The following is a 72,089-nucleotide window of genomic DNA, read 5'->3' as shown; positions in this document are numbered from 1 at the left end:
CTCCTCCTTATTTTACTTCTTCTTCTCTATCTCTTCTTCCACGTAGCTTAGACTTATCCAAGAAAGGCTAAATTGGCTAATTATCCTATGAAATGACATAATTAGCTTAGTTAGGTCCAAAATGGCTTATTTAATAAGAAATGACCTATACTTAGCTAATTATCCTCGAAATGCCATAATTAGCTCCAAAAAGGCATTCTTAGCCAATTTAGCCCGAAGAAGGGGACAAGAAGAGAAAAAGAGGAAAATGAAAGGAAGGAAGAGGAAAAATGAGGAGAATAAGAAGGAGGAGAGGGAGGAGGAGAAGAAGGAGGAGAAGAAGGAGAAGGAGGAGAAGGAGAAGGAGCTCCTCCTTCTCCTTCTTCTTCCTCCTTCTTCCTCCTTCTCCTTCTCCTTCTTCTTCTTCTTCTTCTTTTCTTCTTCTTCTCCTCTTCCTTCTTCATCTCCCCCTCCTCCTCCTCCTTATTTTACTTCTTCTTCTCTATCTCTTCTTCTACGTAGCTTAGACTCATCCAAGAAAGGCTAAAATGGCTAATTATCCTACGAAATGACATAATTAGCTTAGTTAGATCCAAAATGGCCTATTTAATAAGAAATGACCTATACTTAGCTAATTATCCTCGAAATGACATAATTAGCTCCAAAAAGGCATTCTTAGCCAATTTAGCCCGAAGAAGGGGACAAGAAGAGAAAAAGAGGAAAATGAAAGGAACGAAGAGGAAAAATGAGGAGAAGAAGAAGGAGGAGAGGGAGGAGGAGAAGAAGAAGGAGAAGAAGGAGAAGAAGGAGGAGAAGGAGAAGGAGCTCCTCCTTCTCCTTCTTCTTCCTCCTTCTTCCTCCTTCTCCTTCTCCTTCTTCTTCTCCTTCTTCTTCTTCTTTTCTTCTTCTTCTCCTCTTCGTTCTTCATCTCCTCCTCCTCCTCCTCCTTATTTTACTTCTTCTTCTCTATCTCTTCTTCTACCTAGCTTAGACTCATCCAAGAAAGGCTAAATTGGCTAATTATCCTACGAAATGACATAATTAGCTTAGTTAGCTCCAAAATGGCCTATTTAATAAGAAATGACCTATACTTAGCTAATTATCCTCGAAATGACATAATTAGGTCCAAAAAGGCATTCTTAGCCAATTTAGCCTGAAGAAGGGGACAAGAAGAGAAAAAGAGGAAAATGAAAGGAAGGAAGAGGAAAAATGAGGAGAAGAAGAAGGAGGAGAGGGAGGAGGAGAAGAAGGAGGAGAAGAAGGAGAAGAAGGAGGAGAAGGAGCTCCTCCTTCTCCTTCTTCTTCCTCCTTCTTCCTCCTTCTTCTTCTCCTTCTTCTTCTCCTTCTTCTTTTCTTCTTCTTCTCCTCTTCCTTCTTCATCTCCTCCTCCTCCTCCTCCTTATTTTACTTGTTCTTCTCTATCTCTTCTTCTACGTAGCTTAGACTCATCCAAGAAAGGCTAAATTGGCTAATTATCCTACGAAATGACATAATTAGCTTAGTTAGCTCCAAAATGGCCTATTTAATAAGAAATGACCTATACTTAGCTAATTATCCTCGAAATGACATAATTAGCTCCAAAAAGGCATTCTCAGCCAATTTAGCCCGAAGAAGGGACAAGAAGAGAAAAAGAGGAAAATGAAAGGAAGGAAGAGGAAAAATGAGGAGAAGAAGAAGGACGAGAGGGAGGAGGAGAAGAAGAAGGAGAAGGAGAAGGAGGAAGAAGGAGGAAGAAGAAGGAGAAGGAGCTCCTTCTGCTTCCTCCTTCTTCCTCCTTCTCCTTCTCCTTCTTCTTCTCCTTCTTCTTCTTCTTTTCTTCTTCTTCTCCTCTTCCTTCTTCATCTCCTCCTCCTCCTCCTCCTTATTTTACTTCTTCTTCTCTATCTCTTCTTCTACGTAGCTTAGACTCATCCAAGAAAGGCTAAATTGGCTAATTATCCTACGAAATGACATAATTAGCTTAGTTAGCTCCAAAATAGCCTATTTAATAAGAAATGACCTATACTTCGCTAATTATCCTCGAAATGACATATTTAGCTCCAAAAAGGCATTCTTAGCCAATTTAGCCCGAAGAAGGGGACAAGAAGAGAAAAAGAGGAAAATGAAAGGTAGGAAGAGGAAAAATGAGGAGAAGAAGAAGGAGGAGAGGGAGGAGGAGAAGAAGGAGAAGAAGGAGAAGAAGGAGGAGAAGGAGAAGGAGCTCCTCCTTCTCCTTCTTCTTCCTCCTTCTTCCTCCTTCTCCTTCTCCTTCTTCTCCTTCTTCTTTTCTTCTTGTTCTCCTCTTCCTTCTTCATCTCCTCCTCCTCCTCCTCCTTATTTTACTTCTTCTTCTCTATCTCTTCTTCTACATAGCTTAGACTCATCCAAGAAAGGCTAAATTGGCTAATTATCCTACGAAATGACATAATTAGCTTAGTTAGCTCCAAAATGGCCTATTTAATAAGAAATGACCTATACTTAGCTAATTATCCTCGAAATGACATAATTAGCTCCAAAAAGGCATTCTTAGCCAATTTAGCCCGAAGAAGGGGACAAGAAGAGAAAAAGAGGAAAATGCAAGGAAGGAAGAGGAAAAATGAGGAGAAGAAGAAGGAGGAGAGGGAGGAGGAGAAGAAGGAGGAGAAGAAGGAGAAGAAGGAGGAGAAGGAGCTCCTCCTTCTCCTTCTTCTTCCTCCTTCTTCCTCCTTCTTCTTCTCCTTCTTCTTCTCCTTCTTCTTTTATTCTTCTTCCCCTCTTCCTTCTTCATCTCCTCCTCCTCGTCCTCCTTATTTTACTTCTTCTTCTCTATCTCTTCTTCTACGTAGCTTAGACTCATCCAAGAAAGGCTAAATTGGCTAATTATCCTACGAAATGACATAATTAGCTTAGTTAGCTCCAAAATAGCCTATTTAATAAGAAATGACCTATACTTCGCTAATTATCCTCGAAATGACATATTTAGCTCCAAAAAGGCATTCTTAGCCAATTTAGCCCGAAGAAGGGGACAAGAAGAGAAAAAGAGGAAAATGAAAGGTAGGAAGAGGAAAAATGAGGAGAAGAAGAAGGAGGAGAGGGAGGAGGAGAAGAAGGAGAAGAAGGAGAAGAAGGAGGAGAAGGAGAAGGAGCTCCTCCTTCTCCTTCTTCTTCCTCCTTCTTCCTCCTTCTCCTTCTCCTTCTTCTCCTTCTTCTTTTCTTCTTGTTCTCCTCTTCCTTCTTCATCTCCTCCTCCTCCTCCTCCTTATTTTACTTCTTCTTCTCTATCTCTTCTTCTACATAGCTTAGACTCATCCAAGAAAGGCTAAATTGGCTAATTATCCTACGAAATGACATAATTAGCTTAGTTAGCTCCAAAATGGCCTATTTAATAAGAAATGACCTATACTTAGCTAATTATCCTCGAAATGACATAATTAGCTCCAAAAAGGCATTCTTAGCCAATTTAGCCCGAAGAAGGGGACAAGAAGAGAAAAAGAGGAAAATGCAAGGAAGGAAGAGGAAAAATGAGGAGAAGAAGAAGGAGGAGAGGGAGGAGGAGAAGAAGGAGGAGAAGAAGGAGAAGAAGGAGGAGAAGGAGCTCCTCCTTCTCCTTCTTCTTCCTCCTTCTTCCTCCTTCTTCTTCTCCTTCTTCTTCTCCTTCTTCTTTTATTCTTCTTCCCCTCTTCCTTCTTCATCTCCTCCTCCTCGTCCTCCTTATTTTACTTCTTCTTCTCTATCTCTTCTTCTACGTAGCTTAGACTCATCCAAGAAAGGCTAAATTGGCTAATTATCCTACGAAATGATATAATTAGCTTAGTTAGCTCCAAAATGGCCTATTTAATAAGAAATGACCTATACTTAGCTAATTATCCTTGAAATGACATAATTAGCTCCAAGAAGGCATTCTTAGCCAATTTAGCCCGAAGAAGGGGACAAGAAGAGAAAAAGAGGAAAATGAAAGGAAGGAAGAGGAAAAACGAGGAGAAGAAGAAGGAGGAGAGGGAGGAGGTGAAGAAGAAGGAGAAGAAGGAGAAGAAGGAGAAGGAGAAGGAGCTCCTCCTTCTCCTTCTTCTTCCTCCTTCCTCCTTCTCCTTCTCCTTCTTCTTCTCCTTCTTTTTCTTCTTTTTTTCTTCTTCTCCTCTTCCTTCTTCATCTCCTCCTCCTCCTCCTCCTTATTTTACTTCTTCTTCTCTATCTCTTCTTCTACGTAGCTTAGACTCATCCAAGAAAGGCTAAATTGGCTAATTAGCCTACGAAATGACATAATTAGCTTAGTTAGCTCCAAAATGGCCTATTTAATAAGAAATGACCTATACTTAGCTAATTATCCTCGAAATGACATATTTAGCTCCAAAAAGGCATTCTTAGCCAATTTAGCCCGAAGAAGGGGACAAGAAGAGAAAAAGAGGAAAATGAAAGGAAGGAAGAGGAAAAATGAGGAGAAGAAGAAGGAGGAGAGGGAGGAGGAGAAGAAGGAGAAGAAGGAGAAGAAGGAGGAGAAGGAGAAGGAGCTCCTCCTTCTCCTTCTTCTTCCTCCTTCTTCCTCCTTCTCCTTCTCCTTCTTCTCCTTCTTCTTTTCTTCTTCTTCTCCTGTTCCTTCTTCATCTCCTCCTCCTCCTCCTCCTTATTTTACTTCTTCTTCTCTATCTCTTCTTCTACGTAGCTTAGACTCATCCAAGAAAGGCTAAATTGGCTAATTATCCTACGAAATGACATAATTAGCTTACTTAGCTCCAAAATGGCCTATTTAATAAGAAATGACCTATACTTAGCTAATTATCCTCGAAATGACATAATTAGCTCCAAAAAGGCATTCTTAGCCAATTTAGCCCGAAGAAGGGGACAAGAAGAGAAAAAGAGGAAAATGCAAGGAAGGAAGAGGAAAAATGAGGAGAAGAAGAAGGAGGAGAGGGAGGAGGAGAAGAAGGAGGAGAAGAAGGAGAAGAAGGAGGAGAAGGAGCTCCTCCTTCTCCTTCTTCTTCCTCCTTCTTCCTCCTTCTTCTTCTCCTTCTTCTTCTCCTTCTTCTTTTATTCTTCTTCCCCTCTTCCTTCTTCATCTCCTCCTCCTCGTCCTCCTTATTTTACTTCTTCTTCTCTATCTCTTCTTCTACGTAGCTTAGACTCATCCAAGAAAGGCTAAATTGGCTAATTATCCTACGAAATGATATAATTAGCTTAGTTAGCTCCAAAATGGCCTATTTAATAAGAAATGACCTACACTTAGCTAATTTTCCTTGAAATGACATAATTAGCTCCAAAAAGGCATTCTTAGCCAATTTAGCCCGAAGAAGGGGACAAGAAGAGAAAAAGAGGAAAATGAAAGGAAGGAAGAGGAAAAATGAGGAGAAGAAGAAGGAGGAGAGGGAGGAGGAGAAGAAGGAGGAGAAGAAGGAGAAGAAGGAGGAGAAGGAGCTCCTCCTTCTCCTTCTTCTTCCTCCTTCTTCTTCTCCTTCTTCTTCTCCTTCTTCTTTTATTCTTCTTCCCCTCTTCCTTCTTCATCTCCTCCTCCTCGTCCTCCTTATTTTACTTCTTCTTCTCTATCTCTTCTTCTACGTAGCTTAGACTCATCCAAGAAAGGCTAAATTGGCTAATTATCCTACGAAATGATATAATTAGCTTAGTTAGCTCCAAAATGGCCTATTTAATAAGAAATGACCTATACTTAGCTAATTATCCTTGAAATGACATAATTAGCTCCAAAAAGGCATTCTTAGCCAATTTAGCCCGAAGAAGGGGACAAGAAGAGAAAAAGAGGAAAATGAAAGGAAGGAAGAGGAAAAATGAGGAGAAGAAGAAGGAGGAGAGGGAGGAGGTGAAGAAGAAGGAGAAGAAGGAGAAGAAGGAGAAGGAGAAGGAGCTCCTCCTTCTCCTTCTTCTTCCTACTTCTTCCTCCTTCTCCTTCTCCTTCTTCTTCTCCTTCTTTTTCTTCTTTTTTTCTTCTTCTCCTCTTCCTTCTTCATCTCCTCCTCCTCCTCCTCCTTATTTTACTTCTTCTTCTCTATCTCTTCTTCTACGTAGCTTAGACTCATCCAAGAAAGGCTAAATTGGCTAATTATCCTACGAAATGACATAATTAGCTTAGTTAGCTCCAAAATGGCCTATTTAATAAGAAATGACCTATACTTAGCTAATTATCCTCGAAATGACATATTTAGCTCCAAAAAGGCATTCTTAGCCAATTTAGCCCGAAGAAGGGGACAAGAAGAGAAAAAGAGGAAAATGAAAGGAAGGAAGAGGAAAAATGAGGAGAAGAAGAAGGAGGAGAGGGAGGAGGAGAAGAAGGAGAAGAAGGAGAAGAAGGAGGAGAAGGAGAAGGAGCTCCTCCTTCTCCTTCTTCTTCCTCCTTCTTCCTCCTTCTCCTTCTCCTTCTTCTCCTTCTTCTTTTCTTCTTCTTCTCCTCTTCCTTCTTCATCTCCTCCTCCTCCTCCTCCTTATTTTACTTCTTCTTCTCTATCTCTTCTTCTACGTAGCTTAGACTCATCCAAGAAAGGCTAAATTGGCTAATTATCCTACGAAATGACATAATTAGCTTAGTTAGCTCCAAAATGGCCTATTTAATAAGAAATGACCTATACTTAGCTAATTATCCTCGAAATGACATAATTAGCTCCAAAAAGGCATTCTTAGCCAATTTAGCCCGAAGAAGGGGACAAGAAGAGAAAAAGAGGAAAATGCAAGGAAGGAAGAGGAAAAATGAGGAGAAGAAGAAGGAGGAGAGGGAGGAGGAGAAGAAGGAGGAGAAGAAGGAGAAGAAGGAGGAGAAGGAGCTCCTCCTTCTCCTTCTTCTTCCTCCTTCTTCCTCCTTCTTCTTCTCCTTCTTCTTCTCCTTCTTCTTTTATTCTTCTTCCCCTCTTCCTTCTTCATCTCCTCCTCCTCCTCCTCCTTATTTTACTTCTTCTTCTCTATCTCTTCTTCTACGTAGCTTAGACTCATCCAAGAAAGGCTAAATTGGCTAATTATCCTACGAAATGATATAATTAGCTTAGTTAGCTCCAAAATGGCCTATTTAATAAGAAATGACCTATACTTAGCTAATTATCCTTGAAATGACATAATTAGCTCCAACAAAGCATTCTTAGCCAATTTAGCCCGAAGAAGGGGACAAGAAGAGAAAAAGAGGAAAATGAAAGGAAGGAAGAGGAAAAATGAGGAGAAGAAGAAGGAGGAGAGGGAGGAGGTGAAGAAGAAGGAGAAGAAGGAGAAGAAGGAGAAGGAGAAGGAGCTCCTCCTTCTCCTTCTTCTTCCTCCTTCTCCTTCTCCTTCTTCTTCTCCTTCTTTTTCTTCTTCTTTTCTTCTTCTCCTCTTCCTTCTTCATCTCCTCCTCCTCCTCCTCCTTATTTTACTTCTTCTTCTCTATCTCTTCTTCTACGTAGCTTAGACTCATCCAAGAAAGGCAAAATTGGCTAATTATCCTACGAAATGACATAATTAGCTTAGTTAGCTCCAAAATGGCCTATTTAATAAGAAATGACCTATACTTAGCTAATTATCCTCGAAATGACATATTTAGCTCCAAAAAGGCATTCTTAGCCAATTTAGCCCGAAGAAGGGGACAAGAAGAGAAAAAGAGGAAAATGAAAGGAAGGAAGAGGAAAAATGAGGAGAAGAAGAAGGAGGAGAGGGAGGAGGAGAAGAAGGAGAAGAAGGAGAAGAAGGAGGAGAAGGAGAAGGAGCTCCTCCTTCTCCTTCTTCTTCCTCCTTCTTCCTCCTTCTCCTTCTCCTTCTTCTCCTTCTTCTTTTCTTCTTCTTCTCCTCTTCCTTCTTCATCTCCTCCTCCTCCTCCTCCTTATTTTACTTCTTCTTCTCTATCTCTTCTTCTACGTAGCTTAGACTCATCCAAGAAAGGCTAAATTGGCTAATTATCCTACGAAATGACATAATTAGCTTAGTTAGCTCCAAAATGGCCTATTTAATAAGAAATGACCTATGCTTAGCTAATTATCCTCGAAATGACATAATTAGCTCCAAAAAGGCATTCTTAGCCAATTTAGCCCGAAGAAGGGGACAAGAAGAGAAAAAGAGGAAAATGCAAGGAAGGAAGAGGAAAAATGAGGAGAAGAAGAAGGAGGAGAGGGAGGAGGAGAAGAAGGAGGAGAAGAAGGAGAAGAAGGAGGAGAAGGAGCTCCTCCTTCTCCTTCTTCTTCCTCCTTCTTCCTCCTTCTTCTTCTCCTTCTTCTTCTCCTTCTTCTTTTCTTCTTCTTCTGCTCTTCCTTCTTCATCTCCTCCTCCTCCTCCTCCTTATTTTACTTCTTCTTCTCTATCTCTTCTTTTACGTAGCTTTGACTCATCCAAGAAAGGCTAAATTGGCTAATTATCCTACGAAATGACATAATTAGCTTAGTTAGCTCCAAAATGGCTGATTTAATAAGAAATGACCTATACTTAGCTAATTATCCTCGAAATGACATAATTAGCTCCAAAAAGGCATTCTTAGCCAATTTAGCCCGAAGAAGGGGACAAGAAGAGAAAAAGAGGAGAATGAAAGGAAGGAAGAGGAAAAAGGAGAAGAAAGAAGAAGGAGGAGAGGGAGGAGGAGACGAAGAAGGAGAAGAAGGAGAAGAAGGAGGAGAAGGAGAAGGAGCTCCTCCTTTTCCTTCTTCTTCCTCCTTCTTCCTCCTTCTCCTTCTCCTTCTTCTTTTCTTCTTCTTCTCCTCTTCCTTCTTCATCTCCTCCTCCTCCTTATTTTACTTCTTCTTCTCTATCTCTTCTTCTACGTAGCTTAGAATCATCCAAGAAAGGCTAAATTGGCTAATTATCCTACAAATGACATAATTAGCTTAGTTAGCTCCAGAATGGCCTATTTAATAAGAAATGACCTATACTTAGCTAATTATCCTTGAAATGACATAATTAGCTCCAAAAAGGCATTCTTAGCCAATTTAGCCCGAAGAAGGGGACAAGAAGAGAAAAAGAGGAAAATGAAAGGAAGAAAGAGGAAAAATTAGGAGAAGAAGGAGGAGAGGGAGGAGGTGAAGAAGAAGGAGAAGAAGGAGAAGAAGGAGGAGAAGGAGAAGGAGCTCCTCCTTCTCCTTCTTCTTCCTCCTTCTTCCTCCTGCTCCTTCTCCTTCTTCTTCTCCTTCTTCTTCTTCTTTTCTTCTTCTTCTCCTCTTCCTTCTTCATCTCCTCCTCCTCCTCCTCCTCCTTATTTTACTTCTTCTTCTCTATCTCTTCTTCTACGTAGCTTAGACTCATCCAAGAAAGGCTAAATTGGCTAATTATCCTACGAAATGACATATTTAGCTTAGTTAGCTCCAAAATGGCCTATTTAATAAGAAATGACCTATACTTAGCTAATTATCCTCGAAATGACATAATTAGCTCCAAAAAGGCATTCTTAGCCAATTTAGCCCGAAGAAGGGGACAAGAAGAGAAAAAGAGGAGAATGAAAGGAAGGAAGAGGAAAAAGGAGAAGAAAGAAGAAGGAGGAGAGGGAGGAGGAGACGAAGAAGGAGAAGAAGGAGAAGAAGGAGGAGAAGGAGAAGGAGCTCCTCCTTTTCCTTCTTCTTCCTCCTTCTTCCTCCTTCTCCTTCTCCTTCTTCTTCTCCTTCTTCTTTTCTTCTTCTTCTCCTCTTCCTTCTTCATCTCCTCCTCCTCCTTATTTTACTTCTTCTTCTCTATCTCTTCTTCTACGTAGCTTAGAATCATCCAAGAAAGGCTAAATTGGCTAATTATCCTACGAAATGACATAATTAGCTTAGTTAGCTCCAGAATGGCCTATTTAATAAGAAATGACCTATACTTAGCTAATTATCCTTGAAATGACATAATTAGCTCCAAAAAGGCATTCTTAGCCAATTTAGCCCGAAGAAGGGGACAAGAAGAGAAAAAGAGGAAAATGAAAGGAAGGAAGAGGAAAAATGAGGAGAAGAAGAAGAAGGAGAGGGAGGAGGTGAAGAAGAAGGAGAAGAAGGAGAAGAAGGAGGAGAAGGAGAAGGAGCTCCTCCTTCTCCTTCTTCTTCCTCCTTCTTCCTCCTTCTCCTTCTCCTTCTTCTTCTCCTTCTTCTTCTTCTTTTCTTCTTCTTCTCCTCTTCCTTCTTCATCTCCTCCTCCTCCTCCTCCTTATTTTACTTCTTCTTCTCTATCTCTTCTTCTACGTAGCTTAGACTCATCCAAGAAAGGCTAAATTGGCTAATTATCCTACGAAATGATATAATTAGCTTAGTTAGCTCCAAAATGGCCTATTTAATAAGAAATGACCTATACTTAGCTAATTATCCTTGAAATGACATAATTAGCTCCAAAAAGGCATTCTTAGCCAATTTAGCCCGAAGAAGGGGACAAGAAGAGAAAAAGAGGAAAATGAAAGGAAGGAAGAGGAAAAATGAGGAGAAGAAGAAGGAGGAGAGGGAGGAGGTGGAGAAGAAGGAGAAGAAGGAGAAGAAGGAGAAGGAGAAGGAGCTCCTCCTTCTCCTTCTTCTTCCTCCTTCTCCTTCTCCTTCTTCTTCTCCTTCTTTTTCTTCTTTTTTTCTTCTTCTCCTCTTCCTTCTTCATCTCCTCCTCCTCCTCCTCCTTATTTTACTTCTTCTTCTCTATCTCTTCTTCTACGTAGCTTAGACTCATCCAAGAAAGGCAAAATTGGCTAATTATCCTACGAAATGACATAATTAGCTTAGTTAGCTCCAAAATGGCCTATTTAATAAGAAATGACCTATACTTAGCTAATTATCCTCGAAATGACATATTTAGCTCCAAAAAGGCATTCTTAGCCAATTTAGCCCGAAGAAGGGGACAAGAAGAGAAAAAGAGGAAAATGAAAGGAAGGAAGAGGAAAAATGAGGAGAAGAAGAAGGAGGAGAGGGAGGAGGAGAAGAAGGAGAAGAAGGAGAAGAAGGAGGAGAAGGAGAAGGAGCTCCTCCTTCTCCTTCTTCTTCCTCCTTCTTCCTCCTTCTCCTTCTCCTTCTTCTCCTTCTTCTTTTCTTCTTCTTCTCCTCTTCCTTCTTCATCTCCTCCTCCTCCTCCTCCTTATTTTACTTCTTCTTCTCTATCTCTTCTTCTACGTAGCTTAGACTCATCCAAGAAAGGCTAAATTGGCTAATTATCCTACGAAATGACATAATTAGCTTAGTTAGCTCCAAAATGGCCTATTTAATAAGAAATGACCTATGCTTAGCTAATTATCCTCGAAATGACATAATTAGCTCCAAAAAGGCATTCTTAGCCAATTTAGCCCGAAGAAGGGGACAAGAAGAGAAAAAGAGGAAAATGCAAGGAAGGAAGAGGAAAAATGAGGAGAAGAAGAAGGAGGAGAGGGAGGAGGAGAAGAAGGAGGAGAAGAAGGAGAAGAAGGAGGAGAAGGAGCTCCTCCTTCTCCTTCTTCTTCCTCCTTCTTCCTCCTTCTTCTTCTCCTTCTTCTTCTCCTTCTTCTTTTCTTCTTCTTCTGCTCTTCCTTCTTCATCTCCTCCTCCTCCTCCTCCTTATTTTACTTCTTCTTCTCTATCTCTTCTTTTACGTAGCTTTGACTCATCCAAGAAAGGCTAAATTGGCTAATTATCCTACGAAATGACATAATTAGCTTAGTTAGCTCCAAAATGGCTGATTTAATAAGAAATGACCTATACTTAGCTAATTATCCTCGAAATGACATAATTAGCTCCAAAAAGGCATTCTTAGCCAATTTAGCCCGAAGAAGGGGACAAGAAGAGAAAAAGAGGAGAATGAAAGGAAGGAAGAGGAAAAAGGAGAAGAAAGAAGAAGGAGGAGAGGGAGGAGGAGACGAAGAAGGAGAAGAAGGAGAAGAAGGAGGAGAAGGAGAAGGAGCTCCTCCTTTTCCTTCTTCTTCCTCCTTCTTCCTCCTTCTCCTTCTCCTTCTTCTTTTCTTCTTCTTCTCCTCTTCCTTCTTCATCTCCTCCTCCTCCTCCTCCTTATTTTACTTCTTCTTCTCTATCTCTTCTTCTACGTAGCTTAGACTCATCCAAGAAAGGCTAAATTGGCTAATTATCCTACGAAATGACATAATTAGCTTAGTTAGCTCCAAAATGGCCTATTTAATAAGAAATGACCTATGCTTAGCTAATTATCCTCGAAATGACATAATTAGCTCCAAAAAGGCATTCTTAGCCAATTTAGCCCGAAGAAGGGGACAAGAAGAGAAAAAGAGGAAAATGCAAGGAAGGAAGAGGAAAAATGAGGAGAAGAAGAAGGAGGAGAGGGAGGAGGAGAAGAAGGAGGAGAAGAAGGAGAAGAAGGAGGAGAAGGAGCTCCTCCTTCTCCTTCTTCTTCCTCCTTCTTCCTCCTTCTTCTTCTCCTTCTTCTTCTCCTTCTTCTTTTCTTCTTCTTCTGCTCTTCCTTCTTCATCTCCTCCTCCTCCTCCTCCTTATTTTACTTCTTCTTCTCTATCTCTTCTTTTACGTAGCTTTGACTCATCCAAGAAAGGCTAAATTGGCTAATTATCCTACGAAATGACATAATTAGCTTAGTTAGCTCCAAAATGGCTGATTTAATAAGAAATGACCTATACTTAGCTAATTATCCTCGAAATGACATAATTAGCTCCAAAAAGGCATTCTTAGCCAATTTAGCCCGAAGAAGGGGACAAGAAGAGAAAAAGAGGAGAATGAAAGGAAGGAAGAGGAAAAAGGAGAAGAAAGAAGAAGGAGGAGAGGGAGGAGGAGACGAAGAAGGAGAAGAAGGAGAAGAAGGAGGAGAAGGAGAAGGAGCTCCTCCTTTTCCTTCTTCTTCCTCCTTCTTCCTCCTTCTCCTTCTCCTTCTTCTTTTCTTCTTCTTCTCCTCTTCCTTCTTCATCTCCTCCTCCTCCTTATTTTACTTCTTCTTCTCTATCTCTTCTTCTACGTAGCTTAGAATCATCCAAGAAAGGCTAAATTGGCTAATTATCCTACAAATGACATAATTAGCTTAGTTAGCTCCAGAATGGCCTATTTAATAAGAAATGACCTATACTTAGCTAATTATCCTTGAAATGACATAATTAGCTCCAAAAAGGCATTCTTAGCCAATTTAGCCCGAAGAAGGGGACAAGAAGAGAAAAAGAGGAAAATGAAAGGAAGGAAGAGGAAAAATGAGGAGAAGAAGGAGGAGAGGGAGGAGGTGAAGAAGAAGGAGAAGAAGGAGAAGAAGGAGGAGAAGGAGAAGGAGCTCCTCCTTCTCCTTCTTCTTCCTCCTTCTTCCTCCTTCTCCTTCTCCTTCTTCTTCTCCTTCTTCTTCTTCTTTTCTTCTTCTTCTCCTCTTCCTTCTTCATCTCCTACTCCTCCTCCTCCTCCTTATTTTACTTCTTCTTCTCTATCTCTTCTTCTACGTAGCTTAGACTCATCCAAGAAAGGCTAAATTGGCTAATTATCCTACGAAATGACATATTTAGCTTAGTTAGCTCCAAAATGGCCTATTTAATAAGAAATGACCTATACTTAGCTAATTATCCTCGAAATGACATAATTAGCTCCAAAAAGGCATTCTTAGCCAATTTAGCCCGAAGAAGGGGACAAGAAGAGAAAAAGAGGAAAATGAAAGGAAGGAAGAGGAAAAATGAGGAGAAGAAGAAGGAGGAGAGGGAGGAGGTGAAGAAGAAGGAGAAGAAGGAGAAGAAGGAGGAGAAGGAGAAGGAGCTCCTCCTTCTCCTTCTTCTTCCTCCTTCTTCCTCCTTCTCCTTCTCCTTCTTCTTCTCCTTCTTCTTCTTCTTTTCTTCTTCTTCTCCTCTTCCTTCTTCATCTCCTCCTCCTCCTCCTCCTTATTTTACTTCTTCTTCTCTATCTCTTCTTCTACGTAGCTTAGACTCATCCAAGAAAGGCTAAATTGGCTAATTATCCTACGAAATGACATAATTAGCTTAGTTAGCTCCAAAATGGCCTATTTAATAAGAAATGACCTATACTTAGCTAATTATCCTCGAAATGACATATTTAGCTCCAAAAAGGCATTCTTAGCCAATTTAGCCCGAAGAAGGGGACAAGAAGAGAAAAAGAGGAAAATAAAAGGAAGGAAGAGGAAAAATGAGGAGAAGAAGAAGGAGGAGAGGGAGGAGGAGAAGAAGGAGAAGAAGGAGAAGAAGGAGGAGAAGGAGAAGGAGCTCCTCCTTCTCCTTCTTCTTCCTCCTTCTTCCTCCTTCTCCTTCTCCTTCTTCTCCTTCTTCTTTTCTTCTTCTTCTCCTCTTCCTTCTTCATCTCCTCCTCCTCCTCCTCCTCCTTATTTTACTTATTCTTCTCTATCTCTTCTTCTACGTAGCTTAGACTCATCCAAGAAAGGCTAAATTGGCTAATTATCCTACGAAATGACATAATTAGCTTAGTTAGCTCCAAAATGGCCTATTTAATAAGAAATGACCTATACTTAGCTAATTATCCTCGAAATGACATAATTAGCTCCAAAAAGGCATTCTTAGCCAATTTAGCCCGAAGAAGGGGACAAGAAGAGAAAAAGAGGAAAATGCAAGGAAGGAAGAGGAAAAATGAGGAGAAGAAGAAGGAGGAGAGGGAGGAGGAGAAGAAGGAGGAGAAGAAGGAGAAGGAGGAGAAGGAGCTCCTCCTTCTCCTTCTTCTTCCTCCTTCTTCCTCCTTCTTCTTCTCCTTCTTCTTCTCCTTCTTCTTTTATTCTTCTTCTCCTCTTCCTTCTTCATCTCCTCCTCCTCCTCCTCCTTATTTTACTTCTTCTTCTCTATCTCTTCTTCTACGTAGCTTAGACTCATCCAAGAAAGGCTAAATTGGCTAATTATCCTACGAAATGATATAATTAGCTTAGTTAGCTCCAAAATGGCCTATTTAATAAGAAATGACCTATACTTAGCTAATTATCCTTGAAATGACATAATTAGCTCCAAAAAGGCATTCTTAGCCAATTTAGCCCGAAGAAGGGGACAAGAAGAGAAAAAGAGGAAAATGAAAGGAAGGAAGAGGAAAAATGAGGAGAAGAAGAAGGAGGAGAGGGAGGAGGTGAAGAAGAAGGAGAAGAAGGAGAAGAAGGAGAAGGAGAAGGAGCTCCTCCTTCTCCTTCTTCTTCCTCCTTCGCCTTCTCCTTCTTCTTCTCCTTCTTTTTCTTCTTTTTTTCTTCTTCTCCTCTTCCTTCTTCATCTCCTCCTCCTCCTCCTCCTTATTTTACTTCTTCTTCTCTATCTCTTCTTCTACGTAGCTTAGACTCATCCAAGAAAGGCTAAATTGGCTAATTATCCTACGAAATGACATAATTAGCTTAGTTAGCTCCAAAATGGCCTATTTAATAAGAAATGACCTATACTTAGCTAATTATCCTCGAAATGACATATTTAGCTCCAAAAAGGCATTCTTAGCCAATTTAGCCCGAAGAAGGGGACAAGAAGAGAAAAAGAGGAAAATGAAAGGAAGGAAGAGGAAAAATGAGGAGAAGAAGAAGGAGGAGAGGGAGGATGAGAAGAAGGAGAAGAAGGAGAAGAAGGAGGAGAAGGAGAAGGAGCTCCTCCTTCTCCTTCTTCTTCCTCCTTCTTCCTCCTTCTCCTTCTCCTTCTTCTCCTTCTTCTTTTCTTCTTCTTTTCCTCTTCCTTCTTCATCTCCTCCTCCTCCTCCTCCTTATTTTACTTCTTCTTCTCTATCTCTTCTTCTACGTAGCTTAGACTCATCCAAGAAAGGCTAAATTGGCTAATTATCCTACGAAATGACATAATTAGCTTAGTTAGCTCCAAAATGGCCTATTTAATAAGAAATGACCAATACTTAGCTAATTATCCTCGAAATGACATAATTAGCTCCAAAAAGGCATTCTTAGCCAATTTAGCCCGAAGAAGGGGACAAGAAGAGAAAAAGAGGAAAATGCAAGGAAGGAAGAGGAAAAATGAGGAGAAGAAGAAGGAGGAGAGGGAGGAGGAGAAGAAGGAGGAGAAGAAGGAGAAGAAGGAGGAGAAGGAGCTCCTCCTTCTCCTTCTTCTTCCTCCTTCTTCTTCTCCTTCTTCTTCTCCTTCTTCTTTTCTTCTTCTTCTGCTCTTCCTTCTTCATCTCCTCCTCCTCCTCCTCCTTATTTTACTTTTTCTTCTCTATCTCTTCTTCTACGTAGCTTAGACTCATCCAAGAAAGGCTAAATTGGCTAATTATCCTACGAAATGACATAATTAGCTTAGTTAGCTCCAAAATGGCTGATTTAATAAGAAATGACCTATACTTAGCTAATTATTCTCGAAATGACATAATTAGCTCCAAAAAGGCATTCTTAGCCAATTTAGCCCGAAGAAGGGGACAAGAAGAGAAAAATAGGAGAATGAAAGGAAGGAAGAGGAAAAAGGAGAAGAAAGAAGAAGGAGGAGAGGGAGGAGGAGACGAAGAAGGAGAAGAAGGAGAAGAAGGAGGAGAAGGAGAAGGAGCTCCTCCTTTTCCTTCTTCTTCCTCCTTCTTCCTCCTTCTCCTTCTCCTTCTTCTTTTCTTCTTCTTCTCCTCTTCCTTCTTCATCTCCTCCTCCTCCTTATTTTACTTCTTCTTCTCTATCTCTTCTTCTACGTAGCTTAGAATCATCCAAGAAAGGCTAAATTGGCTAATTATCCTACGAAATGACATAATTAGCTTAGTTAGCTGCAGAATGGCCTATTTAATAAGAAATGACCTATACTTAGCTAATTATCCTTGAAATGACATAATTAGCACCAAAAAGGCATTCTTAGCCAATTTAGCCCGAAGAAGGGGACAAGAAGAGAAAAAGAGGAAAATGAAAGGAAGGAAGAGGAAAAATGAGGAGAAGAAGAAGGAGGAGAGGGAGGAGGTGAAGAAGAAGGAGAAGAAGGAGAAGAAGGAGGAGAAGGAGAAGGAGCTCCTCCTTCTCCTTCTTCTTCCTCCTTCTTCCTCCTTCTCCTTCTCCTTCTTCTTCTCCTTCTTCTTCTTCTTTTCTTCTTCTTCTCCTCTTCCTTCTTCATCTCCTCCTCCTCCTCCTCCTTATTTTACTTCTTCTTCTCTATCTCTTCTTCTACGTAGCTTAGACTCATCCAAGAAAGGCTAAATTGGCTAATTATCCTACGAAATGACATAATTAGCTTAGTTAGCTCCAGAATGGCCTATTTAATAAGAAATGACCTATACTTAGCTAATTATCCTCGAAATGACATAATTAGCTCCAAAAAGGCATTCTTAGCGAATTTAGCCCGAAGAAGGGGACAAGAAGAGAAAAAGAGGAAAATGCAAGGAAGGAAGAGGAAAAATGAGGAGAAGAAGAAGGAGGAGAGGGAGGAGGAGAAGAAGGAGGAGAAGAAGGAGAAGAAGGAGGAGAAGGAGCTCCTCCTTCTCCTTCTTCTTCCTCCTTCTTCCTCCTTCTTCTTCTCCTTCTTCCTTTCTTCTTCTTCTGCTCTTCCTTCTTCATCTCCTCCTCCTCCTCCTCCTTATTTTACTTCTTCTTCTCTATCTCTTCTTCTACGTAGCTTAGACTCATCCAAGAAAGGCTAAATTGGCTAATTATCCTACGAAATGACATAATTAGCTTAGTTAGCTCCAAAATGGCCTATTTAATAAGAAATGACCTATACTTAGCTAATTATCCTCAGAATGACATAATTAGCTCCAAAAAGGCATTCTTAGCCAATTTAGCCCGAAGAAGGGGACAAGAAGAGAAAAAGAGGAAAATGAAAGGAAGGAAGAGGAAAAATGAGGAGAAGAAGAAGGAGGAGAGGGAGGAGGAGAAGAAGAAGGAGAAGAAGGAGAAGAAGGAGAAGAAGGAGGAGAAGGAGAAGGAGCTCCTCCTTCTCCTTCTTCTTCCTCCTTCTTCCTCCTTCTCCTTCTCCTTCTTCTTCTCCTTCTTCTTCTTCTTTTCTTCTTCTTCTCCTCTTCCTTCATCATCTCCTCCTCCTTATTTTACTTCTTCTTCTCTATCTCTTCTTCTACGTAGCTTAGACTCATCCAAGAAAGGCTAAATTGGCTAATTATCCTACGAAATGACATAATTAGCTTAGTTAGCTCCAAAATGGCCTATTTAAGAAGAAATGACCTATACTTAGCTAATTATCCTCGAAGTGACATATTTAGCTCCAAAAAGGCGTTCTTAGCCAATTTAGCCCGAAGAAGGGGACAAGAAGAGAAAAAGAGGAAAATGAATGGAAGGAAGAGGAAAAATGAGGAGAAGCAGAAGGAGGAGAGGGAGGAAGAGAAGATGGAGAAGAAGGAGAAGAAGGAGGAGAAGGAGAAGGAGCTCCTCCTTCTCCTTCTTCTTCCTCCTTCTTCCTCCTTCTCCTTCTCCTTCTTCTCCTTCTTCTTTTCTTCTTCTTCTCCTCTTCCTTCTTCATCTCCTCCTCCTCCTCCTCCTTATTTTACTTCTTCTTCTCTATCTCTTCTTCTACGTAGCTTAGACTCATCCAAGAAAGGCTAAATTGGCTAATTATCCTACGAAATGACATAATTAGCTTAGTTAGCTCCAAAATGGCCTATTTAATAAGAAATGACCTATACTTAGCTAATTATCCTCGAAATGACATAATTAGCTCCAAAAAGGAATTCTTAGCCAATTTAGCCCGAAGAAGGGGACAAGAAGAGAAAAAGAGGAAAATGAAAGGAAGGAAGAGGAAAAATGAGGAGAAGAAGAAGGAGGAGAGGGAGGACGAGAAGAAGGAGGAGAAGAAGGAGAAGAAGGAGGAGAAGGAGCTCCTCCTTCTCCTTCTTCTTCCTCCTTCTTCCTCCTTCTTCTTCTCCTTCTTCTTCTCCTTCTTCTTTTCTTCTTCTTCTGCTCTTCCTTCTTCATCTCCTCCTCCTCCTCCTCCTTATTTTACTTCTTCTTCTCTATCTCTTCTTCTACGTAGCTTAGACTCATCCAAGAAAGGCTAAATTGGCTAATTATCCTACGAAATGACATAATTAGCTTAGTTAGCTCCAAAATGGCCTATTTAATAAGAAATGACCTATACTTAGCTAATTATCCTCGAAATGACATAATTAGCTCCAAAAAGGCAATCTTAGCCAATTTAGCCCGAAGAAGGGGACAAGAAGAGAAAAAGAGGAAAATGAAAGGAAGGAAGAGGAAAAATGAGGAGAAGAAGGAGGAGGAGAGGGAGGAGGAGAAGAAGAAGGAGAAGAAGGAGAAGAAGGAGGAGAAGGAGAAGGAGCTCCTCCTTCTCCTTATTCTTCCTCCTTCATCGTCCTTCTCCTTCTCCTTCTTCTTCTCCTTCTTCTTCTTCTTTTCTTCTTCTTCTCCTCTTCCTTCTTCTTCTCCTCCTCCTCCTCCTCCTTATTTTACTTCTTCTTCTCTATCTCTTCTTCTACGTAGATTAGACTTATCCAAGAAAGGCTAAATTGGCTAATTATCCTACGAAATGACATAATTAGCTTAGTTAGCTCCAAAATGGACTATTTAATAAAAAATGACCTATACTTAGCTAATTATCCTCGAAATGACATAATTAGCTCCAAAAAGGCATTCTTAGCCAATTTAGCCCGAAGAAGGGGACAAGAAGAGAAAAAGAGGAAAATGAAAGGAAGGAAGAGGAAAAATGAGGAGAAGAAGAAGGAGGAGAGGGAGGAGGAGAAGAAGAAGGAGAAGAAGGAGGAGAAGGAGAAGGAGCTCCTCCTTCTCCTTCTTCTTCCTCCTTCTTCCTCCTTCTCCTTCTCCTTCTTCTTCTCCTTCTTCTTTTCTTCTTCTTCTCCTCTTCCTTCTTCATCTCCTCCTCCTCCTTATTTTACTTCTTCTTCTCTATCTCTTCTTCTACGTAGCTTAGACTCATCCAAGAAAGGCTAAATTGGCTAATTATCCTACGAAATGACATAATTAGCTTAGTTAGCTCCAAAATGGCCTATTTAATAAGAAATGACCTATACTTAGCTAATTATCCTCGAAATGACATAATTAGCTCCAAAAAGGCATTCTTAGCGAATTTAGCCCGAAGAAGGGGACAAGAAGAGAAAAAGAGGAAAATGCAAGGAAGGAAGAGGAAAAATGAGGAGAAGAAGAAGGAGGAGAGGGAGGAGGAGAAGAAGGAGGAGAAGAAGGAGAAGAAGGAGGAGAAGGAGCTCCTCCTTCTCCTTCTTCTTCCTCCTTCTTCCTCCTTCTTCTTCTCCTTCTTCCTTTCTTCTTCTTCTGCTCTTCCTTCTTCATCTCCTCCTCCTCCTCCTCCTTATTTTACTTCTTCTTCTCTATCTCTTCTTCTACGTAGCTTAGACTCATCCAAGAAAGGCTAAATTGGCTAATTATCCTACGAAATGACATAATTAGCTTAGTTAGCTCCAAAATGGCCTATTTAATAAGAAATGACCTATACTTAGCTAATTATCCTCAGAATGACATAATTAGCTCCAAAAAGGCATTCTTAGCCAATTTAGCCCGAAGAAGGGGACAAGAAGAGAAAAAGAGGAAAATGAAAGGAAGGAAGAGGAAAAATGAGGAGAAGAAGAAGGAGGAGAGGGAGGAGGAGAAGAAGAAGGAGAAGAAGGAGAAGAAGGAGAAGAAGGAGGAGAAGGAGAAGGAGCTCCTCCTTCTCCTTCTTCTTCCTCCTTCTTCCTCCTTCTCCTTCTCCTTCTTCTTCTCCTTCTTCTTCTTCTTTTCTTCTTCTTCTCCTCTTCCTTCTTCATCTCCTCCTCCTTATTTTACTTCTTCTTCTCTATCTCTTCTTCTACGTAGCTTAGACTCATCCAAGAAAGGCTAAATTGGCTAATTATCCTACGAAATGACATAATTAGCTTAGTTAGCTCCAAAATGGCCTATTTAAGAAGAAATGACCTATACTTAGCTAATTATCCTCGAAGTGACATATTTAGCTCCAAAAAGGCGTTCTTAGCCAATTTAGCCCGAAGAAGGGGACAAGAAGAGAAAAAGAGGAAAATGAATGGAAGGAAGAGGAAAAATGAGGAGAAGCAGAAGGAGGAGAGGGAGGAAGAGAAGATGGAGAAGAAGGAGAAGAAGGAGGAGAAGGAGAAGGAGCTCCTCCTTCTCCTTCTTCTTCCTCCTTCTTCCTCCTTCTCCTTCTCCTTCTTCTCCTTCTTCTTTTCTTCTTCTTCTCCTCTTCCTTCTTCATCTCCTCCTCCTCCTCCTCCTTATTTTACTTCTTCTTCTCTATCTCTTCTTCTACGTAGCTTAGACTCATCCAAGAAAGGCTAAATTGGCTAATTATCCTACGAAATGACATAATTAGCTTAGTTAGCTCCAAAATGGCCTATTTAATAAGAAATGACCTATACTTAGCTAATTATCCTCGAAATGACATAATTAGCTCCAAAAAGGAATTCTTAGCCAATTTAGCCCGAAGAAGGGGACAAGAAGAGAAAAAGAGGAAAATGAAAGGAAGGAAGAGGAAAAATGAGGAGAAGAAGAAGGAGGAGAGGGAGGACGAGAAGAAGGAGGAGAAGAAGGAGAAGAAGGAGGAGAAGGAGCTCCTCCTTCTCCTTCTTCTTCCTCCTTCTTCCTCCTTCTTCTTCTCCTTCTTCTTCTCCTTCTTCTTTTCTTCTTCTTCTGCTCTTCCTTCTTCATCTCCTCCTCCTCCTCCTCCTTATTTTACTTCTTCTTCTCTATCTCTTCTTCTACGTAGCTTAGACTCATCCAAGAAAGGCTAAATTGGCTAATTATCCTACGAAATGACATAATTAGCTTAGTTAGCTCCAAAATGGCCTATTTAATAAGAAATGACCTATACTTAGCTAATTATCCTCGAAATGACATAATTAGCTCCAAAAAGGCAATCTTAGCCAATTTAGCCCGAAGAAGGGGACAAGAAGAGAAAAAGAGGAAAATGAAAGGAAGGAAGAGGAAAAATGAGGAGAAGAAGGAGGAGGAGAGGGAGGAGGAGAAGAAGAAGGAGAAGAAGGAGAAGAAGGAGGAGAAGGAGAAGGAGCTCCTCCTTCTCCTTATTCTTCCTCCTTCATCGTCCTTCTCCTTCTCCTTCTTCTTCTCCTTCTTCTTCTTCTTTTCTTCTTCTTCTCCTCTTCCTTCTTCTTCTCCTCCTCCTCCTCCTCCTTATTTTACTTCTTCTTCTCTATCTCTTCTTCTACGTAGATTAGACTTATCCAAGAAAGGCTAAATTGGCTAATTATCCTACGAAATGACATAATTAGCTTAGTTAGCTCCAAAATGGACTATTTAATAAAAAATGACCTATACTTAGCTAATTATCCTCGAAATGACATAATTAGCTCCAAAAAGGCATTCTTAGCCAATTTAGCCCGAAGAAGGGGACAAGAAGAGAAAAAGAGGAAAATGAAAGGAAGGAAGAGGAAAAATGAGGAGAAGAAGAAGGAGGAGAGGGAGGAGGAGAAGAAGAAGGAGAAGAAGGAGGAGAAGGAGAAGGAGCTCCTCCTTCTCCTTCTTCTTCCTCCTTCTTCCTCCTTCTCCTTCTCCTTCTTCTTCTCCTTCTTCTTTTCTTCTTCTTCTCCTCTTCCTTCTTCATCTCCTCCTCCTCCTTATTTTACTTCTTCTTCTCTATCTCTTCTTCTACGTAGCTTAGACTCATCCAAGAAAGGCTAAATTGGCTAATTATCCTACGAAATGACATAATTAGCTTAGTTAGCTCCAAAATGGCCTATTTAAGAAGAAATGACCTATACTTAGCTAATTATCCTCGAAGTGACATATTTAGCTCCAAAAAGGCGTTCTTAGCCAATTTAGCCCGAAGAAGGGGACAAGAAGAGAAAAAGAGGAAAATGAATGGAAGGAAGAGGAAAAATGAGGAGAAGCAGAAGGAGGAGAGGGAGGAAGAGAAGATGGAGAAGAAGGAGAAGAAGGAGGAGAAGGAGAAGGAGCTCCTCCTTCTCCTTCTTCTTCCTCCTTCTTCCTCCTTCTCCTTCTCCTTCTTCTCCTTCTTCTTTTCTTCTTCTTCTCCTCTTCCTTCTTCATCTCCTCCTCCTCCTCCTCCTTATTTTACTTCTTCTTCTCTATCTCTTCTTCTACGTAGCTTAGACTCATCCAAGAAAGGCTAAATTGGCTAATTATCCTACGAAATGACATAATTAGCTTAGTTAGCTCCAAAATGGCCTATTTAATAAGAAATGACCTATACTTAGCTAATTATCCTCGAAATGACATAATTAGCTCCAAAAAGGAATTCTTAGCCAATTTAGCCCGAAGAAGGGGACAAGAAGAGAAAAAGAGGAAAATGAAAGGAAGGAAGAGGAAAAATGAGGAGAAGAAGAAGGAGGAGAGGGAGGACGAGAAGAAGGAGGAGAAGAAGGAGAAGAAGGAGGAGAAGGAGCTCCTCCTTCTCCTTCTTCTTCCTCCTTCTTCCTCCTTCTTCTTCTCCTTCTTCTTCTCCTTCTTCTTTTCTTCTTCTTCTGCTCTTCCTTCTTCATCTCCTCCTCCTCCTCCTCCTTATTTTACTTCTTCTTCTCTATCTCTTCTTCTACGTAGCTTAGACTCATCCAAGAAAGGCTAAATTGGCTAATTATCCTATGAAATGACATAATTAGCTTAGTTAGCTCCAAAATGGCCTATTTAATAAGAAATGACCTATACTTAGCTAATTATCCTCGAAATGACATAATTAGCTCCAAAAAGGCAATCTTAGCCAATTTAGCCCGAAGAAGGGGACAAGAAGAGAAAAAGAGGAAAATGAAAGGAAGGAAGAGGTAAAATGAGGAGAAGAAGGAGGAGGAGAGGGAGGAGGAGAAGAAGAAGGAGAAGAAGGAGAAGAAGGAGGAGAAGGAGAAGGAGCTCCTCCTTCTCCTTATTCTTCCTCCTTCATCATCCTTCTCCTTCTCCTTCTTCTTCTCCTTCTTCTTCTTCTTTTCTTCTTCTTCTCCTCTTCCTTCTTCTTCTCCTCCTCCTCCTCCTCCTTATTTTACTTCTTCTTCTCTATCTCTTCTTCTACGTAGATTAGACTTATCCAAGAAAGGCTAAATTGGCTAATTATCCTACGAAATGACATAATTAGCTTAGTTAGCTCCAAAATGGACTATTTAATAAAAAATGACCTATACTTAGCTAATTATCCTCGAAATGACATAATTAGCTCCAAAAAGGCATTCTTAGCCAATTTAGCCCGAAGAAGGGGACAAGAAGAGAAAAAGAGGAAAATGAAAGGAAGGAAGAGGAAAAATGAGGAGAAGAAGAAGGAGGAGAGGGAGGAGGAGAAGAAGAAGGAGAAGAAGGAGGAGAAGGAGAAGGAGCTCCTCCTTCTCCTTCTTCTTCCTCCTTCTTCCTCCTTCTCCTTCTCCTTCTTCTTCTCCTTCTTCTTTTCTTCTTCTTCTCCTCTTCCTTCTTCATCTCCTCCTCCTCCTTATTTTACTTCTTCTTCTCTATCTCTTCTTCTACGTAGCTTAGACTCATCCAAGAAAGGCTAAATTGGCTAATTATCCTACGAAATGACATAATTAGCTTAGTTAGCTCCAAAATGGCCTATTTAATAAGAAATGACCTATACTTAGCTAATTATCCTCGAAATGACATAATTAGCTCCAAAAAGGCATTCTTAGCCAATTTAGCCCGAAGAAGGGGACAAGAAGAGAAAAAGAGGAAAATGAAAGGAAGGAAGAGGAAAAATGAGGAGAAGAAGAAGGAGGAGAGGGAGGAGGAGAAGAAGAAGGAGAAGAAGGAGGAGAAGGAGAAGGAGCTCCTCCTTCTCCTTCTTCTTCCTCCTTCTTCCTCCTTCTCCTTCTCCTTCTTCTTCTCCTTCTTCTTTTCTTCTTCTTCTCCTCTTCCTTCTTCATCTCCTCCTCCTCCTTATTTTACTTCTTCTTCTCTATCTCTTCTTCTACGTAGCTTAGACTCATCCAAGAAAGGCTAAATTGGCTAATTATCCTACGAAATCACATAATTAGCTTAGTTAGCTCCAAAATGGCCTATTTAATAAGAAATGACCTATACTTAGCTAATTATCCTCGAAATGACATAATTAGCTCCAAAAAGGCATTCTTAGCCAATTTAGCCCGAAGAAGGGGACAAGAAGAGAAAAAGAGGAAAATGAAAGGAAGGAAGAGGAAAAATGAGGAGAAGAAGAAGGAGGAGAGGGAGGAGGAGAAGAAGAAGGAGAAGAAGGAGGAGAAGGAGAAGGAGCTCCTCCTTCTCCTTCTTCTTCCTCCTTCTTCCTCCTTCTCCTTCTCCTTCTTCTTCTCCTTCTTCTTTTCTTCTTCTTCTCCTCTTCCTTCTTCATCTCCTCCTCCTCCTTATTTTACTTCTTCTTCTCTATCTCTTCTTCTACGTAGCTTAGACTCATCCAAGAAAGGCTAAATTGGCTAATTATCCTACGAAATCACATAATTAGCTTAGTTAGCTCCAAAATGGCCTATTTAATAATAAATGACCTATACTTAGCTAATTATCCTCGAAATGACATAATTAGCTCCAAAAAGGCATTCTTAGCCAATTTAGCCCGAAGAAGGGGACAAGAAGAGAAAAAGAGGAGAATGAAAGGAAGGAAGAGGAAAAAGGAGAAGAAAGAAGAAGGAGGAGAGGGAGGAGGAGACGAAGAAGGAGAAGAAGGAGAAGAAGGAGGAGAAGGAGAAGGAGCTCCTCCTTTTCCTTCTTCTTCCTCCTTCTTCCTCCTTCTCCTTCTCCTTCTTCTTCTCCTTCTTCTTTTCTTCTTCTTCTCCTCTTCCTTCTTCATCTCCTCCTCCTCCTTATTTTGCTTCTTCTTCTCTATCTCTTCTTCTACGTAGCTTAGAATCATCCAAGAAAGGCTAAATTGGCTAATTATCCTACGAAATGACATAATTAGCTTAGTTAGCTCCAAAATGGCCTATTTAATAAGAAATGACCTATACTTAGCTAATTATCCTCGAAATGACATAATTAGCTCCAAAAAGGCATTCTTAGCCAATTTAGCCCGAAGAAGGGGACAAGAAGAGAAAAAGAGGAAAATGAAAGGAAGGAAGAGGAAAAAGGAGAAGAAAGAGGAAAAATGAGAAGAAGGGGACAAAAGGATAAGAAGAAGAAGGAGAAGAAGGAGAAGAAGAAGGAGAAGAAGGAGAAGAAGAAGGAGCTCCCGCTTCTTCTCCTTCTTCTCCTTCTTCTTCTCCTTCTTCTTCTCCTTCTTCTCCTTCTTCTCCTTCTTCTTCTTCTCCTCTTCCTTCTCCTTCTCCTCCTCCTCCTCCTCCTCCTCCTCCTCGTTTTTCTTCTTCTTCTCCTCTTCCTTCTCCTTCTCTTCCTCCTCCTCCTTCTTTTACTTCTTCTTCTCTTTCTCTTCTCCTATAGTTAGCTAGGGTTCCACCTAAATGACATAATTAGCTTAGTTAGCTCATAAATGGTCTATACTTAGCTAATTTCTCTCCGAAATAACCTATATATACACTACTTCATCTAGTATTATTTTTCTAACTTTCTTATTTGTCATTTTGCAGATTACCTTCACTTCACGGGAAGCTTGGTTGATGGAATGCTTGAAGATGATTTCTTGTACCATGGGTTGTATTGAAACTATTGTAGTATATGAATATATGAAACTTTGTATGCACGTGGATGAAACTGGTGTAATATATGATTTGGTACGGATGTAACTTGCATAACATGTATGCACTATGGATGAGAGTTATTTTAATATGGTTATGAGTACGGAAAGAAATTTATTTATGTCTAATATATATATATATATATATCCTGATTATTGTTAAAAATGCTGGATATAACAAAAAATAAATAAAAAAGGGGCTGGTTCCCCTCTTTGCCGTCTGCCAACACATGGCAAAGGGTGGAAGGCACATGGCAAAGGGGGAATCTGCCCCCTCTCTCTCCCCTCTTTGCCGTCAGCCAACACATGGCAAAGGGGGGAAGGCACATGGCAAAGGGGGAATATGCCCCCTCTCTCTCCCCTCTTTGCCGTCTGCCAACACATGGCAAAGGGGGGAAGGCAGACGGCAAAGAGGGAATCTACCCCCTCTCTCTCCCCTCTTTGCCGTCTACCCCCACATGGCAAAGGGGGGGAGGCAGAAGGCAAAGAGGGAATCTGCCCCCTCTCTCTCCCCTCTTTGCCGTCTGCCCCCACATGGCAAAGGGGTGGACGCAGACGACAAAGAGGGAATCTGCCCCCTCTCTCTCCCCTCTTTGCCGTCTGCCCCCACATGGCAAAGGGGTGGAGGTAGACGGCAAAAGAGAGGAGGCCTGCCGTTAACACTTAACGGGGACGTTGCAATATATGCCGTCCCATTTATTTTGCCGTCTGCCCCCTCGTGGCAAAGATTCTTTGCCGTCCGCTTTGTGCAAGCAGACGGCAAAGAGCCTCTTCACCGGATTTTTTTTACCGTCTACTTTGCCATGAGGGGGCAGACGGTAAAGCCTTTGCCGTCCGTGGTTGCCCCCTTTGCCGTCCGCCTTGGCAGACGGCAAATTTCTGAATTTCAGTAGTGAATCATTAAACAAATCATGCTCCGACTTCATGACATAACGGTTGACCATACGTGCATGATGCGGGAATCACAAGCTTTAACACTAGTATTTCTTCTAATTCACAATTACTTACTAGCATGACTCTCATATCACCATCTTCATATCTCAAAACTATATGGAAGGAATCAAACTTCTCATCATATTCAATGCACTTAATATGAAAGTTTTTATTATATCCCTCTTGGATGCCTATTATAATAGGACTAAATTAATAACCTAATCCAATTACCATGCTGTTTAAAGAACTCTCAAAATAATATAAGTGAGGTACGCGAGTTTAATAATTTCTATAAAACAAAACACTGACGTGCTCTAAAAGATATAAATGAAGTACTAGAGCAACATTGCTTAGCTAAAAAGATATAAGTGAAGCACAAAGAGTATTCTAATAAATTCATGATTCAGCGTGTCTCTCTTTAAAAAGATGTGTGCAGCAAGAATGATTGTGGAAAACTAAAAAGTAAGGACTCATATCATACAAGACTCTCCAAGCAAAACACATATCACGTGGTGAATAAAAATATAGCCTCAAGTAAATTTACCGATGGATTGAAGACGAAAGAGGGGATGCCTTCTGGGGCATCCCCAAGCTTAGGCTCTTTGGTATACTTGAATATGGCTTGGGGTGGCTTGGGAATCCCCAAGCTTAGTCTCTTGCTACTCCTTATCCCGTAGTCCATGAAATCTTTACCCAAAACTACGAAACTTCACAACACAAAAGTCAACAGAAAACTCATGAGAACGTTAGTATAAGAAAAATAAATCACCACTTAGGTACTGTTGTGAACTCATTGTTTATTTATATTTATGTAATATTTACTGTATTTTAACCTCTCCATGGTTCATACCCCCTGATACAACCCATAGAATCATAAAAATAAGCAAACAAGGAAAATAAAATAGAATCTGTAAAAAACAGAACAGTGTGTAGCAATCTGTTCACTTTGAATACTTATGTAACTCCAATAATTCTGAAACATTAGGAAGATCTGGGAAATTTATAAACCAATCTTGTGTAATATATTCATATCAAAATCATGTTCCAGCGAATTTATAAAATCCCTGTAGCGAGAGTGAATGTTTCTATTTTTTAGCAAAATCAATTGGCAAACACCATAGACCATCCCAAAGGTCTTACTTGGCTCAAACACTAATTAAAACAAAACAAAAATATTACAGATGTAATAATGTGTTCCTCACTAAAAAACAGAAAAAAAACAAAAGCAAAAGAAATAAAATTGGGTTGCCTCCCAACAAGCGCTATTGTTTAACGCCCCTAGCTAGGCATAATGCAAAGGATCTAGGTATTGTCATCTTTGGTATGCAATGCATAGGTTACTCTCATAATAGATTCGTAAGGTAATCTTATATTATTGCTAGGAAATTGCTCCATGCCTTTCCTTAATGGAAATTGGAATGGAATATTACCTTCCTTCATATCAATAATAGCACCAATTGTTCTATGGAAAGGTCTACCAAGAATAATAGGACATGTAGGATTGCAATCTATATCAAGAACAATGAAATCTACGGGCACATAATTCCTATTTGCAACAATAAGAACATCATTAATCCTTCTCGCATGTTTCTTAATGGTGGAAGCCGCTAGGTGCAAATTTAAAGAGCAATCATCAAATTCATGAAATCCTAGCACATCACATAAAGTTTTTGGAATCATGAAAATGTTAGCACCCAAATCACACAAAGCATGGAACTCATAATCTTTAATTTTAATTTTAATAGTAGGTTCCCACTCACCATAAAGGTTTCTAGGTATAGAAACTTCCAACTCAAGTTTTTCTTCAAAAGATTTCATCATGGCATCCACAATATGTTTAATAAAAGCTTTATTTTGACTATAAGCATGCAGAGAATTCAACATCGATTGTAACAAGGAAACACAATCAATCAAAGAGAAACTATCATAATTAAATTCCTTGAAATCTGAAATAGTGGGCTCATTGCTATTTAAAGTTTTGACCTCTTCCATCCCACTTTTATCAATCTTATCATTAAGATCTAAAAACTCCGAATCATTGGGATGCCTTTTAACTATAGTTGACTCATCTGCAGTCTCATATTTTTCAATATTTATACTAGAAAACATAGATTCAATATGTGTCACACCAATCACTTTAAGATCTTCATTATTATTATCACGAGAAAACACCTTTTCAAGCCATTCACGCTTAACACGTATTCTAGCGGTTGTTTACTTACACTCATCAATAGAAATTCTCATAGCTTTCAAAGACTCATTAATATCATGCTTGGGTGGAATAGATCTAATTTTCAAAGAATCCATCTCAAGAGAAATTCTATCAACGTTTCTAGCCAAATCATCAATCTTGAGCAATTTTTCTTCAATCATAGCATTGAAACCCTTTTGTGAGCTAATGAATTCTTTAATATTATTATCAAGATCAGAGGGCATCTTATTATAATTTCCATAAGAATTGTTGTAGGAATTACCATAACTATTAGAGGGATTAATCGGAAACGACCTAGGTTTGAAATTACCTCCATACACGTTATTGCCAAAATTGTTCCTACCAACAAAATTCAGATCCATAGATTCATTATTATTTCCAATCAAAGAAGACAAAGGCATATATTTGGGATCAATAGGAGCACTCTTACTAGCAAAAAATTCCATTAATTCATCCATCTTTCCACTCAAAGTATTTATTTATTCCATAACATGCACTTTTTTACTAGTAGGAGATCTTTCGGTATGCCATTGAGAGTAATTTTCCATAATACTATCTAGGAGTTTAGTAGCTTCTCCTAACGTGATTTCCATAAAAGTACCACCCGCGGTGGAATCTAAAAGATTTCTAGAAGGAAAATTCACCCCCACATAAAAAATCTCTATAATCATCCATAAACTCAAACCATGTGCGGGGCAATTCCTAATCATTAGTTTCATCCTCTCCCAAGATTGTGCAACATGCTCATGATCAAGTTGCTTAAAATTCAGTATATCATTCCTAAGGGAGATAATCTTAGCGGGCCGAAAGTACATGGAAATAAAAGCATCTTTACACTTATTCCATGAAACAATACTATTTTTAGGTATAGATGAAAACCAAGTTTTCGCACGATCTCGTGCTAAGAAATTAAATAGATTTAATTTAACAATTTCATTATCCACATCTTTCTTCTTTTGCATATCACACAACTCAATGAAAGTATTTAGATGGGATGCGACATCTTCACTAGGAAGGCCAAGAAATTGTTCTTTCATAACAATATTGAGCAAAGTGGCATTAATTTCACAAGATTCCGCACTAGTGGCGGTAGCAATCGGAGTACTAATAAAACCATTATTATTAGTAGTGGAAAAATCACATAACTTGGTATTCTCTTGAGCCATCGTGAGAAAGCAAGCAATCTAGCACACAATCAAGCAAACAAAAAGATAAACGGAAAAAGGCAAATCTTTTTGGTATTTTCTGAAAATATTTTCACAAGTGGTGGACAGGAAAACGAGACGCATATGGCAAATAAAGTAAATGCAAGAGATGAGTTTGTGATGGGTACTTGGTAGGCGTGATCTTGCCATGTATCCTACCCGGCAACGGCGCTAAAAATCCTTCTTGATACCTCTTGAGCTTGCGTTGGTTTTCCCTTGAAGAGGAAAGGGTGATGCAACGAAGTAGATAAGTATTTCCCTCAGTTTGTTGAGAACCAAGGTATCAATCCAGTAGGAGGAACAAGCAAGGCCCCAATAGTAGTTCGTACACAAATAATCAAACACTTGCACCCAACGCTATAAAGGGTGTGTCAATCCCTTCAGAGTTATTTGCAAGGATGAGATCTGATAGAGATAGATATAAAAGATTGCGGAAACAAAAGTAAATAAATTGCAGAAAAGTATGTTTGGTATTTTTGGTTTATAGATCTCAAAATATAATATGGAAAATAGACCCGGGGGCCATAGGTTTCACTAGAGGCTTCTCTCATAAAGGAAAATAATAGATGGGTGAACAAATTACTGTCGAGCAATTGATAGAAAAGCAAATAATTATGAAGATATCTAAGACAATAATTATGCATATAGGTATCACGTCCGTGTCAAGTAGATCGAAACGATTCGCATCTAGTACTATTACTCTACACATCGACCGACTCCTGCCTGCATCTAGAGTATTAAGTTCGTGAAGAACAAAGTAATGCATTAAGTAAGATGCAATGATGTAGTGGGATAAACTCACACAATATGATGAAAACCCCATCTTTTTTATCCTCGATGGCAACAACACAATACGTGCCTCGTTACCCCTACTTTGTCACTGGGTGAGGACACCGCAAGACTGAACCTAAAACTAAGCACTTCTCCCATTGCAAGAAATACCAATCTAGTTGGCCAAACCAAACCAGTAATTCGAAGAGACTTGCAAAGATATGAAATCATGCATATTAGAATTCAGAAGAGACTCAAATAATATTTATAGATAATCTGAACATAAACTCACAATTCATCGGGTCTTGACAAACACACCACAAAAGAGTATTACATCGGATAGATGTCCATTAAGATCATGAAGAACATGGTATTAAAGATCGAAGAGAGAGAAGAAGCCATCTAGCTACTAGCTATGGACCCGTAGGTCCATGGTGAACTACTCACACATCATTGGAGGGGCAATGGAGTTGATGTAGATGCCCTCCGTGATCAATTCCATCTCCGGCAGATTAACGGAAAAGGCTCCCAGATTGGATCTCTCGGGAACAAAGGCTCCTGGCGGCGTAAAAGTATTTTCGTGGCTCTTTTTGGCAATACGGGAATATTTGGGAATTTATAGGCCAAGAAATAGGGTTTGGAGAAGTAGAGGGGCTCACAAGCCAGGGGCGCGCCCTGCAGGCTTGTGGCCTCCCGGCAAGTGCCTTGCCCCCTATTCCAATTCTCCTCGGTGTCTTGTGGTCCAAGAACAATCTTTCCAGAGATTTTGTTCCGTTTGGACTCCGTTTAATATTCCTTATCAACAATACTCAAAAACGTGGAAAAAACAGAAACTGGCACAAGGCTCTAGATTAATAGGTTAGTCCAAAAAATAATATAAAACATCATACTAATGCATATAAAACATCCAAAACAGATAATATAATAGTATGGAACAATAAAAAATTATAGATACATTATAGATGTATGAGGGGCCTCGGCACCTCCTCCACCGCATCTCAGCTGTATAAATACCCCAATATTATAAAAGCCTAGAGGAGCCAACGAAAAATAATTTCAGCCGTCGCAAGTTCCAGAAGCCATGAGATCCAATCTAGAGCCCGTTCGGGCGCCCTGCTCGAGGGAAACACTGTATCAGAGGGATTCATCATCTTTATTGGTGCTCCTCCAATGATGCGTGAGTAGTTCATATCAGACCTACGAGTCCGTAGGCAGTAGCTAGATGGCTTTATCTCTCGTTTTTCTCTCAATACAATGGTCTCTTGGAGATCTATTTGATGTAACTCTTTCTTTTGCGGTGTGTTTATTGGGATCCGATGAACTATGAGTTTATGATCAGGTCTATGAAATTATATCCATGCTTGATTATTATAGCCCCGTATTTCTTCTTCGATATTTAGGTTTTGTTTGGACAACTTGATCTTTTTATGTTGTAATGGGAAGAGGTACTTTGTGATTGGTTCGATCTTATGATGCTTAATCTCAATGACAGAAAGAGACATGACACGCATGTATCGTTTCTATTAAGGGTAAAACGATTGGGACTATTCCTACATGTATAGATCTTGTCTACATCATGACATCATTCTTAAAGCATTACTCTATTGCTCCATGAACTTAATACACTAGATGCATGCTGGATATCGGTTGATGTGTGGAGTAATAGTAGTAGATGCAGGAAGGAGTCAGTCTACTTGTCTTGCACATGATGCCTATATACCCGATCATTGTCTTAGATATTGTCATAATTATTCGCTCTTCTATCAATTTCCCAACAGTAATTTATCTACCCACCATTTGCTATTTTCTCGAGAGAAGCCACTAGTGAATCTTATGGCCCCCGGGTCTATTTTACATCATCTATTTGCAAGATCTATTTTGCTATCCGCATTTCCAATATATTTGCTATTTTATATTCAGATCTATTTTTCTATTTGTGTTTCCAATTTATTGACCATTACATTACTTGCATCTATCAATCTATCTTTTTACCGTTTTTTTACCCATGAGGGATTGCCAACCCCTACACGCGTTGGGTTGCGAGGATTTGTTATTTGTGTGCAGGTATTACTTACATAGTCTTGTGGGTCTTCCTAGTGGATTGATACCTTGGTTTCATAACTGAGGGAATACTTGTGTCGCTGTGCGATATTACCCTTTAAGCTTGGAGGGAAACCATCGCAATCAGTGAGGGGTCATTAACCTAGTTCCTAGCAATTTTCTATCAATGTAGATTATCCTATATTTGTAGGATCCGAAGTATGTCTAGAGGGGGGTGATTAGACTACCTAACCAAATTAAAAACGTAGCCTTTTCCCAATTTTAGTTGTGGGACATTTTTAGCAATTATGACTAGTCAAGTTCACCCTACACATGCATATATAAGTTTATAGCACCAGAAAGTAAATAAATGCAAACGTAACGGTCTACACGATGATTTGGCATGGGTTGGAGAGATTGATTTGGTGGAAAGCAACTTGGGGAGGCTAGAGATCAAGTTTCAAATGGATGGATTGGAATCTCTTGATCTCAACACATGAGTTGGTGGCTCTCTCTCAGGAAAATGAATATGGCAAGTGTGTGTATGCGTGTTCTGAGTGCTTCCTCTTCGAATGAGAGGTGGTTGAAAGGACGTTGATGTCGCCTAGGGTGGTGAATAGGAGCTTTAAGATAATTACAATTTAGGCTTGAACAAATACAGAATAAAACTAACGATTAAGAGCGGTCACCGAACTCATACAAACAAGGTTGTGATTCCACTAAGGCCACTTTAATATCCTCATGCCCTCGCAAAATGCAAGATGCCGTGATTCCACTAAGGGCCCATTGAGAGCGGTCACCGAACCCGTACAAACAAGGTTGGGGCAATCTCCACGACTTAATTGTAGGCTTCCAACAACACCATGAAGCTGTACCACAATGGAATATGGCTTCAAGGTAACCTCAAATTATCGGGGCAATCTCCACAACCTAATTGGAGACCCCAACGCTTTCCCGGAGCTTTACACCACAATGATTGAGCTCCGAGGAACCACCAAGATTCTAGGATGCCAAATCAGCCAAGAAGAACAAGCTCTGAGGTACCAAACACCCAAGAGTAATAAGCTTCTCAAACTTTACTTCCATCTATCACCGTGGATAACTCAAACCTATGCACCAAATGCAATGGCAAGTGTACACGGAGTGCCTAAGTCCTTCTCTCCCAAATCCCACCACAACAACTAATGCTATGGTGGAAAATGAGAGGAAGAACAAAAAAGAACACCAAGAACTCCAAGAACTAGATCCAAGGGGTTCTCCTCACATAGAGGAGGAAGTGATTGGTGGAAATGTGGATCTAGATCTCCTCTCTCTTTTTGCTCAAAAGGAGCAAGAATCATTGGAGAGAATGAGAGTTAGCAAGCTCTAAGAAGGTCAACAATGAGGGGCAAAAACAAGCTCAAGAGTTAGGGAACCATTGGCAAAGAAGACCCCCTTAAATAGGTCCCCATAAATATGCCCGTTATGTGCAGAATAACGAAAGGGCGGTACAACCGGTGATGTGGGTGGTACAACTAGTAAAAGTAATATCGTGGTACAACCTCTCTTAGGGGTGGTACAACCTCTTAGTGAAAAACAGTAATACAAAAACAACCATAACTTCAACATACGAGCTCCGAATTGAGCAAACTCAAGGTTGTTGGAAATCAGACGACAAGAACTATCCAAACAACGAATGGTTATAGCAACTATAGGTACTAGAAAAATGCCAATGGTATAGAGATGTGTAACCTCTATGAATGAAGAACCGACAGAAACTCCAATATCGGAAACATCATAGAATATGCACATGAACTCGGTTTTTGATGAACTCAAGCTTGTCATAAAGATGACCATGAGCTCTAAAACTCACAAAGAGAACCACCAAAAAAGAACCAAGAAATATGATGCAAGGATGCAAATGGTTTGAGCTCTCAACGAATGATATGATCAAGCTACTCACTTGAGAGCCCTCCTTGACAATACGACAATCTATCCTAAAATAGAAAAACCTATCAAGGAGAAACCTATACCTTGCACCTAGTCCACTTGAGCAAGATGTTGATGATCTTAAGTTCCTCAAGATGGACCACCTTTCTTGATTGCGCTGGCTCAATCAAGACTCCTAAATTACCCCCCATACTTCACTAGGGGGGAGCCACTCTTCAGCACATCTTCACAAGTCCATTGCCACCATGATGGACGACAAGCTTCAAGCATGATATCTTCGTGATGCTCCACTTGAACTTGCACACCAAAATCTTCTAAGGGTTGAATGAGATATTCCTCTTGATGCAAACCCATGGAAACACACCTAAACATACATAGAGTCTCACGAAGACCACGGGTTAGTACACAAAGCGTAATGTACAATGCTTGTCATACCATGGGATCACTTGTTCCTTCTTGGTACATCTTGTACTCTTTGTGAGTTTATCAACTTGATTTACTCTCTGACCTAGTCTTAATCAACCTGGTGTCTTTATGACCAATCTTTGGATAAAACCTTGAATACCACCTTTGTCATCATATAAACTCCTTGAAAGGAACCGATGGACTTCAAGAAGTGCCTATGGAAAAATCCTACAAATATAAGTTAAGGCAACCTTTAGTCCATAGGGATTTTCATCAATTACCAAAACCACATATGGAGAAATATGCTCTAACAATCTCCCCCATTTTGGTAATTGATGACAATCACTTTCAAGAGAGTTTATATAAGGAAATAAGCATAACCAAGCACACACACATCCAAACCAACAATGCATGGGTATGAGATGCAAATGCTTAAGCAACAAAAGAAAAACTCTCTTAGCATCTCCAAACTAAACTCTCTAAACTTCTCCCCCATTGGCATCGATTGCCAAAATGGACGAAAAGCTTAGAGAGCCACTATAATAGGTGTTCCTCCAAAAAGTGTGTACTTATCAACAAATGAGTGCAAAGAAATGCACATATACAATGATAAGTAGTTGGATGAAAATGAACTATATCGAGGGCCCAAAGATTGCAAAAAGCATCATATGGCATAAAGAAATACAAAAGATATAAGCAAGCAATCAAAAGGTACAAAAAGGAACAAGCAATCACATGGTCCTTCGAACCACATGAATAAAAGACATTATGATATGGGGAAAGGAATGTTTTATTACAACTAGTGAAGCTCCCCTTGATTTGTGCAAAATTAGGAATTTTTTTATATTTCATACAAGTGCACAAAATAGGCTCGTTGCTCCCCCAAAATTAATAAAAACACACAACAAGTGCATGCAAGTAGATAAGATAATAAGCATATCACTTGCACAAAACATATGGTTGAGAAATATGTAAAAGAGGAAACTTAAGAATAGGCTCAACCAAAATGATGTGTGTGACTCATGGCAAAGCACTTGAGAAGACTAAGATAAGGATGAGCGTTACTCATCACCATAGTCTTGATGAAATGAGAAACAAAGTGCAAGACATATCCTTCCCAGATACACTACTAGCAAATGGGTTCGCAAGCTTACTAGTAAAAAAATTAAGAACCAATGCATGTGACAAACCCACCAAAGAGTGCATCAAGATGCAAATCCTTTCATAAAACCACCAAAAAGAGAAAAAGAAAGTGCAATGGTTGACGTGAAAGAAAAGAGGATATCAATTAGAGAAGTAACTACTGTCATGTGTAAAAGATTCTAGGTAGGAGACAATCATGATGATATATATCCACAAAGAAGTATGTACACACAAAATTGTTACAAGTAGGAACAAACAAGATATCCAAAAGTAAGTCATAAATATAACAATAAGATCTTTGCTTGGAAGCATAGCACATGGCCTAATATTTTCTTATTGTACATAAATGAACTTCCAACTTACGAACATCAAAGACATCACAACTAGCAATAAGACATCATCTTTGGGATGCTTTGAGAAAGGAAACAAGTAACACAAGAACGAATCAAGAAATTCATGACATGACACAACCCATAGAAGGTTGAATACAAGAAATGTATGCATGGAGTAGATACTTGTTATAGGGATAGCATATGGATTGATGTAGTACATAATGGTTCATAGATCATCCTAGCTTGGATCCAATAAATCCATGGTGTCAGCACCTTCCTTGTAGGTGATCCGAGCATCCAATGAGTCTCCAATTGTTCCTAGAACAACAACAAAAACAAAATGGTGCCCAAACTGATTGGGACCAAACTGTTAGAAAACCAACAATACATAGGACAAACTCCACATAAATACGTGCATATAGATATGAAATTGAATTTCATTCACACTTCAGCCAATTTATGACAAGGTGGAGTTTCCCCTATATATCGGGTCAAAGAAAGAAAACCTGCCAAAGAAGGTACATATAGAAAATATGCATGCTCAAGGCTTTCAAAAATCAAATTAACAAATAGTTGATAGGACACCAAAAGACAAGGTATCAAGTGAGAATAAAATACCAAACAAAAAAAATATCACTTGAAGGATACCAATTAAAGGATACATCAAGGAATGTAATTTCCATTGACACATTCCAAATAAAAGGAAACAAGATATTAATTGAAGGAAAACAAGCAAGAGGTATCAAGTCCCCGAAAGACTGCTAGGTTCCAAACAAACCAAACCCTCGAAATTTTTTCATGATTGCACAAAGCACCGTAAAAAGAAATACTTACCTCCCACCAATGCATGCTTGATGGGGATCAAAAGATTTTATGATAAACGCATAAAGAGAGTGTTCTAAAGAAAATAGGATAGGTCCCCCAAAAGATGTGCATTATATAGAATTTTCATTTAAATGAAAAATGCACAAGATGGGATCATCACTTTCTCTATATCTATAGAAACAATTGACATGTTCAAAAAGATCCACAAGAGACAAGGAAGACAAACGATACACACAATCCAATGTAAAGGTGATTAGCAATTTCTACCACATGAAGGGAATACCAATTGTCAAAGCACAAGAAGTATGGGAAATAATTCCCATTGGTAGATTGCAAATATATCGAACATCATCTTTACAACAAAAACACAGGCAAATGACACTTGTAGAGCTAACATGCCACCTAGGAACAAGATAATTTACAATAGCAACACTAAGTGACAATATCTCAAATGTACACATTTCCTAGGCTTGTAATATGCACATAGCATATTACTCCACAATAATGTGATAACCCAACATTTAATAACAAGTGGAAAATGAAAACCAACAAGAGATAATTAATGGACCATTTAGAATTTGAATTTCTCATGAGTAAGACATACCACATAGAGACTAGATAATCTTCAAATATCAATACTAAGTGGTATTCCTCATATATACACATTTATAGGATTGTGAGGTGCGCAAAGCACATCACTCCCCCACAATGCGATAATCCATTAATATCTCAAAAGAGCCAACTAAGATACAAGCAATGCAAAAAGTCTCAACACAAAACTCACATGTACAAGATGTGCAAACCAATATACACATACTTGAATACTCAAGATAAGCAAGTTGGAAGCACAATATATACAAGCACATGCAAGGCAAAAACCACAACACGCATAGGAGAAAGTAACTAACAATGTAACCAATTTAAGTACAAGTTACCGTAAGGAGGCACGTTGGATATAAGATGGAAACTCGATCATCCAAATGACTTGGCTTGAGATAATTTTAATGATGAAGATCCCTTAATTGTTCATAATTTAGCAAAGTCTCTAATGCCTTCAAACATCACCTATTGATAAAGTTTGAGTTTGTGGGTCCCCAACCAAGTTGGGACCTAAGAGGTTAGTCACAATAGGATTGGCTACCCAAATGGTTCTTTTCTTGACACCACTTGGAGTACCAACAAACTTGGCAAACACATTGACAACTTTATCCTTCCCAACAGAATAGATATCATCAATAATGATTGGGTTGGATAAGTTACTGTTCGTGCATGAAGAGACGAAGTGACCCTTCTCACGACATAAGTAGCAACACCTACCCTTTACTTTCTTCTCAATTGATTTCTTAATTTGAGGAGCGTTTACTTGGATATTCTTGGGAAGTAGACTTTCTTGAACTTGTGGTTGAGCATGTAATTGAACTTGTGGCCGCTTCCCTTGTTGCTTGTGACTATGCGGCTTCTTCTTCAATGGGAAAGATCTAACATGATGCCCTTCAATCTTGCACTTGAAGCAAGCAATCTTGGCCGAGTTCTTGATTTGTTCTTGGCCCTTCTTATTGTTGCTCTTGGACTTCTTCTTCTTATTGGAGTTGAATCCAAGTCCACCTTTGCCATTTTGGGATTTTTTCCCACACAGGATATTGTTGAGTGTGGACATCCCTTCATGACTCTTTTGGAAGTCTTTCTTCAAAGAAGTGACTTGGGACTTGAGCTCTTTGATTTCCTCTTCATGGTTAGTATCAACACAAGTACTCGAGGAATTATAAGCATCATTGTTCGAGAAACAATGTAAGGAAAGTAATTCATCACAAGATGTAGCAACATTATGAGTAGATGATTTACGAGGACTAGCACATGGCAATATAGCATTTTGACTAGAAGTAGTGCTAATGTCCACATGAGGCTCACTTGATGTTACCTTGGTAGTAATAGCCTCATGAGCTAATTTTAGCATATTATGGGATACTAGGAGATCATCATGAGAGCTTGTGAGCATTGCATGACTTTCTGCCAATTTCCCATAATTGCTAGATAGCAACTCAAGTTGAGCCCTTAGCTCAACATTCTCCTTTAATATGGATGATTCACAAGAAATAGAGATAGAAGCACAGGCATTATTATCAACAACAAGAGGAGAAGGCAACTTGGCAAGCTCATTTGCATATGAAGCTCCAAATTGAGCATGAAAATCAGTGAGTTCGATGATCAAACTCTTCATAGCCCTTGAGCCATTTTCGAGGTGCTCATAGTCCTCAAGGATTCTAGCATGAGCAACTTCAAGCTTATAAGTTTTAGTTCTAAAATCATTAGCCGCCTCGAGAGCTTTATCATGGGTTTCCTTTAATCTATATAATTCTATAGAAAAGGTCTCGTCAAGAGATTTCTTGGTGGTTTGTTCATTTTCAAGACCTTGGGATAGCTCTGCTATCTCATTAGCGTAATCACGCTCATGACCTTCCATTGTCTCAATGGTGGCCTCATGCTCCTCAAGATGAGCTTCCAACTCCTCAATATATTTCTTGCCCTCAATGGCAATAGACATGATTTCCATGAAGTTGGAATGAGCAAGATTATTCTTATGAAGAGGTTTAAAAATCATTTCACCCTTATGTTTTAAGGATGCAATATTATCACTCTCTTCATCATTATCTCCATCCACAGTTTCATCCACATCATCATCATGAGATATGTTGGGATTCAAAAGTAGGAGATACCTTTGAAGCCTTAGCCATAAGGCGAAAATGAGAAACAATAGATGATGTTGAAGGATCCCTTGAAGCATCATTAAAGGCCACATCTTGTTACATGGAGTGATGGATTTCCTCTACATTGCTAGCACAACAACTTGAGGAAATAGATACATTTTTATCATGGCAACAAGATATAGAAAGCATATCATCATGAGATTTAGTCAAGCAGTTTTTACATGATATGCAAGGACTATCAACACAGGCATGTAAAACATTTAGAGTGCTCGAAGTGTTAACGCCCAAAGATGAAGCATTACAATATGATAGTGATGAAGTATCATTAACAATAAGCCCACTATCATCATTGCAATGATCACCACTACTCACCATATCATTACCTTGTGGAAATCGACATGTAGGTGAAGTAGATGAAGTTGAGAATACAACACGGCCGGAGGTGGAGGGAGAAAAATCATCCCTACAAATCTTGGACACACCATATTTATCTTGAAGCTTTGTACACAACTAATGAGCATCCCAGAATGACATGAGTTGAAATATAACCACATTGCTCAAAGATTCAAAAAGCACATTAGAAGCTTGAGCATTGAGATAAGAGTTTTTCTCATCCTCTAAATATATGTTTTGAGAATCCTTTGGAGGAAAAAAAACCCACATCTACGATTCACTCTAAATTTGGGTCCATGACCCTAAAGAGATTAAGCATGTAAATTACCCAAACATCAAAATTTGTGCCATTAAAACTAAGAGTGTTAGAGAATCCCAATCGCCTACTCGACATCCTTACTCTGTAGGTGGTAAAACCTAATAACGAGAGACCTATCTCTGATACCAATTGAAAGGACGTGGATGTCGCCCAGAGGGGGGTGAATAGGCGCTTTAAAATTATTACAGTTTAGGCTTGAACAAATACGGAATAAAATCAACAGTTAACTTGTGAAGCACAAAACCTAAAACAACTAGGCTCACCTATGAGCACCAACAACTTATGCTAAGCAAGATAAACAACTATGTGAGAGAAAGATATATAACAAGAAACAATATGGCTATCACAAAGTAAAGTGCATAAGTAAAGGGCGGGTGTAAGAGATAACCGAAGCACGTGAAGACGATGATGTATCCCGAAGTTCACACCCTTGCGGATGCTAATCTCCGTTTGGAGCGGTGTGGAGCCACAATGATCCCCAATATGCCACTAAGGCCACCGTAATCTCCTCACGCCCTCGCACGATGCAAGATGTCGTGATTCTACTAAGGGACCCTTGAGGGAGGTCAGTGAATCCGTACAAACTACAAATAAGGTGGGGGCAATCTGCACAACTTAATTAGAGCCTCCCAACAACACCACGAAGCTTCACGACAATGGAATATGGCTTCAAGGTAACCTCAAATGCTCGGGGCAATGTCCACAACCTAATTGGAGACCCCGACGCTTGCCTGGAGCTTTACACCACAATGATTGAGCTCCGAGGCACCACCAAGGTTATAGGATGCCAAAGCATCCAAGAAGAACTAGCTCTAAGGTACCAAGCACCAAAGAGTAATAAGATTCTCAAACATTACTTCCACGTATCACCATGGAGAACTCAAACCAATGCACCAAATGCAATGGCAAGGGCACATGGAGTGCCCAGGTCCTTCTCTCCCAAATCCCACCACAACAGCTAATGCTATGGTGGAAAATGAGAGTAAGAACAAAGAGGAAAACCAAGAACTCCAAGAACTAGATCCAAGGGATTCCCCTCACATAGAGGAGAAAGTTATTGGTGGAAATGTGGATCTAGATCTCCTCTCTTGTTTCCCTCAAAAAGGAGCAAGAATCATTGGAGGGATTGATAGTTAGCAAGCTCTAAGAAGGTCAACAATGGGGGGCAAAAACAAGCTCAAGAGTTAGGGAACCATTGGGGAAGAATATCCCCTTAAATAGGTCCCCACAAATCTGCTCGTTATGTGCAGAAGAACATAGGGGCGGTGCAACCGGTAAATGTAATATAGCGGTACAACCTCTCTTAGGGGTGGTACAAACTCTTAGTGAAAAACAGGTAAGCCAAAAACAACCATAACTTGTTGGATTACACACGATAAGTGTTAGCCAATCAACGAATGGTTATTGCAAGAAGATGTAGTAGAAAAATGCCAATGATACAGAGATGTGAAACCTCTATGAATGAAGAACCGACAAAAACTCCAATATCGAAAACATCATAGAGGATGCACATGAACTCACAAAGAGAACAACCAAACAAGAACCAAGAAAGATGATGCAAGGATGCAAATGGTTTGAGCTCTCAACGAATGATACAATCAAGCTATTCACTTGAGAACCCTCCTTGACAATACGACAATCTATCCTAAAATAGAAAAAACCTATTAAGGGCAAACCAATATCTTGTAGCTATCCACTTGAGGTAGATTATGATGCTCTTGACTTCCTCAAGATGAACCACCTTTCTTGATTGTGCTGGCTCGATGAAGACTTGTAAATTTCCTCCATACTCCACTATGGGTGAGCTACTCTTCAACACATCTTCACAAGTCCATTGCCACCACAATGGACGACAAGCTTCAAGCATGATATCTTCATGATGCTCCACTTGAACTTGCACACCACAATCTTCCATGGGTTGAATGAGATCTTCCTCTTGACGCAAACCCATGGAAACACACCTAACCCTACATAGAACTCTCATGAATACCATGGGTTAGTACACAAAGCGTAATGGACAATGCTTGACATACCATGGGATCACTTGATCTTTCTCGGTACATCTTGTACGCTTTGTGTGTTGATCAACTTGATTTACTCTTTGACTTAGTCTTGATCAACTTTGCGTCTTTATGACCAATCTTTGGATAAAACCTTGGATACCACCTTAGTCATCACATAAACTCCTTGAAACCAACAGATGGACTTCAAGAAGTGCCTATGGACAAATCCTACAAATATATCTTAAGGCAACCATTAGTACATAGGGATTGTCATCAATTACCAAAATCACATATGGAGAAATATGCTCTAATAGTGGTGGAGTGTTATATATAGGCATATCCAAATCCAACCATTACAACATTATTTCCCAACTCGGCGACACCGAAATGAATCTCGGTGGTATCGAGTTGCACTAAATGTGGCAACTTTTGAATTCTCGGTGAGACTGATATATATCTCGATGGTACCGATTCGATGACCTAGGACAGTTTCCAAATCTCGATGGTGCCGATTTCAATCTCGGAAGTTCTGATTCTTCAAATAGAGTTACTAGAGAGTTGGTCATTGCCTTTCGGTGGCATCGATGTGAAAGTTAGTGGTACCAAGAGATTAGGGTTTGGCAAAGCATTATCACTTGTAAAATCGGTAGGGCCGAAATGGAATTCTTGGTGGCACCGATTTTGGTGTAAAGGCTTTGGACTGAGATTTTTAGTGAGAGGAATGTCGAGTATTTTTGGTGGCTATTGCTAAGCACTTGCGCAATCAATTCATCATAAATACCTCACCCCCTTTTAATAGTACTGACTTTCCTATGGACTCAAAAGTGATTTCTCACAAATATAAAATGTAGATTCCTCTTGCTTCAAGTTTGGCCAATCCTATTCCTTTCCTTGCACCAAGGGGTTTCTACTCACAACCATTTAGCCGGTGCAACTTTGAACTTTTCTGAAATATACTTGGATAGAATCATTAGTTCAATGATACATATGTTTTTATTAATTACGAAAACCACCTTAGGGTGGAATTGTGCCTTCAATAATTTCAAAGAAGTCATGTCCACTTAATTGTGATTGCTAAAAATTGCCAATAATCTCATTGACAATATTATTCTAGGTCGAGAACTTAAAACAATGTACTTAAAAAGAGAATTAATCTTTATGTCGTTTGAAGCCGTTTTCCCTCATGACCACATCACAAATCAAACAATGAAAGAAACTGAAAGTGAATTAGAATCATACATCACACCGTCAAAATAACTAAAGTTGGGTGTACAATTTCAACTCCTACAAGATTAGAGATGATAGGGATTAGTAGATAGAGTAGTTCCCAATATTCCTAACCTTGGGGCTGGACCCCTTGAGAATTGACAGAGTGCAACCTTGATTCGCCAGTTGCGGAGCCGGTTTCGCCTCATTCTAATCGACTTCACGAGTAGTGTGAGGGCACGATGCAGTGGCCATCGCTAGAGCTAATCGTCTCAGGTTACAAGTTAATCATGCTCAGGGGTTGGCTTGATTTAGGATAACGCCATAGGCCAAGTAATAGATTCCTTGTTGAGGAGTGGGCTTTTCTTTGGGCCTTTTGCCCGTAATTCTTCATAATCTTCGTTTGGGTTAAGGGGCGAAAGTATTTATATTCCTTAATCTAGCAGGTAATTACTTGTAGCCTCTAAATAAATTGTCGATCATTAGGGGGGCAGGCCCTTGCTCGCCCCCTTGTCTCTCCCACTACTAAAAAGGGGAGTGATATATATATAATATAACTTTGAGTTAGGGAGCGTTTATTTTACCGAGTAACATTCCTTGTTACTTTACTTGAATTTTATGCCTTGTAAACTCATTTATTTGTATGTGATGAACCAAAGTAGTGTGCTACTATACTTATGCTACTCGTCTAAGCTCTAGTGTATCTTTGGTGGTCATTGACATGTGTTTTGGTGTTTTTTTTTATATTATATTTGTGCACACCAAGTTGTCTGCGGCATACAAGAGGTCCTCATATTCCTAATCTGTTATGCAATTGCATTTAAACACAAATCTAATTAATGCAAAATTTAGGGGTGTTCTTGTATATCACATATTTTTCAAAGCGATGATGATATTAATGATTCCACTCCAACCTTTAATTGTTTAAGACCAAGTCACCTCATTTTGTTCATCCAAAACCTCAACTCCCAAAAGCTAAAATCTATGAGAGTGTTTGAGTTTTGCGGTGATTATATTTTCAAGCACAAGAGAAAGGAGTTCATCATAAATAACTCCATCTATTACCTTTCGGAGGCTAGTGCCTTCTAGATCGGCCAGGAGTGCTTAGAAGTCTGCAACCATTGTGCAGAGGCCAAGATGTTTGTGAGGCCTTGGAGATCTCCTACTTTGTGAAGATCTACCTGACTCGGCATAGTCTTTCATGGGCGTAAGCCATGGTGGAATAGGTGAGGTTGCTCCTTCATGGATCCTTTGTGGGTGTGAGATCTTCGTGAAATCGATTCCTCCATGGGATCTCGCAACTCTACTATGTGATATTAGATCCTCCATGGATCGAAGACTCCATTAATGTGTATGTATGATAGCACCACTTCTTGGAACCATGGTAAAGAATCTACACCGTATCAACTTATGTTTGTGATTCTCTCAAACTCTACTATGTACATTAGTTGCACTTGCATGCATTGTTTCTGCTCCTTATACTCTAGACATGCATTTTCAGGGTTCTATTGTATTTCTAGCTAAGTTTGAATCTACTAGTAATCAAAATTGGGAAAATAGTCCTTTAATTTTTGCCAGTAGTCTATTCACCTCCTTCTAGACATACTTTTGATCCTATAATCATATGTCCACAATTCTAACCTTTAATTAAAATAATTAGTTAACTAAATGATTATATATATTATATTGAATTAAATAAAGTAATTAAGTGTAATCAGATCAAATATGTTAACTAACTGTGTGTATTCTATTTGATTGCGTTATCAAATATTGATTAAAAACCTACACGCTAACCGAGTGAATTTTTTTGCTCACTCGAGGAAACCCCATAGTCCAAACATTCTAGCCGTTGATGGGTTTCCAACATCATTAATTTCCTTCCCTCTAATAAAAACCCAAAAACGGCCCAAGCGTCAAAATAAGTAGAAAAAATAAATGAAAAACTTGCCATCATGCACACAAAAACCATCATGGTATTGTGTAGAAAAACTTGTATAGTTAAACTAAGTATTTTTGTGTTATATAAAATAAAGGTACTTACATTACAAGCACAAAAAAGGTGTCTAACATGATTCATATAAAATGGTAACATGGGAAAATTGCGGAAAAATACATATTGGTGACACGACAAAGTGTATATCATTTTTACAGAAGGGTCACATGCCCGTAAAATTTCATGTTTGAAAAAATAAACATACATAACTAATAGGAAATGTACATGAAAAACATAGAGAAATTTTCCATGACTCCATGTTTTTTCATCTATATGCAATATGAAAATTATAATGGAACATACTAAAATAATTTTCCATGGAATGATCAATAAAATATGCCATTCTTATATACAAAGTATTGTCCTTGCTATATGTAATAAGTTTGCCACGGTATAATTAAATAAATTGCCATTGACTAAAAAATAGAATTGTAATGGTAGCTACAAAACTAGAACTACCATGGTTTAATTAAAAAAGATCTATGGTCTAGTAAATGAAATTGCCATGGAATTTAGAATAAAATTGCAAATGGTGTAATTAATAATTGGCCATTGTAAGAATTCCAATTTTTTGATGAACTAATTAATAAAATTTTATGGTCTAATGTTTTTGATTTGCTAATAATAACACGACAAAAAATTATTAATTATGTTCTCTGAGAAACATGACAATTATTTTATATTTATAATTAGGGGCAAAATCTATTTTTAGGAAATTTTATCTTTGAAAAAAAGATGGTAAATAATAGAATTCCAAAATTTTCCATAGTCCAACTCATAAAAATGCCATGCTACATATGATAAACTTTCCATGTTTGAATAGATAAAATTTCGATGCTACATATTATAAAACTACCATGGTCTAATAAATAAATTTTCCATGGTATGAATAAGAGAAAACAATGTGACATCTTAAAGTATCTTCCATGATATATCTAACAAATTTATCATGATATATGTAATAGATTTTCCCATGTCTAATTAAATAAATGACCATGGAGTAAAGATTAAGTCATCCAAAGGACCAAAAGACCAAATGTTTTGAAAAACCAAATGAGAGAAAATAAAAGCAAAGCTCTCTCTCTCTATCAGCCCTAATTGATCTATACACTTCTCCCTCTTTGGCAACAAGTTACCCAAAAGTTAAAAGGTCTAGAACTAAGCGTCACAATAGGCTTGATCTCCTCCGGTAGGAGTCGATGGAGTAGACAGGAGAGCGTCGGCAAAGGCTTCTGCGGATGTCCCTGGAGGTGGAGCTGTAGACTCTGGAGGTGCAGGAGCTGGAGTTGGAGATAAAGGCGCTGATGCTTGAGGTGACGAAGTTGGTATTGCTTCTTCCACTGGCACAACTGCAGACCTAGACTGTGTCCTGAACTGAGTAGTCGTTGGAAGAGGAGACTCTTCATCATCACTGCTAGAATGGGATATATGCACTGCATCAACCTCATGCTGGAGGAGCTCAACAATTGAAGCCAACTTTGTGACTTTGACATCCACGTAATGGAATTTAGTCTTGATAACCCACAAGTGTAGGGGATCTTTTGTTGGCTTTTTCGATAAGTAAGGGTGTCGAACCCAATGAGGAGCTAAAGGTAGAATAAATATTCCCTCAAGTTCTATTGACCACCGATACAAAACTACGCACGCTAATGCTTGCTCCACCTATAATTACTATGAAACTACTTTGCGTTAAGTAAACTCGAAGTACGTTGCAAGTAAAAAAACTTGGTAGTGATGCATAAAGCTTTTTGTAACGCAATGGAAAGATTGTCCCTATGCAATTGAATATGATACAATAGATACTTGTTATATGCAATGAGGAAGAGGCATGATCTAATGTACTTTCTCTACTTGGATCATATGCACTAATGATTGGAACTCTAGCAAGCATCCGCAACTACTAAAGATCATTAAGGTCGTGAAACCCAACCATAACATTAAGTATCAAGTCCTCTTTACTCCCATACGCCATACCCCACCTACTTGGGTTTATGCATCTGTGACTCAAGCAACCCTCCATAAGCAAATTATGGACATATTGCAGTACCCTACAACGGGGATCCCTCCGCTTGCACAACACAGAGGGCACCATAGGACAACACCATATCAACATACAAATCATATCAATAGCATCATACCACAACTAACCCATAGGACAAAACGGATCTACTCAAACATCATCGGATAGCTAAATATCATTGTGAAATAATATATGGATGCCACAGCCCTAGCTTTCATTTGTTTGCCAAGCATTCATGCATGCATTATAAAACTTTGATGTTTAAAATAGGAAGTAATCAAAACCCCAATGATTTGAAAAATTGGCAACAAGGCAATAAAAATTAATACCTTAGAAGGAACCAGGAAAATGTTCCAAATATTTGGGAAAATAGTGACAAGGAATAAATTTGTCAACCCAAAATTTGAAGTCACTGGAACATTTTGAAAAGGATTTTTGACATGATCAAATAATTGTTCGGAATGGAGTTATTTTGTTTTCTTTTAAAATAAAAGTTTCAAAAATGTTGAAACTATTATGTGGCATTGATTATCTTTATCTCTGTCACATACCACTAATTTAGGGTTTTATAAAATATTTAAACATTTTGTTTTAAACCTAAATCTAAAACAAAAATAGGAAAAGAGAGAGAGAGAATTTACCTGACGCTTACCTCCAGGCCCAGCCCACCAGGGGGTTCCCTGTCGTCTCCCTCCTCTTGCCAGAAGGCAGGGGAGAAGATGAGAACGGCGGCTCACCTTGCCACCTCCTGCTCGTCGTGGCAGCATCTCCTCGCCTTCTCCGCGCCAGCAAACCCCCCCCCCCCCACCCCCCCGTGCCTCTCTTTTCTTCCTCCCTCGAGCCCATCCCTCTCTCTCTCCCTAATCTCTCCCCCTCTGCACTTTTTCCTCTCGCCATGGCCGAGCTCGGCTCCAGCTCACCGACACCTCCAACCACCCGAAGTCCTCCAAAGATCCCCGGTAGCTCAGCTGCATCGCCCTCAACCTCACCGCCGAAGGAATCGGACCGCAGGGCCCAGAGACGACGAGCGCGAGCTCCCTCCCCATCTCCGGCCGCCGGCAACCTCGAGGTCGATTCGCCATGCCCCGAGCTCCTCCTCCGTCACTGTTGCCTCCTTTGGAACCGCCGTGAGCTCCTGCTCCTCCTCCTGTGCTCTCCCCTTCCGTTCCTGCCCTCTAGCACTAGCCCTACCATGGCCGACTCCAGCCACCGCCCGAGGTCGTCGCCGGCCTCATTCCAGCCACCTCCTGGCTGGGTTGGAATGGATGTTGCGCTTCATCAGCTATCCGTAGAACTCAACCGCGTGCAAATCCGAAGCCTATAGCACGAGATCGAGGAATTCCGGTGAGCCCCCGTCACTCTGTTGGTCGCCGGCGTCGACCTCATCGGCCTGAGCCACTCCCATGTGGGCCCAGCCGGTCAGGTGTTTAATTAGCGCCTAATAACTATTTAGTTAAACAATGACTCACTGACAGTGGGCCCTATAGCTCTAAAATAAGAATTAAGATTAACCTAACTCTCTTAATTTAACTGTGTCACTCATGTGTGGACCCCACATGTTAGGTTTGACCTGACCCAGGACAGTTGACTGCTGACGCAATGCGGACGCAGTGCTGACGCAGTGCTGACGCAGTAATTGATTTTCTATTATAAAATAATTCCAGAAAATGCCTAAAACTTCTAAAAATCATAGAAAATAATTTGTAAGTCCAATGAAAATAATTTATCTATGAAAAATGATCAGAAAAAACCAAAGAATCTGATTATGGTATTTTCATGCATGTTCGAAAAAGTTAAAATCACCAAATAGGCCAAATGGTGAATAGGATAAATTTAATAATTAGTTTGGAGTTGGAATTTGATACCTATTTGAATTCCACTTCAATTGATATGACCAAACATTGATCAAGGAAAATCAATACCTCAAAATACCATCTTCATGCATGTTAAAAAAACAAGTTGTACCTGAGCATCAGGTCAAATCAATTAAAAGGGTATCCGGAAAATTCCTTGCTTGAAGTGATATTTGAATTCAAATTCAAATCCAACTTCAACTTAAGAAATGATAGATTAGCCCTGCCACCTTTAATTTCATGTCTTGAGCATGCATCATAGTGTTGCATTTCCGTGAAGTAATTGTTGTTCTTTCTTGTTTGCCGGTGTTGTTCCCTCTCAGTAGACGATGTTTCCGACGATGTGATCGTTGACATTGATGAAGACTCATTGCTATCTTCACACATGTCAGGCAAGCAAACCCCCTTGAGCATATTGATATAAACCCTCTCTCTCGCTCCTTCTCTCTTTTACTGCATTAGGACAAACACGATTCAATTGTACATGTTATCGGTAGTTGAACCCATTCCTCTGCATGACCTGATTTTGTCACAGTAAATAGTTGAAACCACTTAACATGAGTAGCAACTGCTTGAGTCTTGTTGTGCTTACTCATCCATGCTTGTTTACAATGCCTGCTATGCTTAGAGTCGTGTCGGGTCTGACCTATCTGGATGATGAATCAGAATGGTTGTGTTCATGTCCTATAGTGGGAGAGTAAAAGTGTGAATCCGATTTGGTAAAGGTAGCGATGAGAGGCCATATAGGAGTACATGGTGGGTTGTCTCATTGGGACCGTCCTTAAGAACTGAGTTATGTGTATGTTATCCAAGACAAGATACTACCACAAATTGGGATACTTAATTGACCCTCTTGGGTTATTAATCGCCTAGATCTCTGTCCAGGAGTTGCAACTAGTTTCTGCTGTTTGTAGGAAAAGTGTTGGCGGCCGTGTTTAGCTCGGCCCGACGGGGTGGGCTTCTCTACGGTAGATACAAAGTGGCACGGTGTATCAAGTGGCACCCGGATGGTGGGCTTGGGAACCCTGCGCACATCGTTTGGGGCCGTAGAGGAAACCTCGGCCGGACTTCCTTGCGGGTTCAGTCTCAAATAGGCGATAAACCTTGACTAGGGTCTTGTGTGGTTAATGGTCGTGGCCGACACCCACGCCAGTCCTTCCGCTTGAAGGTTGCCGAGATGCATGACGTGCATATGGTGATAAGTGGTGGGAGCATGTGTGAAGAAGTATACCCCTGGAGGGTGATTTAATCTGTTCGAATAGCCGCGTCCTCGGATATGGACTACTTGGAAGCATTATGTGGTACATAGACAATTTAAATGGATACTCTAAAACATGCAAGATAAGTGTGAGTGCTATGGAAGGCTTTCTCGTAGGGAGACAAGAGTGAATCCATAGTGGTGTATTGATTGGTGAATACGTGGACTCGTGTGCGCTATCCCACCTCAAAAAAAGAACTTGTAGTCGTAGTACAGGCTAGCCAAGGGTCAAAGCTGGCGTGCTGAAATCAAACCACACAATCCTTCGATTGAAACATGATGCATATGTAGATAGTTCTGATGTAAGTCTTGCTGAGTACCTTTGTACTCACTGTTGCTTTATTTATGTTTTTGCAGAGAAGTTTTAGACTCATTATAAGGTTCTAAGCGATGTGTTCGATGTTGACCGGAATAGCTTGGGAATCCCAGACTGAGGTCTGGCTCCTTTGGTAGGGTTGTAGTAGCTTTTCAGGCTCTTCCAACCATTTTTAGTAGATGTCTGTACCGAGACATGTTTTGCTTCCGCTTGTTGTTTGTATGACTTGAGTGTCGGGTCACGGGACCCCTTTTTGTAATAACACACTATGTTGATTATGATGAGTCCTTAATAAAAGCTTGAGTCATAGAGTTATGTTGTGATGCCATGTTGTATCTACACATATCGTGCATATTCTGTGTATGTTATGAAATGCATTATATGTGTGGGATTCGACACCTAGTTGTGTGCCTCTAGTAGTACTCTTTATAGGGAAATGCCTATTTGTGCTTCTATCGAGCCTTGGTAGCTTGCTACTGCTCTAGACACATTGATTGACCGGCGTGTATCCTTGTTTGCTGTTGTGTCTGTCCCCTCGGGGAAATGTCACGCGGTGTAATGGAGTCCTTGTAGCTTGCTACGACTCGTCTACACACGTTGTTGATCGACACCTGCTTTGCTGGGTTATGTATGTCTGTCCCTGTACAGATGTACCGCTTGGGTTTATAACTAGTCATGTCGACCTAGGTTCTTTGTCGTTTGAACGCTAGCAACATATTCATATACGTGAGCCAAAAGATGTAAACGGTCCGGGCCAAGGTAAGGTGGCAGCCGTGGAGTTTGCCGTGCGTGAGGCCGCAAAGTGATGTGATGTGTTACAGGTTGGGTTCTTATGACTCAGGATCGGGCTCCCGACAACTTTGGTATCAGAGATTGACTGCATGTAGGATAAGCAAGCCAAACTGGTCGATGTTGAGTCTAGCAACTCTTTAGTTATATAAGGTAATTGTTTGTGGAAGGTAACGTAAGGCTCTTTTACTCCTTTCCTTGTGTCATTCTTATTCTGAGTCATCCTCTTCTTTATTCTACGGGGTTTAATAGTTAGGATTTCTCATGTATTCATTAGGATGACGAGTTACTATGTTGGAGACTTATAGAAAAGTTGTTTTCTTCCTGGATCAGTGTCTCCATAAGAATTCAATTGTTATGTTGTTCGTTTTCTTGCAGGGTGCCTCATATTTCATGCCCGCACAGCCGTTATGTTGTCCGACTTTTCCAAAGTTTCTAAATAATCTGTTGCAATTGCAACTTCCTTCCTCTTATTTCTAATGTCTTTTGGCCAGACAAAGCACACTAATCACTGTGTTGAGGTACTCCATTACCTCGATGTTTTTTTTGAAGTATTAGGAAACCATGTTACTCCGAAAACTACCCAATAGTCTAGATGGGTGCTATGTCTTCCAGTGTGATAGTTCTGGCCATCATTTTCAAAAACATCTCGTGATGTTATTTCGTTTTTAGGTATTCTATTTCTGGGTCATCGAATCCAAGGATCATTCTGCTCATCTCTGTTGATAGTGTTGCTAGTTCCTTTAGAATGATTAGTAACCCTGTTGTAGCTCCCAAGGTTCATGGTATATCATTTTTCCAACACCATGAATCATCTTTGGCAAAAGTTCTCCGTGAACTAAAGATCATAACAAGAGTGCTCGTGATGAGTTCTCTACTCCATATTGTGATTCTTCCTACTCCGCCCTTCTGCATGGGTTATCTGGAAGAATTATGTTGAACCCGTTCGACATGCTAATCCATGCATCCACAACTCAAGAAACCATGTGCTCTTGAGGTGGCCCTATCTAGTTGTATTTTGACCTTCATCATTGAGAGGTTAGTCAAAAGTAGTTGTACATTCGTGTCAACGATGTCTTCTATTTCGTGGTTTGTCAAGTTGTTCTATTCTCGAATGACTGGGAGAAGTAAACTCCAGTACCTCATCCATTTCTTGGATTGGGTCAGAGTAGTTGTATTCCACAGATCGAAATGCTAACCAGCTTTTGTTCTGTCCTATCTTGGAGTATTACCCTCTTCTTGTCAAGAATGTCGTGCGAATTGCACCATCTCTTATGAGCTCTTCATGTAGTGATACTTCTCGCTATTATTATTCATCCCTCGGTTTCCGTGTTGGTTGTAACTGTAATATCGACAAGTGAACCATGATGTGTGAAATCAATACTCCTAGCAACGTTATTGCTTGGTAGCTAATGGATAATAAATTCACTCTTATGGTGATGATGATTGAATCGTCATTCTAAGATTGACCGTGCTACCTAGTCCATATTTCATGGTGCACTTTTCAATCGATGGGATCGGATTGTGTCAATCCCTTGCTCTATTGATCACATCATCTTGCCTTGAAAAGCGAGATTGTTTCCCGAGCTTAATAATATATCGGTGGTTCGTGATTTTCCGAATATCTTCTCGGAAGTATTTCCAGGTTGTTTCCTGAGTGTTATGATAAGAGCTCGTGATCAAGTTGGTTTCTCTATAAGCCATTTTCTCCAAGAATCCGTGTTGGATACCCCGATCTAGTTGGTTAAGCTAAACAACAACTTGGAGAGTTGGAAGATAAAAGCTTCGCCTAAACTTAGTTCATTTTAAAGGGATATCTTTCCTGTTGTGAGACTCTTGAAGAAAGATTATATTGTCATCGGTGGATCCGTGTGATCAATTGTTGCATATATTATCTTGTCCAACCTTGATTTGAGTATGGGCTATTGTCAAATCAAACTCAGAACCAAAGATTTTCGTACTCGTACTCAGGGTTTTCCTTGAGCCTACACTATTGTATTCTTTGATCTCACCAATGCTATTATCTTGCTCACATAGTTGTGGAAATCCATTTATATGGGTATCTTGATGAATTGTTGTTGAGCCCATGGGCAACATTCTCATTTGTTCCATGATCTATGTTGGACATTAACTAGTCCTGGAAACTTTGTAGACATTATCTTCGTGTCTCGAGCACGAGGTATATGTTAGGTGTAAGAAGTGACTTCCCATAATTCATGTGCATCTGATGCAAGTTGCTGCCGTGAATTCGAGAAAAGTTAATTTGTTTCTTGGGAATCATCCCAAGTCAATCATGCATGTGCGAAGTATTCTATGGTTTGATAGACTGATCATCATCACTCCATATGTATCTCCTAGCACACCAAGCCACTGATTGATTTGTTCAAGGAAAAGAAGTTAAGTGCCATTCCTGAAGGTACCAAACGGACTTGCACATGGTTTCGTTATCCGCAATAATGGTCCCCATCCAGAACTCGGTAGTGTTTTGTTGTAAGACTTTTCATGTGGTCATCATTGTCTTGGGCAGTGTGTTCACATGTGTCTTGCAACCCAGCTCATGTTTTGGAGTTGGCTTTCGTAGTTCATTTCCTGAGAATCTTGCAACGTTATACCATCGATTTGTGTTGCAAACTTTCTTTTCACACATGCTGAGTCTGAAGCATCGTGTCACCAACCGGAGCTGAATCTCAGGCAGTTAAAATGGTTGGAACTTTCCCCAAGAATTATAATATTGGTCTCTATGTAACTCGGTAAAGTGATGTTGTGGCTAACACACCTAGGCGGAAGATTTGATATTATATTTTCTATCAACAATCTTAGCCATCTCCCTGTGAGGGTTTGTATGACTTATTTTGGAAGTTATTCCTCATGGACTCCCTTTGATGCCCCGAATTCCGACCTATACTTGATGTGCTAGATATCAAGCCTGATCTATAATTGGTTTGTGCTAGTACATCAAGGAGAACAGTAGAAGCGGAGTGCTAAATGTCTCTCGCTCGATCAACCAGATTTCGTTCCCTTGGCACAGCTAAGGTGATGTAGGGACCCGACTCAAGACGAGTCAAGCCTCTGTGTTTCTGTGCCATCCCTGGATCAGTATGCTGGCACACACAGTACATCAATGTATATATCAAAGTGCAATCACATGTACAATAGCGTAAAAATGATATATACCTTAAACATCCCAGCGGAAGCGGTCAAGGGAGTGGAGTCCCAATAAACACCAACGGCAAGTTGAGTGTAGACCGTAACCCTGAATCGTACTCTTACTCGTCGAAGAAAAATATCTGCAACATAAGACGTTGCAGCCGTGTAGGTCAGCATATTGAATATGCCGGCAAGTCACATAAGAGAGGGGTGAAAAGTAATCATCTATACTATATGCATATATGGCAGGTGGGGCTATAAGTTTTTAGCGAAAAGCAAGTTTTTCTCCTACAACAAGAGTGGGCTAAAAGCAAAATGTTACTACATTCTTGGTTGTTAACAAGATGGTTCCGCCAACCAGTTCTCGTACCCGAGTTGTCAATAATTACCCTCATCAAATATATATAATGGTGTTGAGAAATCCAGATAACTTCAGTTCCTTTGGCTCAAGTTGTCCATGACCGTGGACACGACTAATCGATTAGGTTTGAGTACTCTGCAGAGTTTTGCACACGTTCCCCACAAGATTTGATCGCCTCCGTGTATGTCCTCGCACTTCAGGGTGTTTGAAGACCGGAAGATCAAAACATGGTCTTTCAACGGGTCCCTCTAAATCCCTGTCGGTGCCAATCCAATCCTACCGTTCTTCTACATCTGCTAGCACCGCCTGTCCACAGTCGCCGCATTGTCCAACCAAGCCAGAGCCCATAATGACTTGTGGCTGTGCAGGTAAGCCTTGGGTCTTGAAAATATCCGTCCGTCTCTTCGAGCCTGGGTGAAGCTTTCCGCAGGATGTCATGGCCGTCCCCAGCATCCCGGGCATCCACTGGGTTCTACAGGGAGCCGATCAACCGTCCTTCACCCAGAGTTGCATTGCGTCCGAGGTCTTGAAAATCTTGTCTTAACCGGTCTTGAATATTTAATCAATCTCGCATCACTCGTGTTATGCACTAAACCGAATTCACGTCTACTCAAGCATAGCAATATGAAATTTGTCGTCTCGGGGCCAAGTATCGGGGTTGTTGTGTGCCTACCACATGATACTACAATCTATACTAAAATTTCCAAGTAGCTAAGCAGCATGCAAATTTGGGCCTAGGATGGTAGAACTACGATGCATAAAACATAGGTGATAGTATGATCAAAGTGACTTGCCTGGTGATGTTGACGAAGAAGAATTTCTCGAGAAAATAACTTGATAGACTACTCGTCACTCTCCGAGGGAATCTATATAACAAACATATCATTCACATAAGCACTCATACTAGCAATCATTCTAGCAATCAAAACAAAAGAGAGAGCGAATAAGAATCCGAAAGAAACTTTACTAAACTAGGAGTCTTCTTCTACATCAAACACTAACTAGTTTTTGTCTAACAGAAAATAATAACAAGGAACTAAGATATAAGTTTAACTAAGATAAAATAAAGTATTTTTCACAAAACTTTTTGAAAGTATTCCCAAACGGGATTTGAAACAGTGCGGAAACCAATTGCAAGTTAATAAGGAACTAGAATTGATTTCATGAAAACAAATAAAAATAAAATAAAAACTTGTTCCAAAACTACTGTTAACTAACATAAACAAAACAATAATGTTTCTGAAATAATAAAGAAAATATTTTAAAACAAAAGTAGAAAAGGAATTAGCCGAAATCCTAAAAGAGATGAAACAGAAATTGTTTCACAAGAAACAGTGAGCTAATATACTCAAACAAATTGGAAATTTTTACCACTTATAAATAGGATCACTAGTGATCAGTACCAAAAGGAATCAGATTAAAAGATATTTTTAAACTCCTGGAATAGGCAAAACAATGTTTAAACTAAATCTGATCTAACTTATATTCGAAAATTTCAAACATATACAAATTATATGTTTTTAGAAACTACAGGAACTTTGTGAGCTACTGGAAAAAGAATCACTATCATTGGACTTCGGGATCAAAAGTTATGGGCTAAACAAGATTGGAACTTTCTGTTTTTGAACTAAATCTGAAAAAAAAACAGAATAAAAGCTAACTAACTACGTGGCAGTCCCTGATTGGCTAAGGGGTGTTTGCTGCATAGACTAAACAGCGGATGGCCGCTAAATAAGAAAATGCTTCGGTTCACTTAACTGATGGACCGGTTCTTTTTAGAAAACCGAAGGGGTAAGTACTTCCTAATCTACACCGTAGATTATGGATCTAAGGGCTACTACATAAAAACAAAAAAGAAACAGGAGGGGGATGGAGCCTTACCGTGGCTGGAGCTGCTCCCGTGGCTGGCTATTGTGGCCGAGGTGGGAAGGGGGTGCACGGGGTGAGCTCCGGTGGGGTGGGGTAGGGGCCGGCGAGGGGTGGGGAAGGGGCCGGTGGAGACTCCTGGGGGGAGGGCCGAAGGGGAGGAGGGAGCCTGCATGTGGGGGAGCCGACGGGGAAGCTCCTGGCTGCCTGGTAGTGGTGATGGGGAGGAGCAGCAGCGGGGTGGAGGGGTGGTGGAGGAGGGGGCCGAGTGGTGGGGAGGTGGTGGCGGGGTGAGGTGGGCTCGGCAGGGGGAAAGCGTGCAGGGGGGGGCGATGGAGGAGCTCCTGGGTGAAGCTCTCTGGTGCCGACTCCGGCGAGGGGTGCGCGAGCTAGAGGCGAGGAGAGGGGAAGTTTTCAATGGGAATGGAACAAGGAGGTGCAGGGGGTTCTTATAGAGGCGATGGGAGGCGCTGGGAAGGAATGTGCTTCGCAAATCCTAGAGGTGGGGATCTCCTCTCCATCGAAGGAAAACTTCCTGTGACGTGAAGGAGAGGGGAGGTAGGAGAAGATCTCCTGTTGGGCCAAAAATAGGAAAGTCATAATGGGCCAGCGGGTATTTCCTAATAAAAATGATTTCCTTCCTATTTTTAAAACTAGGAAACTAAAACGATAAAAAGGAAATCAAATCAATTCGGAATAAAGAGTTTTTATATATTAAAATTATCAGACAAATAAAATATAGATGATGGGCATTTTTTCACGGCAAAAATAAAAACTTCAGAAAAAATTATTTTCACAAAATTGCCTAAAAGGTTTATTTTATTTTGCAAATAATTTTCAAATGACCCTCTAAGTTTGAGGGTTCAAATAACTTTCAAAATGCCCGTGGGTTCGAGGGTCATGTTCCTCCTCTCTAGAATGTATTTCCCGGCATTTTCTTGCGCGAAGAAAACGAATGGAAATGCAAAAGAATTCAAATGCAAATATCTCTGTTCAAATTATTTATACTTGAAGAAGTCATGTCATCTTCTCTCTTTGCTTTTAAAAGATTGAATTTGAATTCACCGGAGAAGGGGAAAGTCATTTTATTCCCTCTCGTTCAAAAGTTTTTGAAAATTTTCAAATTTCACACAAGTTTCAGTCACTCAAGCAAACAAACAAACAATCAATCTAATAATTGTATTAACATTCCAAAATTTATAATTTTGGTATGTTACAGGTGAAACCTGAGGAAGTGTTGTCTTCCTTTGTATCTGCATCCTTCATCACTGTTCATCATGGTAGTATGTTGTGTCACCAAGATCTTGGCACATATATTGGTAAAACTTTGATGAATATGGAAATCCTCAAGTTCTTGAGAGCACGCTCAGACACTAGGTTATATCCTCGGTAATACTTGGAATGTGCCTTCCGTTCGCCGAGTTGTCCTATAACTCTAGTTTCTTTCCAACTGAGTATGCCATTCTTTCAAATTCCTCCAACAATCATTTGTGAATTGCCTTACTCTGGTATGAAGAGTTTCAATTATCTTTGGATCAAAATTAATTCTTTTTACCACTTAAGGGAGTAACTCTACGAGTCACCCTCCTACGGTGCCCCTTTATGGTATGATGGTTAACTTAATCATCGCTACTTTGAAACCTCATCGTCATCTGTTTTAAGCGTGGATTTGCTGCGTACCAATTGAACCTTTGTCTTATGCCTCACTTCCTTGTTTCCATCATGAGTGTTGTGTCTCAGCTCAAGGGATGTTCCTATGTCTCATTCTATGAGTTGATCTTGAGTTGCTCGATCTTTGAGGAGATCGAATCTTGTAGAGTCTTCATGTTATTTTGTTGTCGAGCTAGATAAAGACCTCAAAAACAAAGATGTCAAGATCAACATGATGCGATGACTCAATATCCTCGAGAGGAGCAAATGGATCGTGAAGATTCTAATAGTCTAGTGCCCCTCTTCCTCTTCCCGACTATGCCTGAATCTCGGGATGAGATTCTTGTTTAGTGGGGGTGAGTTGTCACAGCCCTAGCTTTCATTTTTTTGCCAAGCATTCATGCATGCATTATAAAACTTTGATGTTTAAAATAGGAAGTGATCAAAACCCCAATGATTTGAAAAATTGGCAACGAGGCAATAAAAATTAATACCTTAAAAGCAACCAGGAAAATGTTCCAAATATTTGGGAAAATAGTGACAGGGAATAAATTTGTCAAACCAAAATTTTAAGTCACTGGAACATTTTGAAAAGGATTTTTGATTTGATCAAATAATTGTTTGGAATGGAGTTATTTTGTTTTATTTTAAAATAAAAGTTTCAAAAATGTTGAAACTATTATGTGGCATTGATTATCTTTATCTCTCACATAACACTAATTTAGGGTTTAATAAAATATTTAAACATTTTGTTTTAAACCTAAATCTAAATGCCACAAAGAAATAAAACAAAAATAGGAAAAGAGAGAGAGAATTTACGTGACGCTTACCTCCAGGCCCAGCCCACCAAGGGGGGTTCCCTATCGTCTCCCTCCTCCTGCCAGAAAGCAGGGGAGAAGATGAGCATGGCGGCTCACCTTGCCACCTCCTGCTCGTCGTGGCAGCCTCTCCTCGCCTTCTCCGCGCTAGCAACCCACCCCCCCCCCCCCCCCCGTGCCTCTCTTTTCGTCCTCCCCCGAGCCCCTCCCTCTCTCTCTCCCTTATCTCTCCCCCTCTGATCTTTTTCCTCTCGCCATGGCCGACCTCGGCTCGAGCTCACCGACACCTCCGACCACCTGAAGTCCTCCAAAGCTTCCCGGTAGCTCTACCGCATCGCCCTCAACTTCACCAGAAGGAATCGGACCGCACGGCCCAGAGATGACGAGAGCGAGCTCCCACCCCATCTCCGGCCACCGGCAACCTCGAGGCCGATTCGCCCTGCCCCGAGCTCCTCCTCCATCGTTGTTGCCTCCTTTGGAACCGCCGTGAGCTCCTGCTCCTCCTCCTGTGCTCTCCCACTCTGTTCCTGCCCTCTAGCACCAGCCTACCATGGCCGACTCCGGCCACCGCCCGAGGTCGTCGCCGGCCTCATTCCGGCCACCTCTTGGCCCGTGGCTGGGTTGGAATGGATGCTGCGCTTCAGCAGCTATCCGTTGAACTCAACCGCGTGCAAATCCGAAGCCTATAGCACGAGATCAAGGAATTCTGGCGAGCCCCCGTCACTCTGTTGGTCGCCGGCGTCGACCTCGCCGGCCTGAGCCACTTCCATGTGGGCCCAGCCGGTCAGGTGTTTAATTAGCACCTAATAACTATTTAGTTAAACAATGACTCACTGACACTGGGCCCTACGGCTCTAAAATAATAATTAAGATTAACCTAACTCTGTTAATTTAACTCTATCAGTGACGTGTGGACCCCATACGTCAGGTTTGACCTGACCGAGGCCAGTTGACTGCTAACGCAGTGCTGACGCAGTAATTGATTTTCTATTATAAAACAATTCCAGAAATGCCTAAAACTTCTAAAAATCATAGAAAATAATCTGTAAGTCCAATGAAAATAATTTATATATGAAAATGATCAGAAAAAACCAAAGAATCTGATTATGGTATTTTCATGCATGTTTGAAAAAGTTAACATCACCAAATAGGCCAATTTGAATACGATAAATTTAATAATTAGTTTGGAGTTGGAATTTGATACCTATTTGAATTCCACTTCAATTGATATGACCAAACATTGATCAAGGCAAATCAATACCTCAAAATACCATCTTCATGCATGTTAAAAAAACAAGTTGTGCCTGAGCATCAGGTCGAATCAATTAAAAGGGTATCCGGAAAATTCCTTGCTTGATGTGATATTTGAATTCCAATTCAAATCCAACTTCAACTTAAGAAATGATAGCCACATTAGCCCTGCCACCTTTCATTTCATGTCTTGAGCATGCATCATAGTGTTGCATTTCCGTGAAGTAATTGTTGTTCTTTCTTGTTTGCCGGTGTTGTTCCCTCTCGGTAGACGATGTTTCCGAAGATGTGATCATTGACATTGATGAAGACTCATTGCTATCTTCAGACGTGGCAGGCAAGCAAACCCCCTTGAGCATATTGGTATAAATCCACTCTCTCATTCCTGCTCTCTTTTACTGCATTAGGACAAACACGATTCAACTGTACATGTTATCGGTAGTTGAACCCATTCCTCTGCATGACCTGATTTTGTCACAGTAAATAGTTGAAACCACTTAACATGAGTAGCAACTGCTTGAGCCTTGTTATGCTTACTCATACATGCTTGTTTACAATGCCTGCTATGCTTAGAGTCGTGTCGGGTCTGACCCATCTGGATGATGAATCACAATGGTTGTGTTCATGTCCTACAGTGTGAGAGTAAAAGTGTGAATCCGATTTGGTAAAGGTAGCGATGAGAGGCCATGTAGGAGTACATGGTGGGTTGTCTCATTGGGACCGTCCTTAAGAACTGAGTTTTGTGTATGTTATCCAAGACAAGATACTACCACACATTGGGATACTTAATTGACCCTCTTGGCTTATTAATCGCCTAGATCTCTGTCCAGGAGTTGCAACTCGTTTCTGGTGTTTGTAGGAAAAGTGTTGGCGGCCGTGTTTAGCTCTGCCCGACGGGGTAGGCTTCTCTACGGTAGATACACAGTGGCACGGTGTACCAAGTGGCACCCGGATGGTGGGCTTGGGAACACTGCGCACATCGTTTGGGGCCGTAGAGGAAACCTCGGCCGGACTTCCTTGCGGGTTCAGTCACAAATAGGCGATAAACCTTGACTAGGGTCTTGTGTGGTTAACGGTCATGGCCGACACCCACGCCAGTGCTTCCGCTTGAAGGTTGCCGAGATGCATGACTTGCACATGGTGATAAGTGGTCGGAACGTGCGTGAAGAAGTATACCCATGTAGGGTGATTTAATCTGTTCGAATAGCCACGTCCTCGGATATGGACTACTTGGAAGCATTACGTGGTACATAGACAATTTAAATGGATACTCTAAAACATGCAAGATAAGTGTGAGTGCTATGGAAGGCTTTATCGTAGGGAGACGAGAGTGAATCCATAGTGGTGTTTTGATTGATGAATATGTGGACTCGTGTGCGCTATCCCACCTCAAAAAAAGAACTTTTAGTCGTAGTACAGGCTAGCCAAGGGTCAAAGCTGGCTTGCTGAAATCAAACCACACAATCCTTCCATTGAAACATGATGCATATGTAGATAGTTCTGATGTAAGTCTTGCTGATTACCTTTGTACTCACTGTTGCTTTATTTATGTTTTTGCAGAGAAGTTTTAGACTCATTATAAGGTTCTAAGCGATGTGTTCGACGTTGACCGGAATAGCTTGGGAATCCCAGACAAAGGTCTGGCTCCTTTGGTAGGGTCGTAGTAGCTTTTCAGGCTCTTCCAACAATTTTTAGTAGATGTCTGTACCCAGACATGTTTTGCTTCTGCTTGTTGTTTGTATGACTTGAGTGTCGGGTTACGGGACCCCTTTTTGTAATAACACACTATGTTGATTCTTATGAGTCCTTAATAAAAGCTTGAGTCGTAGAGTTATGTTGTGATGCCATGTTGCATCTACACATATCGTGCATATTGTGTGTATGTTATGAAATGCATTATATGTGTGGGATTCGACACCTAGTTGTGTGCCTTTAGTAGTACTCTTTACAGGGAAATGCCTCTTTGTGCTTCTATCGAGCCTTGGTAGCTTTCTACTGCTCTAGACACATTGATTGACCGGCGTGTATCCTTCTTTGCTGCTGTGTCTGTCCCCTCGGGGAAATGTCACGCGGTGTAATGGAGCCCTTGTAGCTTGCTACGACTCGTCTACACACGTTGTTGATCGACACCTGCTTTGCTGGGTTATGTATGTCTGTCCCTGTACGGATGTACCTCTTGGGTTTATAACTAGTCATGTCGACCCGGGTTCTTTGTCCTTTGAACGCTAGCAACATATTCATATACGTGAGCCAAAAGACACAAACGGTCCCGGCCAAGGTAAGGTGGCAGCCGTGGAGTTTGCCGTGCGTGAGGCCGCAAAGTGATGTGATGTGTTACAGGCTGGGTTCTTATGACTCAGGATCGGGGTCCCGACAATGGAGTTGAGCACCATGTTTAAGTAGAGATTACAGCGGGGAAGAGAGGTGTTACACCGCTGCAAAGAGGGGGAGAGAGTTCGTGTTTACGGCGGCATGATTGTTGGTGTAGATTGTCGTCACGATGATTGCCCCGGTGAAACTCTTGCACCTGAGGGAGAGAGGGGGAGAGACCCCCCCTACTTCTTATTCTTCCTTGGCCTCCCCTAGATCGTAGGAGAGTTCCCTCTCTAGTACATGGCCTCCATGGCGGCGGAGGGGCGGTATCCCCTCCGAGATTGGATCTCCCTCTGTATTCTCTTTTGTTTCGCGTTCCTCTCACGTCTCTGTTTTCTAGCCGAAACCGTTTCTTATATTCCCGGAGATCCGTAACTCCGATCGGGCTGAAATTTTCAGGGGATTTTTATCCAAAATTTTTATTCTTTGCGCCCAAAGGAGAGCTCCAACTGACACACATGGTGAGCACCACCCACCAGACCGCACGAAGGCCCCTGGGTGCGCCCTGGTGTCTTGTGCTCTCGATGGGCCTCCGTTTGCGTTGCTTCCACTTCTCAAACTTCACAAATATTCCAAAAACAAAATCTCCATAAATGTTTATTGCGTTTGGACTTTGTTTGATATGGAATTTTTGCGATACAAAAAACACACAAAAAATAGGAACTAGCACTAGGCACTGGATAAATAGGTTAAACCAATAAATCATATTATTTGTTGCCAAAAGTTTGTGAAAGTTGTATAATATTGACATGAAACAATCAAAAATTATAGATACGACGGAGACGTATCAGCATCCCCAACCTTAATTCCTACTCGTCCTCGAGTAGTTAAATGATAAAAAAGATAATTTTTGATGTGGAATGCTACCTAGCACAATCTTGATCATATGTCTAATCATGGCATGAATATTAAGATACAAGTGATTCAAAGCAATAGTCTAACATTTGACAAGAAAACATCCATACTCAGGTTTACTAGCAAACAATCATGTCCTTTCAAAATAACAATGATGATAAAAGCTATCCCTAAAAAATCATATAGCCTATCATGCTTGGTCTTCCAAGCATAAAGTAAAATCATGAGCACCACGGTGTCAAACCAAGCAATTGGATCGTGCTTTTTAACGCGCTTCAACCTTGTATTACTCACTCAATACATGAGTGTGAACCATGGATATAGCATAAAGGTGGAATAGAATATGGTGGTAAGTTTCAAAGGGGTAAAAGTGGAGCAGAAAGTCTCGCATCAATTCAGCGTATCAACGGGCTATGGAGATGCCCATCAATAGATATCAATGCAAGGAGTAGGGATTGCCATGCAATGGATGCACTAAGAGCTATAAGTGTATGAAATCTCAATATGAAAACTAAGTGGGTGTGCATCCAACTCTATAATGAAAAATTCCCACTAGTATATGAAAGTGACAACATAGGAGAATCTCTATATGAAAAACATGGTGCTACTTTGAAGAACAAGTGTGGAATTGGCATGCCCCTTCTCTCTTTGTCTCTCATAATTTTTTTGTGGTGCGCTCATTTGGCCTCTCCCATTTTTGTCCAGAGTCTCATCCCGACTTATGGGGGAGTCACTGAATCCATCATCCATTCCTCACTGGGACATGCTCAAACAATGAATAATGATGACCACCACACTTTGAAAGTGCATTATATCGACTAGAGGGGGGTGAATAGGTGTTTTTTAGAATTTCACCACTGAGGAAATTCTTCCTGAGGAAATTCCTCAATGAAGAATTAAGTGCAGCAGAAATAGTGCAGGATCAGCAGTGCAAAAACTACTATGTCAGATTACTTGGTGAAGATTATGAGAATCGGTTTGCACAATACACAAGTAAAGAGTAAGCAGGTGAAGATTATCTTAAGTGAAGAATTTGAGGTTGAGGAAATTCACAGAAAGTCTTCAAGTAAATTCTTCAACAGTGCATATCAAAGTCTTCAACATACAATTTGAGGAATTGAAAGAGTTGAAGAAATAGAACCCGTATAATGAAGAAGACAGTTGTTGATGAACCAGTTCCAACTGCTTTGACAGTTGTACGTCTGGTTTGGAGTGGCTTGGTATTGAAACCAAAGGATACACAGTCTGGGGACACACAATCCCTACCATATTCTCCTTGAGCTAGGGACACACAATCCTGCCCAACACTCGTGGTAAGTCTTTAGGGCATACTTACAAACCCTCACAAACTTGGTCACCCGACGATCCACAATTCACTGTTGGATGCTCTAGACCATGACGCATAACCGTCTGAAGGATGCACAGTCCTCAAAGGTAAAAGGCTTTAGTTCCACACAGGAACAAATTCTTCAGTGATGCTCAATCACTTGGTTTTTGGTCTGGGATTTGGTGTTGGGGGTATTTCCTCACTTGATGATTTTCTCTCGAAGATTCTAAGGAATTTGGGTTGCTCTAAATGACAAGGTCAGTTTCTCGTGGAGCAGCCAACTAGCTAGAGGTTGTTGGGGGTCACTATTTATAGCCTGGGAGCATCCCGACATGATTTGACATAAATGCCCTTAAATAATGTGACCGTTGGGTGGAGAAGATTAGTGAGGTGGCGCGTTACGCGGCAACTGTCAGAACTTTCAACTGTGAAAGTCCTCATGTCCCTCATATTCCTCACTTTGAGGCTTGGTAGGTTTCGGCTTGGGTTGAGCATCATGAGGAAATTCATTCTGTAGTATTACCTCGACCCCCTTTAACACTACAGTGTTCCTATGACTCAAGAGTAAAGAAAATGAAACGGAAAGAGTAAATCTGCACGCTTCAAAGTCTTCAGACAGTTTTTCTTCAGGACATACCGGATTCCGCATTTTCAATATCTTCATGAGGAATATCAATTTCATCGCAATTTCTTCGCGATGAAAGTCTTCAGCATAAGACCAATTTCTTCAGCAGAAGATATACTATATTAGGGGTCGATATTCGTCGTGTAACTCAAACTCCTCAGCGACTTATAGAGCATGTGTACACTCACAAACATATTAGTCTCTTAACCTATAAGTCTTCAAACCATCAAAATCACTAAGGGCACAAGATGCACTTACACACTTCTTTTTATTTACAACTCAGTATTACACTCGATACCTAGAAGAAAGTATGACTCTATATGAATGTTGTGCAATGATCTAGGGTAGTAAAGATATCAAAAAAAGGAAACATCATGCTAGCTATCTTACAATCATGTAACACAATATGACAATCAATGCTCAAGTCATCAAAACGGAAGCGGTGGAAGTTGCATGCCAATATATCTCGGAGTGGGTATGGAAATGCCATAATAGGAACGTATGCTGGCTGTTTTGAGGAAGATATAATAAGGCTTATGTGTGATAGAGCATATTATATCACAGGGTTTGGATGCACCGATGAAGTTTGCGCCGACTCTCAAGGTGATAAAGGGTAACGCGTGGTACCGTAGAGGCTAGCAAATTGCGGAATGGTAAGACTGCGTATAATCCATGGATTCACATTAGTCACAGCGAACTCACATACTTATTGCCAGATTTTATTAGGCCTCTCGGAACAAAGCACTACTCGCATGCCCCTCGGAAGAAGGTTGGGAGGAGTTAAAAAATTTTCCACTCCGATTATAACAACACAAAGGATTTCAATCAAGAATAAGTTATGCTCCAACTTCATTGCATAATCAGAGACTATACGTGCATGCTTCGAGAATCACAAACCTTAACATCAATATTCTTACTAATCCACAATTATCAACTAGCACACCCATATATTACTATGTTAATGTCGCAAAACTATCACAAGGAATCAAATATATCATACTCAGTGATCTACAAGTTTTATGTAGGATTTTATGACTAACTATGTAAATGATCAATTCCTTCTGACTCTCTAAATAGGTATAAGTGAAGCATGAGAGTTTAATTCTTTCTACAAAAGACCATTCTCTAATAAATTTAAGTGAAGAAAAAGAGCATTCTTCAATTAATGGTTTTCTATGGGAAGAGAAACAGGCAATCCAAACTTCAAGTGATATAAGTGAAGCACATGAAGGATTCTATAAAGCCATACTCAAAAGATCTGAGTGAAGTGCAATGAGAATTCTATAAATCAACCATGAACTATCTCATACCAGCATGGTGCATAAAATAAAAGGGAAGATACAAAAGACGCTCCAAGATTTACACATATCACATGAATGAAACGAATCCGAAAACATAGCAATACTTGTTGAAGAAAGATGGGATGCCTTCTGGGGCATCCCCAAGCTTAAATGCTCGAGTCTCCTTGGATATTTACTTGGGGTGCCTTGGCATCCCCACGTTTAAATCTTGCCTCTCCTCCTTCTTCTCATATCGAGACCTCCTCGATCTTCAAACACCATTCATATTTTATATTTTCATTATCTCTGTTGTATTATAGCTTTTCCATGGCTTATACCACCGATAAAATCGATACTTTCATCAAAACAAGCAAAACAATGCATCAAAAACAAAATCTGTTTTAAACAAGACAGTCTGTAGTAATGTGAACTTTGGCCATACTTATGTAACTCGAACAATTCTGAAAAATTAGGCAACATAACGAATTTGTATAACAATACCGTGTTAAAATTTCAGCTCAATATCACGCTCCAGTAAAAAAGTAAATTGTGCAGTTGAGTGAAAGTTTGTGTTTCAGATTCAGCATTGTTTCTACTCATCTTATGGATCATTCTAAAGGCAAATCTTGGCACAATATTTTACAAAAGCACACAATAGAATAAATGACTCTCTAAAACATCGAGGTTGTCGCCCTAGCAGTGCTTTCCTTAAAGACATTAAGCTAGGCATAAAGTGCTCAAGTAATGGATCCACCTGGATCCCAAGATATATCAAAGCCAATTTGAACTAACAATGACTTGGCATTTAGTAGGGAGCACATAGTGATATATATCTTGCAATAACAAAGTCCAAATCTCTTACTATGCATCAACATGTCATAAAATAACAATTCATGCACATCAAGTAAGGGCCAATACATAGCGTAAGTAGTTTGTTATAATTTTATCATATTGGAAACATACAGTGGTAGAGATGTAGTTCCTCTCTCATAATAATTGCAAGTAGGAGCACCAAGCACATGCATATCATATTCACCAAAATCACCATGTGAAATAGGAAAACACAAGCCATCAATATAATCCTCAATAAGTGCAAACTTCTCCGATATAATGTAGTTAGGAGAATTCAAAAATATAATAGGACTATCATGAGTGGGTGCAATAGCAACAATTTCATTTTTAACATAAGGAACTATATCACGTTCATCTTCATAAGCATAATTCATATTGACATCATGGCCACAAGCATAGCAAGCATCAAGTTCATCAAAAAGGGATATTTCAAATGAATCAACGGGAACATAGAAATTATCATAGCATTCATCCTTTGGTAAGCATGGAGGGTAATTAAACAATATATGAGTTAAAGAGTTACTCTCATTAGAAGGTGGGCATTGGAAGCTAATACGATCTTCCTCCTTTTGTTCTTTTCTCTCCTCCTCATCTTTTTCATCTAATGATCTCACAATTTCATTAACTTCCTCTTCCATAGATTCCTGCAAAAATATTAATCACTTCCAAGGAAGCAGTCATTCTTTCAATAAATTCTTTAACATATGTATTGGATGCATAGTTTTCATAGCAATATTTAAGTATGGCAAAAAATTTAGATTCGTAAAGAGTAGCATCATACTTTTCAATCAAAGAACCAATTTCATAGGCACCCTTAAAAGAAAAAAATTCTTCAATTTGCTCAACATCAAAATAACAATAGGCGTCTTTGGCATAAGAAGATAATATTTCATTGTCATTAAACACACATTGGTAGGGAAGGTGTTTTTTAGTTGTTTTAGAACAACAAGTAAAATCATAAATTTCACATAAATTCCAAGCATAGCAACACAAATAATTAATTTGATGACACATGAGTTTGCCTTTTTTTAGATACGCAGTGACACACATAATGAGCATGCTCATTTAATGATTTTCCCTCAACTAAGCTAGTTGGGGTTTCAGCACAAGCACAAGTGGATCGAAGATGATCCAAGTAATATCCTACGGTAGTAAGGAACACTAGTGGTTCCTCAACTTTTGGAGCAGCAAGTACATCTAATTTTTTTGTATATTATGTTTCCTACCCATAACTAGAGATAGAAAACAAGATCACGAAATGAGAACTAGTGAATGATAAAGAAAACAAGCACACGCGAGAATATTCACCCCACACTATTGCTCCCCGGCAACAGCGCATGAAAAAGGTCTTGATAACGCACAAGTGTAGGGGATCGTTTGTAGCCTTTTCCGATAAGTAAGAGTGTCGAACCCAACGAGGAGCTACAGGTAGAATAAATATTCCCTCAAGTTCTATCGACAACCGATACAACTCTGTGCACGCTAATGCTTGCTCCACCTAGAATTAGTATGAAACTACTTTGCAGGAAGTAAACTGGAAGTACTTTGCAAGTAAATAAACTTGGTAGTGATGCAGCATGCTTTTTGTAACGCAACGGAAAGATTGTCCCTAGGCAAGTGAATATGATACGTTAGATACTTGTTATATGCAATGAGGGAGAGGCATGAGCTAACATACTTTCTCTACTTGCATCATATGCACTTATGATTGGAACTCTAGCAAGCATCTGCAACTACTAAAGATCATTAAGGTCGTGAAACCCAACCATAGCATTAAGTATCAAGTCCTCTTTACTCCCATACACCATAACCCACCTAGGGTTTATGCTTCGGTGACTCAAGCAACCCGGCATAAGAAATTTCTGGACATATTGCAGCACTCTAAAACGGGGATCCCTCTGCTTGCGTGACACGGTGGACACCATAGGACAACACCATATCAACATACAAATCATATCAATAACATCATACCACAATTAACCCATAGCACAAAACGGATCTACTCAAACATCATCGGATAGCTAAATATCATTGTGAAATAATATATGGAGTTGAGCACCATGTTTAAGTAGAGATTACAGTGGGGAAGAGAGAGTTGGTGTTGATGATGGCAAGATTGTTGGTGTATTTCACTGGTACGATGATTGCCCCGGCGACACTTTGGCGCCACCGAGAGAGAGGGGGAGAGAGCATGTTCCTTCTTATTCTACCTTGAACTCCCCCTAGATGGGAGGAGAGTTCCCCCTCTTGTACATGGCCTCTATGGCGCTGGAGGGGAGGGAGCCCCTCCGAGATTGGATCTCCCTCTTTGTTCTCTTCTGTTTCGCGTTCCTCTATCGTCTTAATTTTCTGGCCAAAAACCATTTCTTATATTCCTGGAGACCTAGAACTCCGATCGGTCTGAAATTTTGAGGGGATTTGTATCCAAAAAGTATCTTCCTTGCGCCCGAAGGAGAGCTCCAACCGACATAAGATATGAGCACCACCCACCAGGCCACACTTGGGCCCCTCAGTGCGCCCTGGTGTCTTGTGCTCTCTGTGGTCCTCTGTTTGTGTTGCTTCCACTTCTCAAAATTAAAAAATATTCCAAAACAATTATTCGTAATTTTTTATCACATTTGGACTTTGTTTGGTATGGAGTTTCTACGAAACAAAAAACACACAAAAAATAGGAACTGACAGTGGGCACTTGATCAACAGGTTAGTCCACTAAATCATATAAATTGTTGCCAAAAGTATGTGAAAGTTGTATAATATAGGTATGAAACAATAAAAAATTATAGTTTCGACGGGGACGTATCAATTCTCCATAGTCCTCTCAAGGCTCTTCTGGTTTAGCAAGATCTCTCAAATACTCT

Source organism: Hordeum vulgare, chromosome 1H (genome assembly GCF_904849725.1).
Source record: "Hordeum vulgare subsp. vulgare chromosome 1H, MorexV3_pseudomolecules_assembly, whole genome shotgun sequence".
Taxonomy (NCBI): domain Eukaryota; kingdom Viridiplantae; phylum Streptophyta; class Magnoliopsida; order Poales; family Poaceae; genus Hordeum; species Hordeum vulgare.
Note: the sequence above shows the minus strand (reverse complement) of the source record.